The sequence below is a fragment of the Phocoena phocoena genome, chromosome 6 (assembly GCF_963924675.1).
Source record: "Phocoena phocoena chromosome 6, mPhoPho1.1, whole genome shotgun sequence".
Classification (NCBI taxonomy): Eukaryota; Metazoa; Chordata; class Mammalia; order Artiodactyla; family Phocoenidae; genus Phocoena; species Phocoena phocoena.
In genome coordinates, this window is record NC_089224.1 from 7,723,974 (window position 1) to 7,796,062 (window position 72,089).

The 72,089-nt window shown below is 36.5% G+C and overlaps 1 protein-coding gene across 1 annotated transcript; it reads left to right on the forward strand.

The window, feature by feature from the left end:
- Positions 1-22,913: 22,913 nt before the first annotated feature.
- Positions 22,914-25,100, forward strand: ADAM29 (ADAM metallopeptidase domain 29). Its single transcript, XM_065879245.1, has one exon. The coding sequence runs from the start codon at positions 22,914-22,916 to the stop codon at positions 25,098-25,100; it is 2,187 nt and encodes a 728-aa protein (XP_065735317.1).
- The last annotated feature ends 46,989 nt before the right edge of the window (positions 25,101-72,089 follow it).

The following is a 72,089-nucleotide window of genomic DNA, read 5'->3' on the forward strand; positions in this document are numbered from 1 at the left end:
GATTCTAGATGACTGCTAGCACTATAGATTTATGAAACTACAATTTTGTCATTTAGAAGTTGCTATAGACTGAATGTTTGTGTCTCTCCTAAATTCATGTATTTAAATCCTAACCCCCAGTGATATGGTGGTAGAGGCTTTGGGAGATGCCTAGGTCATGAGTGTGGAGCCTTCATGAATGGGATTAGGGCCCTTATAGAGAGATTCCAGAGAGCTCCCTTGCCCCTTCTGCCATGTCAGGGTGCAGAGAGAGGACAGCTGTCTGTGAACCAGGAATTGGGTCCTCACAGACACTAAATCTGCCAGCACCTTGATCTTGGAATTTCCAGCCTCCAGAACTGTGAGAAATAAACCTCCGTTGTATTTAATAATAGCCTCAGCTGAGACAGGAGGTGAAAATAATTGGGCAGACTATAGCATGCGATAGCATTGACAATTTCATTACTATACTCTTTCACCTTATTTCTGCTCTGAACAATCTGACATGCATCTCTTGATTCTTTTTATGTCCCCAAATATCAAGGTTAAATATCAAGTTTAAAGAAAGTGAAAGACTACGTAATCTATCATTCTTACTCCATGTAAAATACAACAATAGACTTGGTTCTTTACACATGGCAATCAAATATATTTTATACATAGTCTTTATTAACAAACCTGAAGAGATCAAAGAAATGCTTTCACATTCAAATTTGAAGAATAAAATTATGTTAACAGCTTTCTTTAGAAGTCCTTCTGATTTCAGACTACTTTTGCTCATCAGGTGCTCAGATGTTCAATTCATGGGGTCTCCTTTATGCCAAATGAGGCACCCGTGTTTCTTGTCCCTCTCATGATTGTTCATTCTTCACACCCTCTAATGATCGTTCATTCTTCACACTTGGGGTCATCATTGAAGCTCTCTGTTTTCTGGATCTACTCTGAGGATTCACTGTTATTTTTTCTCCCCTATAATTTCCCCACAAAATGCTATCTGATATCCTTTTTTGTTTTCTTCCAGTTTCTATAATCAATACTTTAGCCTGTTGAAACTGCTTCTTGACTGTGTTTCCTGCTTTCAGTATCAACTTCATTTACCAGTTTGATTACTCCTTCTGGACTTGTGAAGGCCTCTTCTAGCCTGTCATAAGGAGCTTTGATCTCAGTGTACGTAGATTTTCATGCCTATTGTGGTAATCATGAGGATTTAGTTATAGTTCAATAGCAGTGGAATTTTTCAAAACCTTGACTAAATATCAAAGGATATAACAACTCACTACTAAGTTGTCTGTAGTCATCACATGTAAATATATAATAATAATGTAACAGGTGAAGTTACAACTTGATGTTTGGGGATTGACTGATGGATATGCTGCATTTCTGGTCAAGTGGGGCATTCACAGGGACATGAAAGTTATCTAAGTTCTGGTTTGCTGATGTAGTACCTCTGGCAGAGGTGGTTCCATCTTGGGCCTAGGAAGTTATTTCAGCAGATGCAAGCTAAATGCCACATTAATTACTGAAGGCTGCTTAAGGCAGAATTTTGTTTTTGCAATTTAATTATAGTGCTGTGATTGATTTATTTTGACTAGTATGGTTGCAAAAATGTAGAGTTTATTTTGTAATGTTTTCTTATAAACTTGTATAGAGTGATTTTCTCATAAAAGTGGAGAAAATGTATTTCCTATTGATGGGAAATTTATTTAGAAGAATTATGTAAGACTCTCAAAAACTTAACATAAAATAACTGCTTTAGGTAAATAATAACTGTACTTTGTCATATGATAAAGCTCAGCTTATTCAAAGTATGTTTAAGAAATTATTCATCGAAAATTCTTATAGATTAGAAAGCATAGCTGTAACATATAACTCTTTTGAATCAGACCTTGTAAATAATTACTAATGGTGACAAAAATAAAATGATAAACTTGAAATGTTTTACATTTCTCTGCACATTTTGTAAGCTCATTTTACATTTTGAAAGTTATTTATCTTTGCTTACACATGAAATTATAAATGACATAAGTTAGTACTCTGCAATACCTCATAAATTATTGAACAGCTACAATTAATAAATTAAAGGTAAGAATAAGAAAATTTTAAATAGATTATAATGTGTCAATAGATGCTACTCTTTCATATTATAAATTTATAATTATTTGATTTCAACACAGAAACCTGTAATTAACTTCTATTTATTTATTTATTATTTTTTCATGGTATAAATTTTTTTATTGAAGTATAGTTGATGTACAATATTATATGTTACAGGTATACAATATAGTGATTCACAATTTTTATAAGTTATACTCCATTTGTAGTTATTATAAAATATTGGCTATATTCCCTATGTTGTACAATATATCCTTATAGACTATTTTATACATAATAGTTCATACCTCTTATTCCCCTACCCCTATATTTTTCTTCCCACCTACCTCTCCCCACTGGTAACCACTAGTTCATTGTCTATATCTGTGAGTCTGTTTCTTTTTTGTTATATTCACTAGTTTGTTGTATCTTTTAGATTCCACATATAAGTGATATCATAGAGTATTTGTCTTTCTCTGGCTTGTTTCACTTAGGATAACACCCTCCAAGTCATCCATGTTGTTGCAAATGGCAAGATTTGATTCTTTTTTATGGCTGAGTAATATTCCATTATATATATATACATACACACACACCACATCTTCTTTATCCATTCATCTGTTGATGGACACTTAGGTTGCTTCCATATCTTGGCAATTGTAAATAATGCTATGAACATTGGGGTCCATGTATCTTTTTGAATTAGTGTTTTTGTATTCTTTCAATATATACCTAGGAGTGGAACTGCTGGGTTGTACAGTAGTTCTATTTTTAGTTTTCTGAGAAACCTCCATACTGTTTTCCACAGTAGCTGCACCAATTTACATTCCCACCAACAGGGTACAGGGGTTCCCTTTTCTCCACATCTTCAACAACATTTGTTTTTTTGTCTGTTTTTAAAATTTTTATTTATTTATTTTAAAAATTTTCTTTATTTTATGGCTGTGTTCGGTCTTTGTTGCTGCGCGCAGGCTTTTTCTAGTTGTGGCAAGCAGAGGCTACTCTCTGTTGCGGAGAACGGGTTTCTCATTGTGGTGGCTTCTCTTGCTGCAGAGCAAGGGCTCATGGGCTCTAGAGCACAGCCTCAGTAGTTGTGGTGCACAAGCTTAGCTGCTCCATGGCATGTGGGATCATCCCCGACCATGGATTGAATGCATGTCCCCTGAATTGGCAGGATTCTTAACCACTGTGACACCAGGGAAGTCCCTTGCCAGCATTTGTTATTTGTGGGGTTTCTTTTGTTTTTTGTTTATTTTTTTGCGGTACGCGGGCCTCTCACAGCTGTGGCCTCTCCCGTTGTGGAGCACAGGCTCTGGACGCACAGGCTCAGCGGCCATGGCTCACGGGCCTAGCTGCTCCGTGGCATGTGGGATCTTCCCGGACCGGGGCACGAACCCGCGTCCCCTGCATCAGCAGGCGGACTCTCAACCACTGCGCCACCAGGGAAGTCCTGGTGAATTTTTAACAAGAAATAAATCCAGTATCTTTCATCTGGAATTTAAATGTGGATTTGTTAAAATTTAGTTGGATAACACATCACATGCAGGTAAATAACCCGTACTGCTCATTATACTCAGTGTCACTCTGGGTCAAATATTATAACAAGGAAGGGACTTTGTATAAACCCTATTTTTTAGTATCATAGCCGTGTTAACTAAAATATTTGGCCTCTTAAACATTCCCCAGCTTCACAAACCAACATTGCACATGGTTTGATGATTTAAGAAAGGTGATCTCATGCACATACACACACACAAACACACACACCCTTTCTGTTTCCCCTTGACTTTTTAGATAAGCCTGTGGGCTAGTTGAGTTTGAGAAATGAAATGAGAGATTTTAGTTCCTCTGAGGACTTCTTACACTTCAAATTATTTAAGAAAAGGGAAATATAAACCTTTGAATTACTGTGTTTAACCTGAGAATAACCCATGAAAAAGACCCAGATAGATATGTAGAAACTGACATATAGAGCTACAGATATTTATATAAAGATACGAATGTATATGTAAATAAAACCCACTGGTAGAATCAGTGGGAATATCTCTCAGTGTCTTACCAATGATTTTAATCTGAAATGACATTTTCCTCTCTGATATTAACATGAATTATTGAGGCTAGGATTTTAGTCAAACTCTCAGTTTTATAGTGATATTAATTTTAAAAATTGACTTATTATATGGACTTGTAGTCTCATAAATAGAGCCACTGTTAACAAATTACCCACTACTAAATATGGTATAATGCAGAATTGAAGTATAAAATTATTATTTCTGGTTCCATCTAAACAAATTCATTGGTTTTGAAATTAGTGTTGAGTCATATAATTAATAAAAAAGCAAGTTCATTTTTTGATGTATAAGCAATCTCTTCATAAAAATTGATTACAATAATCATGCAAAAATGAAAACAGGAGCTTAGAATTTAGCACTATTTGCTAATTTACTCTATGATTTATTATAATCTCCTAACCACTCTACACAGCTAGTGATCAGCTGACTTTCCAGAGAAAATGGCTTTGTTTAAGACACAGTACTGGAAAATACTTTAGATTCAACCAAAACGGTAGGAAAATTGCGTAAAAACCAGATGCTGCTAGGTTCTGATGTCTTCTCAGAGATGTGGAGAAATAGATAGTGTTTCCCCCTCCCTTACAATAAGAAAAAACCTTGAAAAATGGAAATTAATTATTTTTTCAATTAGATTATAAAAATTTCAATGGAAAACATTTTAACTAAAAGCAGGAATGTGAAAAGCACTCTCGGGGAGACGCAGGATCCAGCAATTTGCTTAGTTGAGACAAGATGCTGAGTGGCATATAAGCTGGTAAGAAGAATCAACCAGATTTTAACTAATTGCTCAAGTCTGAGGATAGGTGAGCCTGAGAGAGACACGAGCAAATTAAGTTTGCACCCTTCTGCAAACTTCCCCTCCAGGAACCCCACAGGTACTCACAGGGAAGACTGGAAAAAAATCCTAAGAAAGTTTCCCTCCAGGTGCTGTCTGGGGAGTGAAACAGGAAATACCAATATCCAAATACCAAATACCTAATGTCCACCCATCTCATCTTTCTTATCTGTCCTATGGAAACAAAGCCTTAATATGCAAGGTCCTCAAAACCTGATGCCCGAGGACACAGATGGGAACCCACTATAGTTACAGAAAAACGAGGAGAAAAAGAACCCTACCCCTTGTGAAGGGTGAACTCATACTAAGCCAAGCATTACCTCTGGAGAAGGGCCAGGATCACTCGTGAAGACCTCAGATCTGGGTCCCGCTGTTTATAGTACCTGCTTAGGACTGCAGCTTAAGGAGAACTTCAGAGAATGGACCTTCCTGCCCACCCCCCTGCCCCAGCATCCAGCTACCATACTCACAAGATTTGAGTAAAAATAAAAGTGGAATATAGCTAAGATAGAGATCGTTTCTGGTGAGAAAAAGTGAAGAATAAAATGTGAAATTTCATATAGAAAAAGAGTAAAGCTAGAATTTGACAGTAAAACTGTATTAAATCCTGCTTAGCAAAGGCAGGAGACTGTCCTTGAAAATTCTTTCTTAAAGACTCTTCCTTAACTCCTCAAATGTGTACACTTTGAACAGAAAGGGTATTGGAAAAATAGCTGCACCGTTTTTTAGCTAAGATAGCTAAGATACAAAAGGGGCAATTAATGAAGTTTCTCCAAGGGGGAATCAAGTGACCAATTTCCTTTTATTTCAAGGGCCAATTTCTCTAAATACTAAAGAAAAATCTTGCAAATTTTTGACTGATAGGCTGTATGACATCTGTCATATTTCCTGAAACTCTTCTCCAGCCTCTCACAGGGAACCAACAGCTATCATGTGCTAGGTACTTTCAATACCCTTCAAACACTTTGCCTGGCCCAGCTTGTCAACCTCAGACCTTCAAGAGAGAAAATTCTTTCCTCCTTTGTGACATCACACCCACTAACTAAATAGGGTGAGATGAAGGATTTACTTTAAAATAGATGCTCTCCTGATGGCCTATTCCTGGACATTCCTGAGGACTCCTAGATCATAATCAGGTCATAGATAATTTAACCATTGGTTTCCCTGTACTCTTAATAGAAGTTAAATGTCTAAGGAATAATCATACTTCTGGGCATAAATTATGCTGATTTTCCAACATTATTTGAGCTGAACCTATCAGACTGAACTCTCCAAATATCTCCCCAGGTTTGGTCCATACCTTCTAAAACCAGAACCAAAAGAAGTACTAAAATCAAAAAGATAAAAACCTAACAGAGAAATGAATCATTAACCCTTGTATCATTCTTTGTAATACTTTTATTCTCTAAGCTAAAAAAGGAAAGGAAAAAATAATCCAAAGGGCAGGGATATAGATCTGTTCAAAATCTCAGGAGTATAAATCTAATAATCATTTCCTACTTCCTTATAGTACCAAATCCAAATATTCTCTTATTTTGGTGCATATGTTATAGCTATAAATCTGTTTTCTGTTCTTTAACATCTTTTTAATTTAGTTGTTTCTTTGTTCTCTCTTCGGAAAATCAATAAAGTCCTCAACCAAGACCTGAGTTACATTCCTTATATTTTTATCTCATATATTGGTCATCTTTTTTGGACTCAAGTTCAGTTGAGCTCTAGAACTGACTCCATCTATCTATTTATTGTTTCTTCTCTAATAGGCTATACACTTCCTGAAGAGAAGTAAAATTTCCATCAAAGTAAAGTATATTCCTTGGGTCGTAATTTATGTCGAGGAGGCAAATTTCTCAATTCTGAAAAATTGTAACGATTCAGAATTTTTCCTGGTTAGTAACCAACATACATTTATAATATCACAATGCCCATGGATTAGGAATCCAGGCACAGCTTAGATGGGCCCCCTGCCCAGGGTCTTACAAGCTGAAATCAAGGTATCGGCCACATTGCTGTTCTTGTCTGGAGCTGGAAGGCCTCTTCCAAGCTCATTAGGCTATTGACAGGATTTAGTTCCTTGTGGTTATAGCATTGATGTCCTCAGCTCTAGAGGTTGGCACCCTCCACTGGCAGCTTTCAACCTGGTTGTTTCTTTCTCTTTGAGGAAGAGCCTCTTGCTTTTATGGCTTTCACCTGATTAGGTCAGTCCCACCCAGAATAATGTCCCTTTTGAATCACTCAGTCAACTAATTAGGGATCTCAATTACACCTGTAAAATATTGTCCCCTTTGCCATATAACAAAATCTAGTCACACAAGTGCCATTTATCATGTTCACAGGCCCTACCTACATGTAAGTGGGAAGGACTATACCAGGGTGTGAACATCAGGGAATCTGGGGGAGGGGCTATTTTAAGCATTCTGCCTGCCACACCAATTTACAGGAATTGCTCCAATACTGTACGACTTAACCATGTCTTTGTTAACCAAATCTCTTACCTGGGAATTTAAGCATGAATAGGCAGTTTGTGCTTTAAAAAATCAGCTCTTCAACAGCCTCTCATTATGGGCCTACCTTGTCATAAATCTTGCTACCTATTTGTACATAAGAGATTTGGACAAGCCCTTGGTGTTCTGACTCAACTTTATGGAATCATCACAGATCAATACCAGGCAACTGTTTTTCTAGTATTAGCCCAGTATCAAGGTCCTCCTCATTTAAAGCTGATTGCCAACATGGTGGAGACTTCTGCTAACATAATTTCTTTTAGAGTCTGTCTTAAACCTAATGGTTTAAGTTGCCAAACTTTGCCACCCACTGAAACAATGCAATATTTACCAGTAAGAAGGCTTATTTCCTATCAAGTCATATTTCTTACTGCATTTCCATTCATCCTTGTAATACTTTAAATTCTACTTCTCTTCTTCCACAGAAGGGAAGTTCATGACTCCCTAATTGCTGTTTTTCAAATATCTAATAGATTTATCAAAACACTCCTAATAAGTTTATTAAAACATCCCTAGAAATCTAGATTTAATCTTGCTCTTCAGTCATCTCTTAATAACAGAGCCAGAAAATATCAGGCTGAATATATTATAGCAGATCTCAACTCACCACTAGAATATGACTCCTTTCCAGAGGCAAAATCTTCCCAGATGACAGAACCTGTTGTGATCCCAATAGCTTCCTGGCTAAATAAAAAGAATAGGGTTTTATACACACACTAATAGTAGAAATACTTTGGAAATAGTCTATTATTTCTGAAAGCTTTAGAGAAAAATAAAGCTGCTTAACCTAAGTAGGAACCCTAGTTTAGAATGGCCAGCATATTAGGGACATTATTTTTTAACATCTTTATTGGAGTATAATTGCTTTACAATGGTGTGTTATAACAAAGTGAATCAGTTATACATGAACATATGTTCCCATATCTCTTCCCTCTTATGTCTCCCTCCCTCCCACCCTCCCGGGACACTTTAATAGCTATAATTTTTTTTAAGGAGTTGGCTATTTTCGAGATAGAAGCCCATTCAAAGAGAGATATCTAAGCAAAAGGAAATGACCTTGTCGATCATTGTGCCAAACAGGCAGTCACCACCAAGATCCCAAACCTCACAATACTAAAAGAGACCATGACTTTGTAGAAGTTCAAAGAGAATATCATGAAATACTGTATGATGCCAGCCTTTGGTCCAAAGTAAGAAAAAGCCATTTTTTATGTGGAAATAACTCTTTCCACACTTAGAGTGGCTGCTTGTGGCCTCAGAGAAAATCCTGAAAATTTTTACATGATATATATTACCCACACATCTAGGATAAACTGGCCACTGTATTCAATCAACGTTAGTGAGGAAACAAATTTCATTGTCTGTTGTTAATGAGTGGTACCCAAAATTTAAAATACTTCTGGACAAACCCATGAGGGCATTTTAATAAAAAATCGTTGAGTGCTCCCCAGCAACTGATATTGAGTTGGGAATACAAAAGCCTACTGGCTATAATCCAAATTATTATCCAAAAACAGAATAGGGATGTGTTTCCTTGTTAAAGATGCCTGCCTTAAGGATAGTAGCTGAGGACATCACCCAGCATCCATTTTAGCTCATCAATTTCCACTCTCAGAAAGACTTAGTTAAATTAATTCAAGAGTGAGATAGTCTGGACCTGGATTTTAGGACCAAAATCCTAATCACCTAAGGGGAATTTTGGATTTTTCTTCTCTGCTCAAGCCTCTTCATTTCATGCTTTACAAAACAACCAGAAATAGGATGAATTCTACATGCTATGGTTCAGAGGCTAGCCAAGGGCAACTAGACAAAGCCACCAACTCTTATCCAAAAACGTCACTCAGTTGGACAGGTAGGTAGTAGTTGAAAATACAGCCACTTTAGATTTAATAGTAGCTTTTGAGGGTGAATCTATGTGATTTGAGGAGAAAATGTTTGAATCCCTACAAATCTCTCTGGCATTTTTAATATTACTAAAGTAATCTGAGAATGAATGAAATCCAGCAAGAAGTACAGACGGTTCCCAATATATGATGGTTTGACTTATGATTTTTTGACTTTACTATAGTGAGAAAGCCATACAAATTCAATAGAAACTGTATTTGAATTCTAAGGTTTGAACTTTTTTCAATATTTGGTCTGATCCTCTCTTGTGATGCTGGGCAGTGGCAGCCACAGCCACCCATCACCCACGTGATCACGAGGGTAAGCTAACTGAAACCTACTTACCACCATTCTCTACCCACACAACCATACTGTTTTTCACCCTCAGCGCAGGATTCAATAAATTACATGAGATATTCAGCAAATGGGCATTGTGTTAGACGGTTTTCCTCAACAGTTGGCTAATGTAAGTGTTCTGAGCATGTTTAAGGCAGGCTGGGCTAAGCTATGATGTTGGGTAGGTTAGGTCTGTTAAATGCATTTTTGACTTAAGATGTTTCCAATTCACAGTGGGTTTATCAGGACATAACCCCACTGTAAGCAAGGAAGATCTGTATTTCCTTTGAAGACAAGATTTATATATGAGAATGCTCTGGAAAGAAACCTATTTTTTTAACAGTAGCAGTGATTTCAAAGGTAAATATATAGCACTGCTCAAAATGAAATTGTGAAGAATGAGGTTAAAATAAGACTAAAAAAGGTGAAGAGCGTATTTGATAATGTGATATCATTTTCAAATATAGGATATTTAACTCCCAGAAGCCATTTTAAAGAGAAATGGTTAATGGTCCTTAAAATTCTCTTCTACATAGTGTAATATTGTTATACACTTAACTGTAATACCTTTTTTTCATATTAATATATGTTATATGGTGCTTTTCCAGAGTACTAAAAGATATATATAGAGTGACATCAAAAAAAAAGTTACAAAAACTACTATGTATTATACTAACTACATACATGTTCCTGCAGGAGTAGTTGTTGTGGTTTTAGTAATTATTTATTAGAAACTAATGTAAGCCACAGAGCAACCAAGGCTCTCCCCAAGTGTTCCTTTGACTCATTCTCTAGCCTCAAATCTCCTAGACCCAGCACACACTTTGTACTGTCATACTCAAATACTTTCAGTTTTCTATTCTTGATATTCTTTTTTTTATTAAGGCAAATTTTATTTTATTTTTCAAGGTTATTTTTATTTAATCTACTTTATGTATTTATTTTTGACTGCATTGGGTCTTCGTTGCTGCACACGGGCTTTCTCTAGTCGCGGCGAGCGGGGGCTACTCTTTGTTGCCATGCACAGGCTTCTCATTGCGGTGGCTTCTCATTGTGGAGCACGAGCTCTAGGTGCGTGGGCTTCAGTAGTTGTGGCACACGGGCTCAGTAGTTGTGGCTCATGGGCTCTAGAGCACAGGCTCAGTAGTTGTGGTACACGGGCTTAGTTGCTCTGAGGCATGTGGGATCTTCCAAGACCAGGGCTCAAACCCGTGTCCCCTGCATTGACAGGCGGATTCTTAACCACTCCACCACCAGGGAAACCCAAGGCAAATTTTACTATTTTTTTTTAATTGAGGTATAGTCAATATAAAACATTAGTTTCAGGTATACAAAATAGTGATCTAACCCTGCAAAATGATCACTACAATAAAACTAGTTAACATTGGTCACCATACATAGCTGTAATTTTTTTCTTGCGATAAGAACTTTTTTTTAAATCAATTTATTTATTTATTTTTGGCTGTGTTGGGTCTCTGTTGCTCCGCGCGGGCTTTCTCTAGTTGCGGTGAGTGGGGGCTACTCTTCGTTGCGGTGTGCGGGCTTCTCATTGCGGTGGCTTCTCTTGTTGTGGAGCATGGGCTCTAGGTGCGCGGGCTTCAGTAGTTGTGGTGCACAGGCTCAGTGCTTGTGGCTCGCGGGCTCTAGAGCACAGGCTCAGTAGTTGTGGCGCACGGGCTTAGTTGCTCTGCGGCATGTGGGATCCTCCTGGACCAGGGCTCGAACCCATGTCCCCTGCATTGGCAGGCAGATTCTTAACCACTGCATCACCAGGGAAGTCCCGCAATAAGAACTTTTAAGATCTATTCTCACCATCTTTCAAATATGCAATATGGTATTATTAACTATAGGAACAATGCTGTATATTACATCCCCATGATTTATTTTGTAACTGGAAGTTTGAACCTTTTGACTCACTTCACCCATTTCATTCATCCCTCACCCCCTGCCTTTGGCAAACACCTATCGGTTGTCTTTATGTGAGCTTTTTTTTTTTCCTCTGTATTTTTGCTGTTATTTTACCTTGCACATATAAGTAAAATCATGTAGTGTTTATCTTTATCTGGCTGACAGTTCACTTAGCACACACATGCACACACACACACACACACACACACACACACACACACACACTGGTAAGGATGCAGAGCAAGAGGAACTCTCATTCATTACTGGTAGAAGCACAATGGTACAAACACTTTGGAAGAAAGTTTGCATTTTCTTTATCCATTCATCCATCAATGAACAATTAGGTTATTTTCATTTCTTGGCTACTTAAATAATGCTTCATGAACATGGGAGTGAATCTACTTTTTGAGTTAGTGTTTTCGTTTTCTTCAGAAGTGGAATTGCTGGATCATATGGTAGTTCTATTTTTTGTTTTTTGAGTAACCTCCAAACTATTTTCCATAGCGGCTGGACCAATTTACATTCCCACCAACAATGCACAAGGGATCCCTTTTCTTCACATCCTTGCCAACACTTGTTATTTCTTATCTTTTTGATAACAGCCACTGTAACAAGTATGAGGTGATATCTCATTGTGGTTTTAATTTGCCTTTCCCCTATGATGAGTGATGTTGAGTACCTTTCCACGTGCCTGTTGGCCATTTGTTCGTCTTCTGTATGTATGTTTAGGAGCTACTCAGTCAGTTTTTAGGTTTTTTCCAGAGGATGTTGTTCCATATGTAGCTGTATATTCAGTGTGTCTGTCAGAGGAGGTGAGTTCAGCATCTTCTTGCATTGCTGTCTTGAACCCCATTGTGAAACTTTTTTATATGCTCTGTGCATGAAATTTTCTTCGAGCAGAAGCTTTTGATAAATTCAATTTCTTTGACAGATTAATAGCAATTGAGATTTTCTATGTAATCTTAAATTACTTTTGATAAATTGTATGTTTCCAAGGAAATTATTCATTTCATGAAGTTATTCATAACATCCCTTTTATCCCTTTAATGCCTGTAGGGTCTGAGGTGATATCACCTGTTTCTTTCTTGAAATTGGTACTGTATGTTTTCTCTTTTATTTCTTGATTAGCCTCACTAGAGGCGTATCATTTTTATTAGTTTTTCCAATGAAGAAAATTTGGCTTTGCTAATTTTCTGTTTCCTTGGTTTCTACTCTTTATTATTTCCTTCCTTCTGCCTGCTTTAGGTTTAATTTACTCTTTTTCTTCCCTGATTGAGTCTTTCTTATTAGAAATTTTCTAATAATAGCATTTTCTAGTGTTTTCTAATAGCATGTGTCTAGTACTTCCTAATAATAGCACTGCTTTAGCTGCAAACTACATAATTTAGATGTTTTATTATTCATTACCATTCAGTTTGAAACAGCTTTTAAATTTCTCTTGAGATTTCTTTATTGACACATAGATTATATGGGAGTGTACTGCTCAGTTTGCAAATGTTAAAGGCTTTTCTAGATATCTTAGTATTAACTTCTAATTTGATCGTTATAGTAGGTAACATACTTTAACTATTTCAATATTTTGAAATTGATTGAGTCTCAGTTTATGGTCCTATAGATGGTATATCTTTCTGAATGTTCCATGCACACTTGAAAAGAATGTGTGTTTTACACAGATAGGGCATAGTGTTCCATCAGTGTCAGATCAAGATGTTTGACAGGGTCATTCATATTTTCTATGTCTTTACTATTTCTGTGACTATCAACTTCTCATATAAAGTATGTTTTCAGACCACTACAGAGTTAAGCTAGAAATAAAAAATAAAATAGAAAATTAGCTGGGAAATTTCCAAATATTTGGAGATTTAAAAATTTGCCAATAGCTCAAAAAGATGAAAATAAAACTTAGGTTTAAGTATAACAAAATATGTGCAGGATCTAAGTATGAAAAACTAAAAGACTCTGATTAAAAATCAAAGAACATCTATGTAAAAAGAGAAGTATTTCATGTTTATGGATTGAAAAAACTAAATATTATTAAAATGTCCATTCTTCCCAAATTGATCTATACATTCAACGCAATTACAATCAAAAACCCAAGAAGTTATTTTGTAGGTATTTATAAACAGATTCTAAAGTTTTAAAAAAAGGCCAAAGACTTAGAATAACCCACATAATTTTAAAGAACAACTAAGTTGGAGGACTATGCTATCTGGCTCACTATAAAGCTATAGTTTAAAAAAAAAGCACATGGTATTGGTGAAAGAATGTGCACATTAATGAAACAAAACAGAGAGCCTAGAAACAAACCCACACAAATATAGTCTACTGATTTCTGTTGCAGTAATAAAGGCAAATCAATGGAGAAAGATCATCTTTTGACAAATGGTGTTGAGAATATTGAACATCCAAAGACACAAACCTTACAACTTCCGTAAGTATTAACTCAAAATGGATCATAAACATACATATAAAACACGAAACTATAAAACTTCCAGAAGAAAACATAAGACAATGTCTGGATGCTTTGACAACAAATTTTTAGATATAACACCAATAGCATGATTCATAAAAGAATAAAAATGACATATTGGATTTTATTACAGTTAAAAATTCTGCTCTGTGGAAAACACAGTAAAGAGAATTTTAAAAGTTAGTCACAGATGGGAGAAATTATATACAAAACATATATATGATAGAGGATTTGATCCAAATACAAATCACCCTAAAAACTCAACAATAATAATACAAACAACCCAATTTAGAAATGGGAAAAAAATCTGAACACTCTATCAGAGAAAATGTACAGATGGCAAATAAGCAGAGGAGGGGATTCTCAACATCATTTGTCATGAGGAAATTGCAAATTAAAACAATGAAATACCCCTACATACCTGTTAGAATGAGTAAAACCCAAAAAGCAGACAATACAAATTGCTGGTAAGGACGCAGAGCAAGAGGAACTCTCATTCATTACTGGTAGAAGCACAATGGTACAAACACTTTGGAAGACAGTTTGTAAGTTTCTTGCAAAGTTAAACATAGTTTTGCCATAAAATCCAACGATCGTACTCCTCAGTATTTATGCAAGTAATTTGAAAACTTATGTTCGTACAAAAACCAGAACATGAATGTTTATAGCAACTTTATTCACAATCACCAAAAACTGAAAGAAACCAAAATGACCTTCAATATGTGAATGAATAAACATACTGGTTTTATCAACACAAGGGATAGCATTCAGTAATAAAAAGAAATGAAGCAACAAAAAGACATGGATGAACCTTAAGTACATACTACTAAGTGAAAGAAAATCTGAAAAATGTACCTAATATATGATTTCAGTTATATGACATTCTGCAAAAGGCAGTAAAAAAACAATAAAAGAACTAGTGGGTGTTAGGAATTTAGAGGAAGTGCATAATTCCCCATTTCTTAGATGTGGGCTGTGCAAAGTGACGTCCTTCCAAAGAGTACAATATGAAAAAAGGGAAAAAAAGAGTAACTGTACAGTGGAGAAGTTGGACAAACACGAGCAAGCTAGATGACCACCATCAACAGTGATATCAAGTTGACAGGAGGCACACCTGATATGATGTGATGAAATGGAAGTTCACCTCTGTGGCCTTCCTTACAAAAACTTATAATCTCAATCTAATCATTTAAAAAATCAGATAAGCCTCAATTGAGGGGTATTCTGCAAAACATCTGCCCAGTACTCCTCAAAACTGTCAAGGTCATCAAAAACAACAATGCCACAGCCAGAGGAACCTAAGAATACATGATGTCTTATCATAACATGGTGTCCTAGATGGGGTCTTAGAACTAAAAACAAACATTAGGTAAAAATTAAGGAAATCTGAAATAAACATGGACCTTAATAATGTGTGAATATTGGTTCAACAGTGAAAAGTGTACCATTTAATGTAAAATGTTCCTTATGGGGAAAGAATGGTCATGAGCATATATGGGAACTCTGTACTATATCTGCAGTTTTTCTGTAAATCTAAAACTGTTCTAAAAAGCCGTTTATTTTTTTTAAATACTATTAAAATATCATAGCTGTCTTGCCCATTTCATATGTTCATGCCTCCAAGGCTAAGAAATATAGAATTAACTAAATGGATCTTTTGTTAAAGATGAGCTGAAAGGAAATACCTCACAATGAGACAGGGGAAATGACTTTAAACTATGCAGTTTTCCCTTTTAAAACTGTTCAACTCAAATGTTCTCAGAAAGATTTTGTTTTACATTATTAAATCTGAAAGAGTTTTCATACCTCTTGTACTTATGCCAAAATTAAAGGAGCCAGGAAAAGTATCCATTTCAAAGGAAAAAGGAAGTGACTCTCCAGTTTGTTATGCAAAATCCTGTGCTCCTGAAAAACAGAGAAGTAACAAAACAGAAGATAAAATGTTAGAGGAAAATTGATGACAAAAATTACCTTAAAGGCTTAGAAAAAGCTGGAAATTCATAGTGTGTATTTTCTGTTTTTCTTGCTTGCTGAAAAAGAAACAAAGTATTAAGGTGCAGATGTTTCTAAAGATACGGAATCACACAGAGAAACGCTGCTTCAAACAGACATTCTTTAATGAAAATCCATTTGTTTAGAAAGTTATTTCCTGTTCAGTATAAAAGAAAGAATAGTTTGTAGACAGAATTAACTAGAAACTTGTGAAATCATTTGTTGGTTTTATTTAAAAATAATAAAACTATTATTTATCAAACATTTAATATGGTAGGCATTGTCCCTAATATTTAACCTGGGTTATCTCATTTAACCACCAAAACCATCCCAGAAGATACTCATTTCATTTCCATTTTACAAGAAAAGAAACCAACTCTATGAGAATTTAATCAACATATCTAGTAAGAATAAGTCCTGGTATTTGAACCTAGCAATAATGCTTCAGACTGATGCCTACTTTGTAACACTGTCTCCTAGTCATGGGTATAAATAAGACTACTTAGCCTACAGAAACTTTGCTTCAATTGAAAGAGGATATAAATTTGTAAATATTTATGCATGCATATAAATCTATAAAGCAAATATTAACAGACCTAAAGGGAGAAAAGGACAGCAATACAAAAATAGTAGAGGACTTCAATACCGCACTTTTATCAATGGGTGGATTATCCAAACAGAAAATCAAAAAAGAAGCACTGGACTTAAAACGACACATTAGACCTATAGGCCAATATCCCTGATTAAGACAGATGTAAAAATCCTCAACAAAATATTTACAAATTGAATTTGGCAATACACTAAATGGATCATACACCACGATCAAGTAGGATTTATTTCTGGGATGCAAGGATGATTCAATATACACAAATTAGTGTTCTACACCACATTAACAAAATGAAGAATAAAACTCATACGATCAACTTAATAGATGCAAAGAATCATTTGACAAAATTCAATATCTATGTATGATAAAAACTCTCAACAAATTGGGTATAGAAAGAACACACTTCAACACAATAAAGGCCATATATGACAAGCTCACAGCTCTTATCACACTCAAAGGTAAAAAGCTGAAAACTAAAAGCATTTTCTCTAAGATCAGGAACAAGACAAGGATGTCCAGTCTTGCCACTTTCATTCAACATAGTACCAGAAGTCTTAGCCAGAGCAATTAAGCAAGAAAAGAAATAAAAGGCATCCAAATAAGAAAGGAAAAAATAAAACTAATAAAACTATCATATTTGCAGATGTAAAAAATCCTAAAGTCTCCACCAAAAATTGTTAGAACTAATAAGTAAATTTGCAGGATACAGAATCAATACACAAAAATTTGTTGCATTTCTATACACTAATAATTAACTTGATAGAGAAATTAAGAAAATCTCATTTCTAATTACATCAAAAAGAATAAAATACCTAGGAATAAATTTAACAAAGGAGATGAAAGACCTGTATACTGAAAACTATAAAGACATTGATGAAAGAAACTGAAAAAGACAAAAAAGAAATAGGAAGGTATTTTATGCTTATGGATTGGAAGAATTAAATTGTTAAAATGTCCACACCAGGCAAAATGATCTAGAGAGTTGATGCAATTCCAATAAAAATTCCAATGGCATTTTTCACAAAAATAGTACAAATCCTTAGACCCACAATAACCAAAGCAATCTTGAGAAAAACAAAACAGCTGGAGGCATCAAACCTCCTGATTTAAACTATATTACAAAGCCATAGTCATAGTTTTCAAGAACACAATGGGGGCTTCCCTGGTGGCGCAGTGGTTGGGAGTCCACCTGCCGATGCAGGGGACGTGGGTTCGTGCCCCAGTCCGGGGGGATCCTGCATGCCGTGGAGCGGCTGGACCCATGAGCTATGGCCGCTGGGCCTGCGCATCCGGAGCCTGTACTCCGCAATGGGAGAGGCCACGGCAGTGAGAGGCCCACGTACCGCAAAAAAAAAAAAAAAAAAAAAAAAAAGAACACAATGGGGAAAGAACAGCAGTCTCTTTAATAAATGGTGTTGGAAAAACTGGACAGCCACATGCAAAAGAATGAAGCTGGACCACAATCTTTTACCATAAACAAAATCAACTCAAATTGGATTAAAGACTTGAATGTAAGACCTGAACCATCAAACTCCTAAAAGAAATCACAGGCGGTAAGCTCCTAGACATCAATCTCGGCAATAACTTTTTGGATTTGACACTGAAAGGAAAGACAATAAAAGCAAACATAAATTAGTGGGACTGCATCAAACCAAAAAGTTTCTGTACATCAAAAGAAACCAACAAAATGAAAAGGCACCCTACCAAATGGGAGAATATATTTGCAAATCATATATCTGATAAGTGGTTAATATACAATATATATATAAAACTCATACAACTCAATTTAAAAAAAACCCAATTTAAAAATAAGCGTGGGAAGTGAATAGACATTTATTCCAAAGAAGACATACAAATGGCCAACACATACATGAAAAGGTCCTCAACATCGGTAATCATTAGGGAGATACAAATCAAAACCACAATGAGATATCACCTCACACCTGTCAGAATGGCTATTATCAAAAACACAAGCAATAACAAGTATTGGCAAAGATGTGGAGAAAAGGGGACCCTTGTATACTTTGGTAGGAATGTAAATTGGTATAGCCACTATGGAAAACAGCCTGAAGTTTCCTCAAAAAATTAAAAATAGAACTACATAATCCAGTAATTCTATTGGGCATTTATTCAAAGAAAACAAAATCACTATACCAAAAAGATATCTTCACTCTCATATTCACTACAGCATTATTTACAATAGCCAAGGCATGGAATAGTCTAAGTGTCCATTGATGGCTGAATGGATCAAGAAAATGGATGTGCGTGTCTGTGTGTGTCTGTATCACATATTTTTATTTTTTATTCAAAAAATAAGCTATCTGTACTGTATTTTTAGTTTCTATTTATTTCCACTCTGATCTTTGTTATTTCTCTCTTTCTACTAGTTCTAGGCTTAGTGTGTTCTTCTCCAGTTCTTTTAGGTGGAATGTGAAGCTGTTTGAGATTTTTTCTTGTTTCATGAGGTAGGCATCTATCATAAACTTCCCTTCTAGTACTGCTTTTGCTGCATCCCATATGTTACAGTACGTGCATTTTCATTTTTGTTTGTCTCAAGGCATTTTTTAGTTTCTCTTTTGATTTCTTCGATTCAACGTTGTTAACAGTATGATTTTAAATCTCAACCTATTTGTAAATTTTCCATTTTTCCCTTTGCCTTTGATTTCTAGTTTCATTTAATTGTAATCACAAAAGATACCTGGTATGATTTCTGTATCTTTAAGTTTATTAAGATTTGTTTTGTAGCTATGTGATCTATTTTGAAGAGACATCCATGTAATCTTGAGAAATTGTATTCTGCTGCTGTTGGGTGGGATATTATGTATATGTCTTTTAGATTGATTTGGTCTATAGTGCTATAAAATGCTTTATTTCCTTGTTGATATTCAGTCTAGAAGTTCTATCCTTTGTTGAAAGTGGGTATTGAAGTCTACTTTTATGGAATTGTTGTCTATTTCTCCCTTCAGTTCTGTCAATGTTTGCTTTATATATTTATATTGCTCTGATGTTGGGTGTGTATATATATTTCTTATACTTTCCTGGTGGATTAATCCATTTATCATTATATAATGTTATTCTTTATCTCTTTTGACAGTTTTTGACCTAAAGTTTATTCCATCTGATATGTCTAGTCATTTCTGCTCTTTTGGTTACCATTTATAGGGAATATCTTTTTCCAATCTTCACTTTTAGCCTATGTGTTTCCTTACATCTAAAGTGAGGATTTTTCCTAGACAACATATAATTGAGTCTTATTTTTTTACATCCATTCAGCCACTCTATGTCTTTTAATTGGAGAATTTAATCCATTTATGTTTAAAGTTATTATTGGTAAGAAATGATCTAATATTATCATTTTGTCCTTTGTTTTCTATTAATCTTTTTTGTTCTTTTGTATGTCTTTTTTCCTCTCTTGTTGCCTTCCATTGTGTTTTGTTGAACTTTTTTGTATTTTATATGCATTAATTCCTTTCTCTCTTTCTTTTGTGTAACTTCTATATTTTTTGTGGTTACCTTGGGGCTTACATAAAATATCATAGTTAAGGTAGTCTATGTTAAGCTGATACCAACTTAAGTTCAACTGCATACAAAAACTCTACACTTAACTTCTCTTTAGCTCACACTTTATGTTGTTGTCACAACTTATATTTCAATTTCTACTGTGTATTCTTTAACATGTTTTTCAGTTTTAGTAATTTTTAATACTTTCATCATTGACTTTGATACTAAAATTAATTTACCCATCACAATTAAAGTCATAATGTATTCTGGTTTTATCTATAGATGAGTTTACATTTATATGTTTATATAATATATATGTATGTATATTTCATACTTTCTTACACTATCATGTTGCTGTTTAGCATCCTTTCAACTTTAAAAAATCTCATTAGCACTTACAGTGCCTTACAGTTTATCACAGTTTACAGTGATAAACTCCTTCAGCTTTTGTTTGTTTAGTGATGTCTTTATGTCTTCTTTATTTTTTGAAAGACTGTTTTGCCAGGTATAGCATTCTTAGTTGATAATTTTTTTCTTTCAGCATTTTAACTACATCATCCCACTCCCTCCAGACTTGCAAGATTTCTGCTGAAAAATCTACTCACAGTTTTATGGTGGTTCTTTTGTATGTGACATGTTTTCTCTTGCCACTTTCAGAATTTCTTGTCTCTGACTTTTCACAGTTTTAATGAGTCTTCATCTGGGTTTCTTTGGATTCATCTCATTTGAGACATTTTGGGCTTTGTGCATGTGGATGCCCATTTCTTTTTTAAGATTTGGGAAATTTTCAGCCATTATTTTTTTTTAAATAAGCTATCTGGTCCTTTCTCTCTCTTTTTTTCTCTTTCTATGATTTCCATCACGTGTATACTGGTCTTCTTGTCGGTGTCCTATAAGCCGTTTGCTTTCTTTATTCTTTTTTTCTACTTTAACTGAATAATTATCAATGACCCATCTTTGAGCTGAGTGGTCCTTTCTTCTGCTTGATCTACTCTAACATTCTGGATTTAACTGGTGTTACTGGTCCATATTCATATCTGGAGATGTGAGAAACAGAAGCCAATAGGCTGTGTCTCCTATGTCATTTGGTGAAGGGGTGGGATATATCAGGCTTTATGAATGATACTGCTATGTTTAATACAGGGTTCCATTCCCTGCCCTAGTGTTGAGCTGAGGTTGGGTCAAATTGTTGGGATTTTGTTGCTGCCTCTGAAGGCAGATCAGGTAGTTAGTTACCTAGATATTGAATCAGTGTTAGGCTGGCCTGCCAGGGATTTTATATTGCCAATGTAGGTGGATTGAACAGCCCACCAGTGCACTGATTGTGGAGTGTGTTTTGGGTTGGCCTACAAGTCTTTGAGGTTGCTGCTCTGGATGAATCAATCCACATGTGTCTTGGCTCAAGAGCAGATGCTGGAGCACCTTACTGGTTCTCTGTTGAGCTTTTCCATTCTCTGTCATGTGAACAGAGAAAGAAAACTATTCTTGAGGCTTTTTGTTTGTTTGTTTTTGTCTACGCCTGCTGGTGATTCGGTGTTAAAGACCTCTCCAGCACCCAATTTGGGATATCTGAGAGCAATTAAAAGAAAACCCAAAAAAAAAAAAAAAAAAAAAAAAAAAGAAAACCCAGGGAACTCACCTTGTTGCCATTCCTCAAGTCTAGAGGTCTCTAGCCAGTCTGTCTTTTGCTTTTTAGCTTTCAGAGGTATTTTTTTGTCTTCCACTTAATTATATCCAGAGTATTTAGTTGTAAATAGAGAAAATAAGCAGGGAAAACTGAGTCTATAACCTTTGTTCCAAAAACAAAATTAGCCACAGGTGTTGAATAATATTGTACATTAAAATGTAATCAAGTGTAAATACCTTTTGAGTAACACTCCAAGGCACAATAAAAGTCAAGTTGACCATTCTTTACTATATAAAGAATTAAGCTAGGCACTTTGGGGATACTAACATTTGTGAAAGACATAGATAACGCTCTTGAGTACTTCTAATATGACAAGTCTAGTGAGGAGAGTAATGTAAGAAAGATAAAACTAAACATTTTGTTCTAGGGAGGTAATAAGTACTATAAAAGAGATTTTAAAATAACAGGAGAGTGTTATTGTTGTTGTTGCTTTTAATATGTATCTTAGGTAATTGAGTAATTTAGGACTTGAGGTTGAAAAAAACAGGTATTATTACTTATACCAATTTAACGTGTGTAAATCAGGAAAATCCCAGCAATCCAAGACATATGGTCACCTTACCCTTAAGATTTTTTTTAACTATTTATTGTGGAAATATTTAACATATACATATATTTAGAGAATAGTATAATGAATCCTTAATTGCCCACCATCCAAGTTCAATAACTATAAATCTATGGCCAGTTTTCACTCTTCCATACTCCCCCAATGCCCCTCTGCCTTATCAATAATTAAAAGCAAATTCTGTGCAGTTTCTAGAGTCAACCCTTGATCAAAACACTAATCACTTTTGTTGTATGACTTTCTCTTTCTCCCTATTAGGCCCTTTTCTAATCACCCCCATCCATATGTTATATTTTGTTTTACTTGTAGGGCTTATGCTCTAATGGTTCAACTCTGCCAGAAGACAGATACTTAATGATAAGCTCTGTACACTAAGCAGCTCAGAATAAGGAGCCAGACCATCTGTGACTCCCAACCCTGCCTGCCTTCTTCTCTGGACCAATAATAGTAGCTTCATAATGACTGTGATTAAAGCCCTGTTGTACATGAGGATCATACTCTTGCTACACTGGCTTGGGGTGTTTCTGTCTTTTTCAGGACACATCCGGGCTGAACACCCCCAATATCACAGTCCTCCAGAAGTGGTGATTCCCTTGAAGGTAACACACACTGGCAGAAGCATGAAGCCTCCAGGCCGGCTCTCTTACAGCCTGCATTTTGGGGGCCAGAGACACGTTCTCCACATGAATATCAAGAAGCATTTGCTGTCCAGACACCTCCCAGTGTTCACCTACTCAGACCAGGGCGCTCTCCTGAAGGACCAGCCTTTTGTCCAGAATGACTGCTACTACCATGGTTATGTGGAGGGGGACCCAGAATCCCTTGTTGCCCTCAGTACCTGTTCTGGTGGCTTTCGAGGATTATTACAGATAAACGATGTTGTTTATGAAATTAAGCCCATGATTTTCTCTACGAAATTTGAACACCTGGTATATAAAATGGACAGTGAGGAGACCCAATTCCCAAACATGAAATCTGATTTTATGCAAGAGGAAACTGTACACCAATTTGAGTTTCAAGAGACTGATAATTCTACCCAGAAACAAAGTCATTATGATGGCTGGTGGATCCATTCATTCTTTGTTGAAATTGCACTGGTGGTGGACAATGCTCTATATAATCATTTTAAAAGGAATGTCTCAAAGTTGCAGGAGGATCTATTTCTTATTGTAAATATAGTGGATTCCATTTATCAGGTAATGGGTATGAAGGTGTTATTGTTTGGTATGGAGATCTGGACTAAAAGAAACCAGGTTGAAGTGGATGCTGTAAGGAGGTCTCTGAGAGATTTTTGCGATTGGAAGGCTAATACCATTGATGCCCGCATGGCACATGATACTGTACATCTTTTTATAAATAAGACCTTGAGAGGATTAACTGGTTTAGGCTTTGTTGCAGGAATGTGTAGGTCACACTTTAGTTGTGCAGTTGTTACTTTTGCAAACAAAACCTTGGCCATTATTGGAATTGCAGTAGCTCATCATATAGGTCATAATTTGGGTATGTTTCATGATGATGTATTGTGTGTATGTTCTGCAGGTTATTATAGATGTATAATGCGTCATGACAACCCACCAATAGCCCAATTTAGCAATTGTAGTTATTCTTATTTTTGGGGATATTCTGTACAGCAGGCAAAATGTTTGCAGTACACTGTATACACAAAGGACATGTTTTCAAGGAAGCGCTGTGGAAATGGTGTTGTTGAAGAAGGAGAAGAGTGTGACTGTGGATCTTTTCAGGATTGTTCAAAAGATGCCTGTTGTCTGACAAACTGCAGTCTGAGTTTTGGGTCTACTTGTGCTTTTGGGCTTTGTTGCAAGGACTGCAAGTTCTTACCATCAGGAGAAATGTGTAGAAAGGAGGTCAATGAATGTGATCTTCCAGAGTGGTGCAATGGATCATCCCATATGTGCCCAGACGATGTATATGTAGAGGATGGAATTCCCTGTAATGACAATGCCTACTGCTATGAAAAGAGATGTAATGACCGCAACGCACAGTGTAGGCAGATTTTCGGCCAAAAGGCAAAAAATGCAAACGACAGTTGCTACAAACAAGTAAACACTCAAGGTGACCGTTTTGGTAACTGTGGAGTCGAAGGCCCTACATATCTAAAATGCAGTATGTTGGACAGCTTATGTGGGAGAATTCAGTGCGATAACGTGTCAGAAATTCCCCTTCTGACAGAGCATTCTACTGTGCATGGGACTCGCTTCAACAATACCACCTGCTGGGGTACAGACTACCACATTGGGATGACCATACCTGATATTGGTGATGTGAAAGACGGCACAGAGTGTGGCCCAGAACATGTCTGCATCGGAAGGAAGTGTGTCCATCTCTCTCGCTTGGATAGTAATTGTTCACCTAAGTTCTGTAACATGAGGGGGATCTGCAACAATAAACATCACTGCCATTGCAACTATAAGTGGGACCCTCCCAACTGCCTAAAACAAGGCAATGGAGGTAGTGTTGACAGTGGCCCACCCCCTAAGAGAGAGAGGATAAAGAAGATTTACCTGGCCCTAATATGTCTTATTTTGTTGTTAATTCTATTATGCTGTCTTCTATTGCTCTGTATGAGGAAAAAACCTAAGGAAAAAAAGAAAGAAGTTCAGCCTCAACCTGGAAAACGCAAGCAAAAGACTCAGACTCAACATGGGAAATAAAAACAATTAGTACCCAAATATGTATCTGAATAGATATGCATTAAAAAAGGTAACTCCTATAATGTTTCTACTTATTCTTCTTTATTTTAAATAATTAGAAATTTTATTTTTCCTGAAATGTATTTCTTTATATTTTCTAGAAAAAGGCATGGTACCTGGGTGGTGTACCAGTTTTTAAGTTACTCTTTTTCAGTGTCAAAGCCCCTTCCCATTTTGTGCTCTGCATTACAGGAACCACACTGCTGCTGTATCAGCCCTCTTTCTACAGAGATCTGCAGCAGGGTGAATGCAAGGGGATTTGGGAATCTGGGAGATCTGCTTCCTGTATGTCAATCTTAATAACAAATATTACACTGGCAGTTATACTTAGTTTCAATATCCTTTAAAAAAAAATTCAATCCAGACCAACCTCATTGTCAGTCTAAAAGATACCAGCATAGCTGTCTGGGTCTGAGCCCCAGGTCTTTGATCTCTCTACCAATGTCTCAGATCCTCTGCACCAGCTTAGCAGTACCTGCTGTGAGAGTTTTGAGTCTCATTTTTGAGATTCATGGGGCCAGCCTTACAGTTCTCCAGATTCAAGTAACCCTACTTCTGCCCTTTGCTCTTCAGCTCCATGAATGAAATCACCTTCTTGCAATTAGTATTTTATGGTTATTAACCAGTTACTAGCACAATGCCTCCCTTAACTTGCTGTGTTCTTTAGTAGCTGGTTACCCAATGCCTTATATTTAATTCCATCCCCCTAAAATCATTGATTTTTTTTTTCTGACTGAATTCTGTTACAGTACTCATCTTGGTATAATGAAGTACTTATTCATTAAGTACCATTCATTGGGAGTGAGGAAATATCAATTTTTTTTCTTTGTCTGATTGAGTTTTTCTTTACCACTGCCCTTAACCATCTTGGGAAAATTACTTACATTTACTGCAAGTTTCCAACAAAATTTTAAAAAGTACAGAATGATAATAATAGTTGTCTCTAAATTTCTGGGTTTCTTTGGTTATAAAATAGGGTAAAAAAGATACTTTCAATTTTAGTTAGGTCTATGCAGACAAGCAATTTTTCTGAAAATGACAGCTATACAATGCCAAGAACATTTCTTAAAATTTTATTTTAAAGTATCATAGAACTGTGGAGGAAATGAAGATTAGAAGACTTAAAAATTACAAGGAAGGGAAAACAATTTAAATTATCAGTACTTTTTCCCCTGGAACAAAAATCTTTGTTCCCTGTAACATGATGGTTTTGAATATAAATTAATGATCAAGCTTGGCCTACCCAGTTAGAATTCCTCTGTTGAAGAAAGAGAAACCTGAAAAACTCTTAGTGTGCAGAATAGACTAGATTGATAAATTAGGCACTTAAGGGCATCAAATTCAAAATGAGTTTTTCCCACACCACTTTTGCTGAGTTTAGATCCATTTGCTGGGAAATAGGTTAAAGTCTTTAAAGACAAAGATATCTGCAATTCTAGTTAGGAAGCAAAGACCTAGTGGAAAGGAGTTTGCCTCAAGGACATGTAATGCCTTCTCTTTAAAACATCTGGCTGATTTTGAAGGAGCTTGGAATATGAGCTAGAGAACTTGGTTTTGAAGATTTGAGTATCAGAACATAGTCACCCATTGCTTTCAGTGCTGAGAAAATAGAGGCTTCTGGGCTCCCAGTATAAAGTCCAGTAAAGTATATGTGTCTCACTAAAACTACACTATCTCTGACCAAACTCAATTCCTTATTGAATTAAAGTCATCAGTCACTCAGCCTAACTTCCAAACAGAGGAAAGATAGAAACTTCTCAAGTTGAAGGTTAACTCCTATGGTTCCTTATATAGAACATCTAGCATACAATAAAGCATTCACATATATCAAAAGGAAGAAATTATGGCCAATAATAAAGGGAAAACAACAACAAAGATAGTGAAAGAAAAGATAGAAGCCAGCTAAAAGATCCAAAGAGTGGAAAAGATGATAATGAACAAAAATTCCCTATGGCTAGTATTTTAGAGAAACTGGAAGAAAAATGAATAGACCATGTGAAAGAAGGTAGATTCATTTCACCAGAAAATTGGCATCTATGTGAACTTATTAAATTCAGAAAATCAGTAAACAGTTTGAATTATTGACTGCATTGTATAATTAGCTAAATTAGTTAACTATAGAAAAGTTAATTTTAAAAAAGTCAACGACTGACATAGAAAAAAGCATTAAAGTAGAGAAGTGATATGTGAAACACATCAATAAATCTGAAATCATTCAAATAGAGTATCATTTGAGGAAGAAGAGAATTCAATAGAAGTAATAAAAAACATATAATGGCTGAGAATTTCCCCTAAGTATGGAAACATATTATGCCACTGCTTTAAGAAAATCAATGAATTTCACGCAGAATAAGCACATGGAAATACACACCTAACCATATCATAGTAAAACTGTTGAAAACCAGAGACACAGAAATCTTAAGAGCAGCCAGACATAAAATATCCATATCTTAAAAGAAATGACAATAAATATAGATGGTTGACTTCAATAATTGAATGCAGAAGACACTGAAATAACACATTTACTCAATAAATTGTAGTTGCCAAACTAGAATTCTTTATTTTGTGAAGATAACATTCAATAACGGAGAACAAAACTTTCCTTTGGCAAACAAATCATTGCCAGCAGGCCAGCACTCAAAGAAATATCATTTCTTTTTCAGTCAGGAGAAACATGATACCAGAAAGAAACATGAATGTGCAGGTGGGTGTGAAGTACACAAGAAGCAGTAAATATGTGGGTAAACTAATTAAAATTAACTGTACAAGGATACTAGTAGTATCTTATGGACTGTAAATATATGCAGAACAAAATGCAAATATATATTTGTCACAAAAGTCGGGAGGTGTGTAAATAGAGATAAAAGGTCTAAACTTCTAGCAATATTGGGAAGAGGTAAATTAATGACGTGGATTATACTATATGATGTTGCAGATGCATGTTGCAAATCTAGGGTAATCATTAAAATAATAAGACTACGTACATATAAGAAATTTATTGAAGGAACAAAAGGCATAATAAATGATATTTGTTTCTACAAGTATAGGCAATTGAGGAGAAACAAGCATAACGCAGACGTGAAAATAAAAAAAACCTGGTAGATATAAGATCTATGTAAAATGGATTACATTAAGTAGAAGGCTGACATATTTCAAGTGAATAAAGTATAAAGTCTAGCATTATGCCATTGTTTATTAGAAACAATTTAAAAATAAAGACATGGAGAGTGTAAAAACTTAAAAGAATTTTCATGCACATATTAACCAAATTAAGTTAGTGTAATCTTTTTAATATCTGATGACACAGACTTTAAGGCACAAAGCATTACTATAAATAAGAAGGAATATTTTGTAATGATAAAAGGCAAATCACTAGAAGATATGACAATCTTAAATGTGTATGCATTCACTAATAGAACTTCAAATATAGAGGAGAAAATATAGAAATAGACAAATCTACAATTACCAGTAGGGATACTTTTAGCCCACTTCTCTCAGTAGTAACAGAAAGAGTAGAAAATAAATCCTGCAGGATCAGAAGACTTTCAATACATAATTAACAAACTTGATATAATAGGTATACAAAGAGAAGGGATAAACCCAAAAGTGGATAAATTCACTTTGGTTCATCTGCGTATGGACTACTACCAAAGTCTACCTTATGATGAGCCAAAGAAAAAGCCCCAACAAATTTCACACAGTTTTAATTAAAAAGAGTATATTTTCTCTAGACCTTATATAATTAAGCTGGAAGTCAATATCATTAAATATAACTAGAAAAACTCCAACCGCCTGGTACAGTTCTGACTCTGATCCCACATCTGACACCAACTAAGATTCTGCACCCAATTTCAATGTGTGTTTGGGGGGTTCCTTGCACCTCCAAGAAATTCTCCTATACCAGCTGGGTGTTCTACAATTCAACTCAATTCTAATACTACCTGCAGACAGTGTCAGATCCCAGAGGTTAAGGGCTCAGCCCAACATGACTGCTCTCCCCTCTTTCAGATACCAATCACAAGTCCAGGTTGTCACCTGTGCTTCTGACCAACAAGCTATAGGTTAGAGGTTCCAATGACCCCCTACTTAGGTTCAGTTAATTTGTCAGAACAGCCCACAGAACTCGGATAAACATTTTACTTACTAAATTACCAGCTTATTATAAAAGAATATAACTCAGGAACAGCCAGATGGAAGAAATGCACAGGGCAAGATACGTGGGAAGGGTGCAGAGCTTCCACGCCCTCTTCATGTGTACCTCTCTCCCTGCATCTCTACGTGTTCACCAACCCAGAAGGTCTTCAAACTTCACCCTTTTGGTGTTTTATGAAGGCTTCATTACTTAGACATGATTCATTAAATTATTAGCCATTGGTGACTGAACTCAATTTCCAGTCCCTCTTCCCTCCACAGAGGTAGGGGGCAAGGGAGATTGAAAATTCCTACCCTCTAATCACATGGTTTGCTCCACTGGCAACCAGCATCCTTCCCTAGGTGGTTTCTAAAAGTCACCTCATTAATGGAACAAAGGACAACTTTACTGCTCTCATCACTTTTTTTTTTTTTTTTTTTTTTTTTTTTTTTTTTTGTGGTACATGAGCCTCTCACTGTTGTGGCCTCTCCCGTTGTGGAGCACAGGCTCCGAACGCGCAGGCTCAGCGGCCATGGCTCACGGGCCCAGCCGCTCCGCGGCATGTGGGATCCTCCCGAACCGGGGCACGAACCCGCATCCCCTGCATCGGCAGGCGGACTCTCAACCACTGCGCCACCAGGGAAGCCCTCTCATCACTTTAAAAGTTCCAAGGCTTTTAGTAGCTCTGTGACAGGAACAAGGTTAAAGCTCAAATATATATGTCTTATTATAAATCACAATATCACAACTGGAAATAAAATATATATATTTCTAAATAATCTATATGTCAAGGAGAAATCAAAACAAATTAAGAAATAATTTGAATTGAAACACAAATAACTACAATATATGTATATTACATAGTATTCAACTAAAGCAGTGTTTTAAGGAAAATGTATAGTCTCATATACCTATGTTAAAAAAAAGAAGACTGAAGATGCACTGATTTAACTTTATATGTCATGAATTTAAGAAAAGGAATAGCTCAAAACTCTACGAGACTTGGGGTCACTTAATTCTCAAACCTGACAAAGGCATTACACCCCCAAAATTTTCCTATTTCTTTTATGGAAGTAGATATTGTAAAAAATAAATAAATAAACAATAACCTCAATTAAATAGAGTTGTGAGACCAGAAGGAAGAGTTCTCACACCCTGAATGATAGCAGAACTCAACAGGAAGAAGAAAGGTCCTTCTTCCTTCTTGGCAGCAACTCAGCTAATGAAACACCATGGACTCTTTGCTTAGTATGGCCCACCCAACTTCCTTTTCCTATCTACAAAAGAGTTCTCCTTCCCTGTGTGTGGGAGCTTGCACATGGCTTGCCACGGTTGCAGACTCTGAGCTGCAATTCTTTGCTGATCCCAAATAAACCCAATTTAGCTAGAGAAAAAACTGGCAGTATATTTGTTTCAGGTCAACAATATAATATTCTTAAAATGTTTGTAAAGAAAATAAATTTCGGCATGTTTTGTAGACAATAATGCATCCTCATGATCAAATGGTTTATATTTTAGGTATTTCTAAATTATCAGAAGAGCAATCTCTATAATTCACATTAACAGAGTACCTGAGAAAATCATATCTCAATAAACACAAAAATTATTTCACCAAAGTCTACATTTATTAATAAAATTGCTTGGTCTACATGGAAGAGAGGGGGATTTTCTTAATATAATCAAGTATATCTAGAAAAAAAAATGACCTAAAATGCCCCACAGGAAATATCATACATAATGGTGAGCTGTATGAGACTTTCTAAGAATATTGATGAAGAGACAAAAATGGCACCCTGTCGCTACTTGTTATGAACATGTTACTAGATGTGCTAGACTGAATAAAATTAGAAATAAAATGGCATAAGAATAAAGATGGAAGAAATAAAACTGCTATTATTCACATGTGGCATTATACTATACCTAGAAAATATAAATTAACAGAATAACTAAATTAATAGAGCAAGGTTGCTGATTACATGGTCAGTATTCCATGCTCATTATCTAACTACCAGTAACAAGCAGGTAAAACTGAAATCGAAAATTCATTTCATTTGCATTAGTATCAAACATAACATTTCACAATATATAAATATATCAAATCATTGTTATACACCTGAAACTAATGTATTATATATCAGTTATATCTCAATTTAAAAAAAAAAGAAACCAGCTGAAACTTTGCCAACAGTATAAGCTGGTGGGAAAGACTTGGGTCTGCAAGGATTCCAATCATAAAAATAAATGACTTAGGCCTACATCCCACTCCTAGGATTGCTAAGAAAGCAGTAGTAGAGGAAATACTTTGGTAAGTAGAGAGAATGTAATTAAATCTTGATCTTTCTCACGGTGTCTTGTTAGGAATATTCAGGAACTTCAACATGACATCAAGAAACAGCTATTATGTCCTGGCACTGGTGGGCACCATTTTTGACATACATCATCTACCCTGCTAGCACTGCTCACCCCACCCTGGTGTTCCCCTGCAGACTTGCCCATCCTGACCAGCACCTCTCCAAAGCAGCTGCCCCCCTGACACATCCAGTGGGAGGCCAAAGTGGCTCCTGCCCCACCACATCTGGTGGGTGGCCACAGCTGGAACAGGCACCGCCTCCAAAGAAATTCTTGCTTTGCACACACAGCAGACAGCCTAGACCTGTCAAGTGCCTCTCCAAAGCAGCTCTTACCTTTCATACCTAGCAGGCAACCTTGCCAGAGACTGGGTCTCCTCCAAAGTGGCTCCCACCCCACCCAGGGCACCCAAATAAAAACCACCTTGAGACAAATGAAAATGGAAACCCAACCTGTCAAAACCTATGGAACACAGCAAAAGCATTTCTAAGAGGAAAGTTTATAGCGATACAGACCTACCTCAAAAAATAAGAAAAATCGCAAGTAAACAATCTACACTTAAAGAAATTAGAAAAGTAAAAACAAACAGAGCCCAAAGTTAGTAGAAGGAAGGAAACAATAAGGATCAGAGAAAAAATAAAAGAAAGAGATACTAAAAGAAAACAATAGAAAATATTAATGACACTAAGAGCTGGTTCTTTGTTTATTTGAAAAGATTTTAAAAACTGACAAATCTCTAGCCAGACTCATAAAGGAAAAAAAGAGAAAAGGCTCAAATAGTAAAATCAGAAATGAAGAGAAGTTATAACTGATACAACAGAAACATAAAAAATCATAAGAGACTGCTGCAAAAAATTATACACCAACAAATTGGAAAACCTAAAAGAAATGGATAAATTTCTAGAAACATACAAATTCCAAAACTGAATTAGGAAGAAATAGAAAATCTGAAGAGACCAATTACTAGTAATGAAAATGAATCAGTAATCAAAACAATCCCAACAAACAGACGTCTAGGACCAGATAACTTCACAGATGAATTCTACCAAACATTTTAAGAAGTGTTAATACCTATACGCCTCAAACTATTCCATAAAACTGAAGAGAAAGAAAAATTTTCAATCTACAAGACCAGCATTATCCTGATACCAAAACCAAAGACAATATGATATATATATATATCTCCAGTATTTTTGATGACATTGATGCAAAATTACTCATCCCAATATTAGCAAACAAAATTCAGCAATACACTAAAAGAATCGTACACCAAGGTTAAAGTGGGATTTATTCCAGGGATGTAAGTATGGTTCAATATCTGCAAATCAATCATTGTGATATACCAGATTAACAAAACGAAGGTTAAAAATCATATGATCATCTGAGTAGATTCCTATGGATACTATACATAGGAAACCCTAAAGACTCCACCAAAAAACTATTAGAACTAATAAATGAACTCAGTAAATTTGAAGAATACGAAATTAAGAGAGAGAAATCTGTTGCATTTCTATACACTGATAATGAACTAACAGAAAGAGGAATTAAGAAAACAATCCCACTTAGAATCGCATCAAAATGAATAAAATACAGGACTGATGTCAGTATCTTGGTGGCATGAGATGTTCCCATTGTCCCACCCCTTCTATCTACAACCAGTAAAACATCCATAACTCAACAAAAGTACCTGTGCCCAACACACCAGGTCATGAGAAAATCCTGCACATCATATATCTAAAGGTGGGTGAACTGGACCACACAGAGGAGATGGGACCATAGAACAATGGAGGTAGTGCTTGTAATCCAAGACCCTCAGCAACGGTGGCTGAACCTGCAATCCCAGAGAGCTGGGCAGCTTCAGGGGAGGCACCACACTGACCTCACAGCCAAAGTGGTACCTGCAGCCATGGGGAACTTGACAGCAGTGGCAGTGGAGCCTGCCAACTTTGTCCCTCCAGTTGTGGAAGTGCCCATGACTCTACCCCCTCCTGCTTACAGTGGCAGAGCCTGTGAACCTGACAACCCTGCTCACGGCTGAGACACCTGCAATACTGGCTCCCCCTCCTTCTCTTCCTCCCCTTGCAGTGGCAGAGTCTGTGACCCAGGAGACCCCAGACAAGGTGGAAAACACCCACCAGCTTGGTGTCCCACGCAGTGACACCTGTGACACCAGCAGCAGCGAGGCACCAATGATCTGGTATCACAAGCAGCAAGGAGGGCGCCAGGCAACACATCTGACAGAGGTGGTAGAGGGTGAAAGATACCAATTCTAAAATATAACCAGAAGCAGCGCAGGTATGAGAAAATAAAAGCTTGTGCTATAGCACCACCTACCGGAAAACACAAAAGGCGTCCAATTACTAATCTGTTGAGTCAGTATAATCAAGTTTAAAAAAACAGATATATTTAAGAAGAGCACTGTTCACTACTTCAAATATGACAGTTCTCCAGGAACCAAATTTAAACTCATGGAATATTGCGATCTGAGAGAGAATTCAAAATAGCTGTCATGAAAAAAATCAAAGAGCTACAAGAAAGAAAGGCTGTTCAAGGAGAATATTAGTGAGCAGAAGTACTACTTTACTAAAGAGATTAAAACTCTAGAAGAGAACCAAACAGAAATTTGGGAGCTGAAGAATTCAATAAGTGAGATGAAGAATGCACTAGAAAACAATGGAAATATTGCAGACCATATGGAAGAGAGAATTAGCGATCTAAAAGATAGAAATCTAGAAATTATACAGGTAGTAGAGGAGAGAGAATTAAGATCCAAAAAACATGAAGAAATTCTATGAGAACAATCCAACTCTATTAGGAAGGGTAACATTAGTATGCAAGGAGAAGGGAGGGAGAAGGGGGAAGAAAGATAATTTAAAGAAGTAACAGGTGAGGGCTTCCCTGGTGGTGCAGTGGTTGCGAGTTCGCCTGCTGATGCAGGGGACACGGGTTCATGCCCCGGTCCAGGAAGATCCCACATGCCGTGGAGCGGCTAGGTCCGTGAGCCATGGCCGCTGAGCTTGCGCGTCCGGAGCCTGTGCTCTGCAACGGGAGAGGCCACAATAGTGAGAGGCCCGTGTACCACACAAAAAAAGGAAGTAACAGGTGAGAAATTCCTAATCCTGGGGAAGAAACCAAATATACAAGTCCATGAAGCTACAAAAACAACTAATTACCTCAACGCAAAAAGACCTTCTCCAAGACATATTAACAACTGTTAAAGTCAATGGCAAAGGCACATTATATGAAAAACTGTCAGGGACAAAGGAAAAAATTAAAAGGGTGGCAACCTACGAATAAATCACCATTGGGCTATCAGCTGATTTCTCTGCAGAAACTCTATAGGCTGGGAGAGAGTGGGATGCCATGCTTAAAATATTGAAAAATAAAAGCTGTCAGCCAAGAATATCCAGCAAAGTTATTCAGATATGAAAGAGAAATAAAAGCTAAGGGAGCTTATCAACACTAGACCTGCCTTACAGAGATAAACAATTGTTGAAAGGAGCTCTTCTACCAGAAAGGAAAAGGCAAAAGTACACAAAACTTTGAATAAGTTGATAAATAGACAGAATTAGAAAGTTGCAACTCTAACAGGTTATTAAACAATTATAGCACGAAGGCTAAAGGGTATAGACAGTAAAAATCACTACAGCTGTTTCAATTTGATAGCAAACTCACAATATAAAAAGGAATAATTTGAGACAACAAAAACCCAACAGGGGAGGTCAAAAAGGATGGAACTCACATAGGCAAATGAAGATAAAACACTATCACGACAGGAAAAGGACTATTTTATCTATGAGATATTTTATACAAACCTCATGGTAACCACAAAATATAAATCTAGAGCAGAAACACAAAATGTAAAAAAAAAAAAAAAAAAGACAACACTGAGAAAAACATCATAGAAAACCACCAAACTAAAATGGCAGACAGAAACACAGGGGAAAAAATGGAGATACAGAGCAACCAGAAAAAAAACAAAAGATAAATTGGCAGTTCTAAACTGTCATTTATCAATAATCACCCTAAATGTAAGTGAACTGAATTCACCAATCAGAAGACAGAGTGGCTGAATGGATTAAAAAACAAGACCCAACTATATGATGTCTGGAGGAGACGCATCTCAGTTCTATAGACAATCATAGGCTCAAAGTGAACAGGTAGAAGACAATACTCCAAGCAAATGGCAACCAAAAGTAAATGGGTGTTGCCATGCTCATGTCTGACAAAATAGGCTTTAAGCCAATAAAGGTAACAAGAGACAAAGATGGACATTATATAATGACAAAGGGGAAAATTCATTAAGAATGCATAACAGCTATTTTAATATATGTGCACTTAACACAGGAGCAACAAAATATATAAAGCAATTATTAACAAACCTATAGAGAAAAACTGACAGCAACACAATAATAGTAGGGGACTTTAATACACCACTTACATCAATGGATAGATCTTCCAGACAGAAAGTCAACAAGGAAACAGCAGCCTTAAATGAAACATTAGACCAGATGGACATAATAAATTTGTATTGAACATTCCACCCCAATGCAGCAGAATGCACATCATTCTTCCCTCTCAAGGACAGACCATAAATTGGGACACAAAACAAGCCTCAATAAATTTAAGAAGATTGAAATCATATCAAGCATATTTTCCAATCACAATGGTATGAAACTAGAAATCAATTGCAAGAAGAAAGCTGGAAAAACAATAAATATGTGGAGACTGAAAAACATGCTACTGAACAACTATTGGGTCAATGAAGAAATCAAAGGAGAAATTTTTAAAATACCTAAAGACAAATATAAAGGAAAATGTGATATAACAAAATCCATGGGATACAACAAAAGCAGTACTAAGAAGGAAGCTTAGAGCAAAACAGAAAAACCGAGAAACAAGAAAAATCTCAAATAAATAGTACAGCCTTACACCTAAAGAAACTAGAAAAAGAACAAACAAAGCCCAAAGTTGGCAGAAAAATAAAGTTCATAGTGGAAATAAATAAAATAGACACTTAAAAGACAACAGAAAGTATCAAAGAAACTAAGAGCTGATTCTTTGAAAAGATAAACCAAGTTGACAAAACTTTAGCTAAACTCACTAAAGGGAGAGAAGGCACTGAGAAGTAAAATCAGAAACAAAAGAGGAGAAATAATAATGGATTCCACAGATATATAAAGGTTTGTAAGAGAATATAACAAACAGCTGTAAGCCAACAGATTGGACATATGACTGGTGTCCTAATTAAAGAGACAATTTTGGACCAGGAGAGAGCATCATATGAAAACTGAATCATGCTGCCTCAAGGCAGGGAACTACCAGAAGCTAGGAGAGAAGCCTAGAATAGATCCTTCCATAGTGGCTTCAGAAAGAATAAGACCCTGTGGACACTGACACTGGACTTCCAGTCTCCAGAACTGTCAGGCAATAAATTTCTGTTATATCACTCATTTTGCCTTCTTTTTCAGAACAGCCCTAGAAAACTAATAGAAAGATGAACAAAGTCATAGCCAAATTTGGTCGTTTAAAAAAGTAGCTGTGATGAAAGTCAGAGAGAAAGTGAAATTTTCCAATATTGGATAGTACAGATATGGACGTCCTAAGGTAGAAAGGCAATAGAAAGACACCAGCAGACACCAGACTTACAGACGTTGCCAACCTCCTCTTTGTCCCATGCATAAACTCTCAAGGATAATAAATACCTAATCTTGCTTCCTTGGTTTACCCAGGCCAATTTGCTAATTACCGTTAACTTATGATATCAATTTTTAAATGCCAGCTAGTCAATTTACCTATTAAATTTATTCCCATGCTGTTCTTTACTCATTTCTTCCTCTAAATTTAGCTTGCTTTTTTTTCTTTTTTTTTTTTTTTTTTGCGGTACGCAGGCCTCTCACGGTTGTGGCCTCTCCCGTTGCGGAGCACAGGCTCTGGACGCGCAGGCTCAGCGGCCATGGCTCACGGGCCCAGCCGCTCTGCGGCATGTGGGATCTTTCTGGACCGGGGCACGAACCAGTGTCCCCTGCATCGGCAGGCGGACTCTCAACCACTGCACCACTAGGGAAGCCCTAGCTTGCCTTTTTTAATGACAAAGTTTCCACAAGTGATGAACTGTATGTGCACACATGAAGTGCCTCTGAGTTATTCATTGACCTACAAAAAAATAATAGTATGATCAAAATTACTGAAACTAAAGTGCTTATACTGTATGTTGGGAGCTCAGGGGTTGCAGATAAGGAATGTAGTCAGATTTATTCAGATTGAAAAGTAATTAGAATTAAAGTTTGATGGAGATGGTGGAGCCACAATGAGGAGAGACTCTAGCCAGTTGTCATGGTCTATAGAATTAGGAGAATCTTGTTGCTAAGCAGCTACATCTAGAATTTAATCAAATTAGAGACAAAACAGAAAGGGGTTTAGATTTATCTTTGTCATGTGAGCTCTGGAATAAAAACTGTTCACAGAAATAGGCAGTACAAACTCAATGAATATGGCTATAGCTAGAAAGGACCATGCGAATTACTAATTCATCTGGTAAGTCATTCAAAGAATTTAACTGTAAAGGACCCAAGCACTAGCATTTGTGTATGTCTGAAAACACACACACACACACACACACACCAAGAGTCTTTACCAAGTATTCAGATCTTGAGAGGGAACTATGACATTTATTATTTCATATTCTACTCTAATTTGCTTGGTTGAGAGCCACAAAGTTATGTTGCTCATATTCTGGATAACAGTGAATTAAGCTACAAACAAAAGTGAGGGACATGGTAACTAGGGTACAGAGATTGATGACTTTGAGGAAACTGTAGGGAGATAAAAAGAATTTGTAAAAGATGATGTACAACAGTCTACTTGGCAGCCTCTGTACCACTGTACACTATAGCATGTTATTAGTGATAATGTTACATTCTCTCAGGAGGTGTAGTCTCTGTAGTCATTGTATAAATAACGTAATAGGGGCAAATGTAGTATTGCCTTAGTATTCTTTGGAGTTTGTTTTCCTATTACCTGCTTGCAAGCTTAGATCTTAGGAATAAATTCTGATGATATCATGCTGTTTCAGTTTACTCTCAACAGTACTCTATTATTCATAAATAATTCTTTTTTTATCACAATGACAATTCATACTCCATAACAATTACCAAATATATATCAAGAGAGACATGGAGAGTAAACCCTTATATTAGGATTATACTAATAATCCTAAGAGGTATTGGCTTCAAAATGTTCATTTAGTGACCTTGCTGTCTTCTCCTGGGCTCTTAACATTTTGTGAAACAGTCTTCCTATTTAGTCCTAGAAAAGTACCCAAGTACCCTAGGAACTCAGGTCACTTTAATGGTGATGATAACGTTTGGCATGAAACAAGTCTCCCACCAAGTAACTGCAACAATAAAACAAACACAAGGTAACATACCAGATCCTGTGTTAAACATCGCAAAATGGAGAATTACTGGAATTACAGTTGAAACTAACATTTTTGAAATTTAATAAAAACAACTTGAAAAAACAAAGATAATGTAGCTTTCAACTGAGGGCCCTATGCATTGATGAATAAATTTAGAATCAGAAAGTTAAGGGAAATGTGGACAACATATCTCAAATTACTACAAGTATAGTGTGTTGAAATAAAATATCTGTTCAGGACTTCATCCTTCATCCTAAAGTATCAGGCTATGTCATCCCAACTGGTAGTTTCCTCCTTTTATGCATTCCTCTGCAAGTACTCAATTTATTTTCCCAGCAGTGTTGGCAGTTTGTTGTAGGAATGGAGAAAGCAAGCAAAACTCTAGTTTGAGTTGAGGATTTTAGGTGACAGTGGTTGAAATGATGGAGTCTAGAACTAGCTGTGAAAGTTAAAAGATGAACAAAACCTAAAATGTGCGGTAAATCACAGAAAGAATATTTAAGTCCTTTATTAACTTGAAGAGTAAATATATTAAGAATAATAGTTATGATTAAGTTTTTTTTTTTTTTTTTTTTTTTTTTTTTTTTTTTGCGGTATGCGGTACGCGGACCTCTCACTGTTGTGGCCTCTCCCGTTGCGGAGCACAGGCTCCGGACGCGCAGGCTCAGCGGCCATGGCTCCCGGGCCCATCCGCTCCGCGGCATGTGGGATCCTCCCGGACCGGGGCACGAACCCGTGTCCCCTGCATTGGCAGGCGGACTCTCAACCACTGCGCCACCAGGGAAGCCCTATGATTAAGTTTTATATGTAAGCATGAATGTAGTCATGGGTTCTAATAAGATAAAGTTCACGGTTAGAGGTGAATGGCTACACATTGTTGAAACTGAGTTCCAAAGGTAAAATAAGCTAAGCGTTCCATGGGTTGTCCACATGCTTGCATAAAACAAGAGACGGCGATAATTACCGCTGGAGAATAAATTAGTAAATCAGATGCCCAGACTCTGAGGCTTCCATAGGATTGATTGAGAGTGGGTATAAGAGTGAAAAAGAAAGATAGTGGTGTAATGAGATGGCTACTTGTTTAGTGGACTGAAAGTGGTTTAGGTAATCCAAGCAAATTGCAACCAGAGATCCAGTGTGTATGGCATATGGGAATTCTGAGAATGAAAATTTTTCTCTTTGCTGGGCTTCACATTGTTGACAGGTTTAAAAGAATTAAGTAGGAATAAGGATAGAAGTGTGAGGAGAGAGGAGGTTTTTGTTGCTTTCCATGAAAGTAAGATTCCAAAAGGGAAAGAAAACTGATTCCAGAGAAAAGAGGTCAACGTATGTAGAACCAAGATTTTTTAAAAATTGAGCAGACATGGGTACATGGTCCAGGAGATGATAGGTCCTGAATCAGGCAATTATCACTTTTATATGACATACTATGGAATCTGCCCACTGCCAGGGGCACAGATCCTATCCCTACTGCTTTTCTTCCCATCCTACACAATTACATGTATATCTTTTCTACAGCCTTGTTTGTACAGTAGTCCTTCAGCCAATTTTCAGTAAGTTAATTCAAATAGATATATGCACCCCCAATGTTCATAGCAGCATTATTTACAACAGCCTAAAACCTGTACTTGGATAACTATAAGACACTGATGAAAGAAATGGAAGGCAATACAAACAGATGGAAAGATATATGGTGTCTCTGGATTGGAAGAATTAATATTGTTAAAATGACCATACATCCCAAGGCAATCTACAGATTCAATGCAATCCATATCAAAATACCAATGGTATTTTCATAGAACTTGGACAAATTTCAAAATTTGTAAGGAAACACAGAAGACCTCGATTAGCCTAAAAATCTTTAGAAAGAAATTCAGAGCTGGAGGAATAACAACTCCAAGACTTCAGACTAGACTATGAAGCTACAGTAATCAAAACTGTATGGGGGGCTTCCCTGGTGGCGCAGTGGTTGAGAGTCCGCCTGCCGATGCATGGGACGCGGGTTTGTGCCCCGGTCCGGGAGGATCCCACATGCCGCGGAGCGGCTGGGCCCGTGGGCCATGGCCGCTGAGCCTGCGCGTCCGGAGCCTGTGCTCCGCAACGGGAGAGGCCATGGCAGTGAGAGGCCCTCGTACCGCAAAAAACAAAACAAAACAAAAAACTGTATGGTACTGGCACAAAAAAAGACAGACAATGGAACAGAACAGAGGGTCCAGAAATAAATCCAGGTACTAACGGACAATTAATCTATGACAAAGGATGCAAGAATATACAATGGAGAAAAGACACTCTTTAATAAGTGGTGCGAGAAAAACTGAACAGCTACATGTAAAAGAATGAAATGAGAACATTCTCTAACATCACATACAAAAATAAACTCAAAATGGATTAAAGACCTAAACATAAGACTGGATACCATAAAACTCCTAGAGGAAAACAGGCAGAACACTCTTTTTGACATAAATCGTAGCAATATTTTTTTTTGGATCTGTCTCCTAAAGCAAAGGAAATAAAAGCAAAAATAAACAAATGGGACTTAATTAAATTTAAAAGCTTTTGCAAAGCAAATGCATCCACTGACAAAATGAAAAGACAATCCACAGAATGGGAGAAAATATTTTCAAATAATATGACTGATAAGGGGGTAACATCCAAAATATAGAAACAATTCATACAACTGCAAAAAAACCCAAAAGCAAAAACCAAACAACCTAATTAAAAAATGCGAAGAACTGAACAGATATCTTTTCAAACAGAACACTGTGACAGCCAACAGGCACATGAAAAGATGTTCAACACCACTAATCATTAGGGAAATGCAAATCAAAACCACAATATGATATCACCACACACCTGTCAGAATGGCTATTATTAAAAAGAATACAAATAATAAATCGTTGGTCAGGAAGTGGAGAAAAGAGAACCCTCGTACACTGTTGGTGAGAATGTAAATTGGTGCAGCCACTGTGGAAAACAGTATGGAGATTTCTCAAAAAACTAAGTAGGGCATTAAGAGGTACAAACTATTATGTATAAAACAAGCTACAAGTACACAATGTACAACACAGGGAATATAGCCATTATTTTATAATAACTAAAAATGGAGTATAACCTTTAAAAATTGCTAATCACTATATTGTACACCTGTAACTTATATAATATTATATATCAACTATACCTCAAAAAATAAGTAAATAAAATTTAAAATTAAATACAATTAAAAAGTTTAAATGCATCTTCAAACATTTGTAAGAGTGGTAAAATATTATTCTCCCAACTGGCTTGTTTTCATCACAAAAAAGATCACATTATGTGTTTCAAGCATGCAAATCTCAATTACTTTTAGATAAACAAGATAAACCAGAATTAAATGTCTCCATATAACTGTGAATTTCTTCTGAGTGTAGATTTCTATTACTGAATTTTTAAAGAAAAAGAAAAAGGAGGACACACAACCCTCTGATAGTGTGAAACAAATGACAAAACATTAAGAAAATTCTCATTATAAACATGCATATTAATTCTTGTTTGTCTTAAAAGTAAGTGAATAACAAATGTAACCATACAGTGGGCTCCATGTGAAGCCCTTCATATAAATTTTTTCATTTAACTTTCACTACAGCCTCATGGGAAGGTAATTGTTTCCACCTTTTGCATGTAAGGAACCTAAGGTCTAAAGAGGTTTTACTCCTTCCTTAAAGTCATGCATTTACTAGGTGAGAGCACTGATATATCTGATTCCAAAGCCTAAGCATTTATTCATCACCTACTACTTTTCTAAATAAAGGACTGTAACACTGGCCTCAAAATGTTAGGCTAAAAAAAAGTAAACCTAAGGGAAATTAGGGGGCAGGAAATAATAAAAAGAAGCAAATATTAATGAAATGGAGGCTAAATAAACAGGACAGAAACGATCAACTGGATGGAAATATATTCATTTTAAAAAAAGCACAACAGGCCAACTTCCAGAAATATAGATGAAAAAGAAATAAAACCACCAGTAAAAATATGTCATGAAAAATTGTAATATTTTTATATATATAGTATAGCATATATTTACAGCATTATAAATAAATGCTATGAACAAATTACTTAGATGGAATGTATCATCTTAAGTAAAACTACAAATGAATAATATCAATTTGTTAAAGATAAAAATCTGATCAACAAAATGAAATTAATAATAGATGTATTATTTTCCCTATATTTTACCCAAAGACAGCAGTCCCCAACAGTAAACTGTTAAGTGTTGAACCTTAAGGAACAGATCTTAATTATTAACATGCAGACATTTTTTATAGGAAAAAACTAAAGGAAAAGGTATTCAACTAATATTATGGGTCTAGTAAAAATCTGGACAAGAACCAGTACCAGAAAGAAAGACTGATTTCACAGAGATTGATACAAAAATCAAAAATAACAAGTATAACAAATACAGCAAAAATGAGGAAATAACATTTTAAGCAGGGGGGAAATAACATTTTCATAAAGTATGGTTCATTTTTAAAAGGCGAGGGTAGTTTAATAACAGAAAATATAATTTCTTACTGGATTAAAGGAAATAAAACATATGCTCATTCCAATACATGCAAAAAAATAAATAACTTTTAAGCTCTATTGACAATGAAAAGAATTTCTTAGCCAAGTAGGAATAAAAGGAAACTTTCCTAACCTGATAATAAATATTGTTGAGAAACTTAAAATTGAACCCTTTAAAATGAATTTTTCAGAGTTCACAGTGAAATTGGGAATAAAGCAATGTTGTTCTTTATCACTACTTATATTAATTTTTTGTTTGAGGGCCCAGACAAATTAGATTGAGAAGTAAAAACTATGGAACTGGAAAACAAATATAAAAACTGCCATTAAATGTAGTTTACATGAATTTCTACATAAAAAATTCTAATATACAAATGAATTCTAAAAGCTAAGAAGGAAATTTAGAAAACATAAAATATTATAAATAATAAATAAAGGATTCTTACAAATCAATATAAATGACAACCATAAATTGGTTTATCATATATATTAAAAACCAATGAGTAGAGAAACAAGAACTCACATTAGAGAGAAAGGTAAATGCTTATAACCACTTTGGAAAAGTGTTTGGCAATATCGCAAAGCTGGACATATGCATATAAGCCATATATGCTAGTAATTCCAATCCTAGCTATATATCCATCCAAAATGTGTATTTATATTCTCCAAAAACATGTACGTGACTGTTCATGGCAACACTATCCATTACAGCCAAAAACAGTAAAAACTCAAATATGAGCTATACAGATCTTCCTCAACTTACAATGCAGTTATGTCCTGATATACCTGTTGGAAGTTGAAAATATCATAAGCCCAAAGTGCATCTGATACACCTAACCAAATGAACACTATAGCTTAGCCTAGCCTACCTTAAAACGTGCTCAGAACACTCACATTAGCCTATAGTCAATCAAAATCATGTAACACAAAGCTTATTTTATAAAAAAGTATTGACTATCTCATGTAATTTATTGAATGAAGTGTTGAAAGTGAAAAACAGAATGGTTGTCTGTGTACATTCTGTGTACAGAATGGTGTAAGTGTATTGGTGCCTACCCTCATGGCTGACTGGGAGCTGCAGCTCATTGCCACAACATGAGAGAATATCTTACCATGTATCACTAGCCTGGGAAAAGATCAAAATTCAAAGTGCAATTTCTACTGAATGTGTATTGCTCTCCCACCATTGTAAAGCTGAAAAACTGTCAGGTGAACCAACAGAAGTCCAGGACCATGCACCCCAACGTTCACAGCAACACTATTTACAATAGCCAGGACATGGAAGCAACCTAAATGTCCATCGACAGATGAATGGATAAAGAAGATGTGGCACATATACACACAATGGAACACTACTCAGCTATAAAAAAGAATGAAATAATGCCATCTGCAGCTACGTGTCTGGAACTAGAGATTACCATACTAAGTGAAGTCAGAAAGAGAAAGACAAATACCATACAATATCACTTACATGTGGAATCTAAAATGACACAAATGAACTTATTGCAGCTACAAACTACTATATATTAAATAGACAAGGTCCTACTGTATAGCTCAATATATATATATATCCAATATCCTGTAATAACCCATAATGGAAAAAAAAATTTTTAATGTATGCATAACTGATTCACTTTGCTGTACACCAGAAACGAACACAACATTGTAAATCAACTATACTTCAATTAAAAAAAAAAAGTCAGGGGCCATATGTATAACAAGTGATGTTAGAGTAGTTAATGTCCATATAGAAAAACAAAATATAAGAAAATTAGAATTCCACCTAAGTCATACATAAAATTAATTCCTGGTAGGTTAAAGACTAAAATTTGAGAGACAAAAAAAGACTAAATCTTAGGAGTTTTTTTATAAAAAAAAAGTGTGGGGGGGGAGAATATCTGATCGGTCTTGGAGAAGGGAAGCATTTCTTGAAAAAGATGAAAAAGATAAAGTAAAAAGTAAAGATGTATAAATTAGACTACATTAAATTAATGCGTGTTCAACTAAAGACACCATAAAATTAAAAGGTTAGTCACGTGGGAAGCTGCCACATAGCACAGGGACATCAGCTCAGTGCTTTGTGACCACTAGAGGGGTGGGATATGGAGGGTGGGAGGGAGACCAAGAGGGAGGGGATATGGGGATATATGTATACATACAGCTGATTCACTTTGTCATACAGCAGCAACTAACACACCATTGTAAATCAATTATACTCCAATAAAGAAGTTTAAAAAAAAAAAAGCTTAGTCACAAAGTAGGACAAAACGTTTGCAAGAATTATGTTATTATTGAGACTATATAGAGCATTCACATACATCAATAAAAAAGACACAAAGTCTAATAGAAAATCATCTCCAAGTTTTGGACAGAAATATGCAGAAAGAAAATTCTCATACACTGTTCTGAAAGTTTGAACTGATACAACTATTTTGTAGAGTTACTTAGCAATAGCTACTAAAAGTAATGGTTTGCATTCACTTTGGTCTGGCCATTTAAAGTATGTATAGTACATCTGATAAACTGTTGCACATGTGCATATAAAAAGAGTATTTATTACAGAATGTTTTAAAAAATTGGAAACGTTTTTAACTGTCCATTACCTGGAAGGGAATATACACATTTTTGAATACTTATATAATGCAACTTTGGTAAATAAATTAGAGGTGCATGTAGCAGTATGGTTAAATGTCTGAAATTACAGTATTGTATGAAAACGCAAGTTGCCAATAGTTTGTACAGTATTTTGTCATCTATACACAATTTGAAATACACAAAACAAGTCTATACTGTTTCTAAATACATACCAGTGTACCATGGAATAATATGACTCTAAGTCACTATCAAATTCTTAATATTAGTTACTTCTGAAAAGGCAGAACACAGTGTGATGCAGTGAAGTAAGGGAGTGTCAGGGTATAGTACTCTGGAAATTCAACCATCTCTTACATTTGTTTTTAAAAACATGAAGCAATGTGATAAAATGTAGAAACTTCATGGAAATATAGGAGATGCATGTTTTATATACAATCTCTACATTTTCTGATAAATTAAAATAATTTCATCACTTTTTAAAGAAAGTATTCTACTGAGATTTCAAGTAATTATTTGACTCGGGTCAGAAGGAACATAAAGTTGTGTTACTGAAAACAACTACAAAAGAAGTAATTATAATTTGGGGTGATATTAAAACAGCTTATTTGCATCAGTCCAGCTTCAGTTGTGAAGTAGAAAAACTTCTCTACTACATTAAAAGGGAATATTTAATACTAGGAATTGGTTGATTACAAAATTCACAGGAAGGGCTAGAGAAAGAGAGTCTAAGCTTGAGTCTGAAGTGACTCACGGACCATAATCATGAAACTGGGTGTAATAGGCAAGGTCTTCCTGAGAAACAGAACCACGAGGAGATACAAATATGAGTGAACCAGAAAAGAAATTAACATACTCTAGAGCTAGAGACAATAACAAATGGAATACCTAAACTTTCCGGTTTTTTTGAGGTAGGCCTACCTTTCAGAGTGGATGCGAAACAGCCTCTCTCCTCAGAACTCAGCCCACAGGTTTCCCACCGGAAATTACACTTCCCGCTCTCGAGTTCTCGCGCTCCTTGACGGCTGAGCTCGCGGGATTGGTTACGTTCAGTACGGAGAGCGAGAGGTCCCAAAATCTGCAGTTGGCAAACTGGAAAACCGAAGAATGAGCGGGAGAGCCTTGGCTGTGGTAACTTCCGGTTGGGAACTCAGACTGCTTGAGAACAGAGACGAGCTGGTGTTTGTTCCACGACGAAGGTAGGACAGCCTCAAAAATAAAAATCAAATATCCGGTCTGCCACTGTTTCTACCTCTGAGTAATGGTCGTTCCTTTTCCGAGTCACTCATAATCTCACCTTGACAACCTGTGTTCTCAGCACCAGATTATAAAGTTCACCACAGCCAATTCGCCGTATCTCAAAGTAGGAGAGAAGAGAAAGGAGGAAAAAAGAAGAATGCTGCTTAATTTATAATATATACAAGGATACCTAACACGGGGAAATATGTATGTGTATTAGGCTGAAAGAAGTTCCTTACGTTTCCATTTCTTGTTCTGCGTTCTCCTTGCCCTCAGCCTACGTCTCTGTTGGCTGGGACCTCTACGTCATGGGGTAACTCACTCAGAATTTTTTAAAAAGCCAGTTTTTGCATGATGAAACAGTAGAATTTATGAATTTTACTGCATATTTATTCTTGAGTACACATCTTTTTATTATTTGGGGTGATAAAATGGGAGGATCATGTAAAGCATTTCTGCTGAACACTGAGGTATTATGGTTATCTTAAACAAACAAAGCACTCGTGTGATTGAATTGCAAGCTGAACTAGCTACTTTTTACAGAATTCAGTTTTTACTCGGAAGAACAACAGACAAACAATGGTTATTCAGTCCCAGTTATCTGGCGGGTATTTTCTTTTTAAAATGAGCAAAGCCTATCACTTCAATGACAGCAACTGACAGTAATTTTTGCTAATGATAACATTTGAGCTTTCAAATAAATATTAAAAGTTGGGAAAATTTGGAACGACTCAATCTTCGAACACAATGGCTTCCCTGATGAGATAGTTGTGAAATTAAAAAATGATTTTTTTCTCATTTTATTGAAATGTATCAAATGTGGAAGTTCGTTACTTAGTGGAATATTTTCCAAAGTGGTAAAATATCCATCCAAAATGTAAGATATGCCAATAAATTTTAATATAACAGGATAAAATGGTTATTGATATGCTTTCAGTTTCATTGACTGCAACTAACATTTAAGAAACTACCACTCGTTGAGTTTTGAAATAGTACTGGAGAAAAATATAATTATCCAAAAATATTAAGATACTCCTCTCTTTTCCAAATGCATATTTCTGTGAGCCTAGATTTTGTTCATATACTTTAACCAATAAATCATATGGCAATAAATTAAATTCAACAGCAGATGCAAGAATCCATCCAGTGTCTCCTCTATTAAGCCAGACATTAAAAATGTTACTTTTCTCATTTCATTTTTGCTTTGGAAAATATAATTGTTCTTCATGAAGTATATTAACATGTAATGCGTTTATTATTGTCATTTAAAATTAGCTAATACATATTTCTAATTCCTTAGTTTTAATTTTAATACAGTAAAGAGATATATATATGTAGCCCAGTGTTCTCAAAGACATTAATTTTATATTATTTTTCAATATAACCTAAGAAATCTATCAGTAAGGATTAAATTCAGCTATTATAATAATAGAGAGCTGAAAACAGTGGCTAAAACAAGATATAAGTTAAATTTCTCTTTCATGAAATATTGGGGATGTAAGCAATAGAGAGTTAGTATAAAGGACCCACAGCAGTTTAAGACCGGCCATACCAGGTCAAGCTTATGGTATAGAACTTACTATCATTATGATCCAATATGGAGTTCCAGCTATTAATTTCTATTCCAAGCATCACCTTGAAAAAACGGGGAGGAAAACAGCAAACACATACCAGCTACCTTTTTTTGTGGTACGCGGGCCTCTCACTGCTGTGGCCTCTCCCGTTGCGGAGCACAGGCTCCGGACGCGCAGGCTCAGCGGCCATGGCTCACGGGCCCAGCCGCTCCGCGGCATGTGGGATCTTCCCAGACCGGGGAACGAACCCGTGCCCCCTGCATCGGCAGGTGGACTGTCAACCACTGCGCCACTAGGGAAGCCCCCAGCTACCTTTTAAGAAAGTCAACCAAAAGCTACCACAGGTCACTTCCTCTTTGGTTTCATTGCCAGGATCTAGTTACACGGCCAGCCATAGGTGACTGCTTGGAGGCTGGAGAACGTAGGGTTCATTCTGGAAAGCCATATGTATACAACCTAGACATTCTGGGGATTAGTAATGGTGTAAAAGAAAAGGATTCAAATTGCAGGTTAAAACCCTGTTCTTTCCCTAATTTGCTACATGACCTTTTTTCTATTACTTAAACTTTCTGAAGCCCCTCCCCTCAGGTCCTCCTCTCAGGCCCTCCTCCCAGGCTAATAATAGTACCTACCTACTGGTATTATCAGTATGACAATACCTGTAAACAGCTTAGAAAATTGTATAGCACGTTATATTCACTATTCAAGTATTGTTATACTTGAATATATGCAAGTTTTGTTATTACATACAAATAACATGTTTTAAAATTTTTAAATAGGATAATGTTCTGGGAGTACTGCAGGATAACCTAGATGACTAAATGAATAGTCATAGCATCCTACATCTGGGAGTTTGACCTTAAACTCTTAATCTATAACCTATGTTTGAGCTAAGAGAGGAAACATGAGGGATTTAGAGAGAGATGCCAGAGTACTGCAGGTTGAGAGCATCTGCAGATCTATCATTAAGTTTTTGTACACAGATTATCAGGCATATAGAGCTTAAATTTGTAAGGTTAAACATAATGAAATGAATAAGTTACTTTTGTTAAATTTCAGTCAGAAAACACCTTTTGGAATGAGGTCACCAACATAAGCTTCATGAAGAAAATTTTTTTCCAGCTTTATTGAGGTATAATTGATAAATAGAAATTGTATATATTTAAGGTGTACAATGTGATGATTTGATATATATGCATTGTGAAATGATTAACACAGTCAAGTTAATCAACACATCCATCACCTCACATAGTTATCTTTATGTGTGTTTGTGTGTGTGTGTGTGTGTGTGTAGAGAACATTTAAGACCTACTCTCAGTGACTTTCAAGTATACAATACAGTATTATTAACTAAAATCACCAAGTCACCATGCTGTACGTTAGATCACCAGAGTTTGTTCATCTTATAACAGAAAGTTTACACCATTTGACCAATAACTCCCATTTCTCCTCACCCTCAAGCCCTGGGTAACCACGATTCTGCTTCTGTGAGTTCAGTTTTTTTAGGAACCAGGCCGTGGTTCTTTCTGTGTCTAGCTTATTTCACTTACCATAATGTCCTCCAGTCCATCCATGTTATTGCAAACGACAGGATTTATTAATTCTGAATAATATTCCATTGTGTGTCTGTGTGTATAATCACATCATCTATATCAATTCGTCTGTCTGATTATAGTAGTACATTATGAGTAGGATTTAGATAAAAAGAGGAAAAAATTTCATCCCAGAAAATAAATATTATCAAAATCATAAGAGTAGACAATGTGTAGAATTTGTCTGCAAAGAAAATTTGAGTTGTGGAATAATTTGAAGTGACAAGGTATACAGTTGGGCTTTCAAATCTTGTATGACAAACTAGTGAGTTACGTGTGCCAGTTACAGGCATCAGAATACTGTTAGAATTATTGAATATATGAGCAAGCAAGTTGCATGATGTAAGCCATGTTTTCAGTGTGTCATTCTAAAGCAATATGAAGCAGGAAATGGAGGATTTTTTTTTAAAAAGCCTATAAGGACACAGAATAACAAAGTATGATGTGGACATGATCAGAAGTTAAGGGAATATTAATTTCAGGGTAACTGCTACTGTCAGAAAATTTTGGAGACTATCCCTCAGGAGTAACAAAGTTTCCCCTGTCGTTTCAATGTTCTAACAGTGTAGTAGAGAGAATATATCACTAGTTTTAAAACCACTCATAGGGTAAAATTATTTCTTTCTGTATTTATTTTTTAACACAGGTTGTCAGCCTATTCCCTTGGACCACTAAATCCGCAATGGAGATCAGAAATCTGTGTTAAATCCTCAGACAATGTTGGGAGTGGGGGGAGGGTTTGTTGTTGTTGTGTCGTTTTGGGTTTTTTTTAACCTTAGCCATGTAAGAAATTGGCCTGATTAAATCATCCTTAAGTGTTCTTGCAACTCTTTTTTTTTTTTTAACATTTTTATTGGGGTATAATTGCTTTACAATGGTGTGTTAATTTCTGCTTTATAACAAAGTGAATCAGTTATACATATACATATGTTCCCATATCTCTTCCCTCTTGCATCTTCCTCCCTCCCACCCTCCCTATCCCACCCCTCCAGGCGGTCACAAAGCACTGAGCTGATATCCCTGTGCTATGCGGCTGCTTCCCACTAGCTATCCACCTTACGTTTGGTAGTGTATATATGTCCATGCCTCTCTCTCGCTTTGTCACAGCTCACCCTTCCCCCTCCCCATATCCTCAAGTCCATTCGCCAGTAGGTCTGTGTCTTTATTCCTGTCTTACCCCTAGGTTCTTCATGACTTTTTTTTTTCTTAAATTCCATAAATATGTGTTAGCATACGGTATTTGTCTTTCTCTTTCTGACTTACTTCACTCTGTATGACAGACCCTAGGTCTATCCACCTCATTACAAATAGCTCAATTTCGTTTCTTTTTATGGCTGAGTAATATTCCATTGTATATATGTGCCACATCTTCTTTATCCATTCATCCGATGATGGACACTTAGGTTGTTTCCATCTCCGGGCTATTGTACGTAGAGCTGCAGTGAACATTTTGGTACATGACTCTTTTTGAATTATGGTTTTCTCAGGGTATATGCCCAGTAATGGGATTGCTGGGTCATATGGTAGTTCTATTTGTAGTTTTTTAAGGAACCTCCATACTGTTCTCCATAGTGGCTGCTCCAATTCACATTCCCACCAGCAGTGCAAGAGGGTTCCCTTTTCTCCACACCCTCTCCAGCATTTATTGTTTGTAGATTTTTTGATGATGGCCATTCTGACTGGTGTGAGATAATATCTCATTGTAGTTTTGATTTGCATTTCCGTAATGATTAATGATGTTGAACATTCTTTCATGTGTTTGTTGGCAGTCTGTATATCTTCTTTGGAGAAATGTCTATTTCGGTCTTCTGCCCATTTTTGGATTGGGTTGTTTGTTTTTTTGTTATTGAGCTGCATGAGCTGCTTGTAAATTTTGGAAATTAATCCTTTGTCAGTTGCTTCATTTGCAAATATTTTCTCCCATTCTGATGGTTGTCTTTTGGTCTTGATTTTAGTAAAAATATAAAGGCACTCTAAAAAATTATCAATTGAAAAATACACTATTTTTCAATTTATTTCCAAGCGTGCACTTGTTATCTCCTAAAACATAAATCACTAGTATCAAAATGTCAGTCTTTGTAACTGGGCTCATGGATGTATAAATCAGTGATTAATTATGAATTTGGTTGAAATATCATAACATAAAGTCAATTTGTACACATGTCCTAGGGGTACATCAAATCCTTTGCCAATCGGCTACGATTCATCCATAAGAAATTATGTAACTTGAAGGTTTTTCCCACACTATGTGTATTTAAATAACGTATTTTGATTTGAGATTTAGCTTCTACTAAGAGAGCTAATATTATTTATTTCTTCACCTCAGAATCTGTCCTATTTATTGTTAAAAACCACCTGAAACATATTATCGATGTGGTATCTTAATCTTGTCATGTTCCATACTTAAGTTATAATTAGTTTAAAAATGGACTTTAGTAAATCTGTGAAGTATTTTTATCTGACCAGCCTTGTTAATTTTGTCTATCCTTAGGTCATCTTGGAGTCTATTATAATTCATTTTTGTATAGGCTCAGTTCAACAAAGTAAATATACCATTCATAGTTTCAAATAATTTAATATTCAACAATGTGCAAATAGGTTAAACTACATATAAATAAGGGACAAGATCACTTTTTAAACTGAAACTTGAAAAAAATCTGAAATGAGAATATCACCATCCGTGCAATATGAATAAACATGTTTCATTCACTATTATGATTTCGTTCAATTAACATTTGTTTATTAGAGCCCAGGGTACCAGATAGTGAGTTGTGGTTCAACAAGAGACCACAAAAGAAATTAGAATAGAGAAGTTTATTACTCACAGGTCCTGAAGGAGGTACAAGGCACTCCCCAAGAAGCCACCTCCATGGGGAGGTCAGGACAGAGAGCCAGACAGGACCTGGGGCATGTCCTAAGCGGAGCCTAAGGGGAGCACAAAGGGGTGAGGCTGTTGGGGAAGTCCTATTAAGAACTTATATTTGCTTGTGACTCTTCAGGCTGTTATCTGTGGTGTGGGCTTGCATGCACTTGTCAGTTTAAGGCCCCCTCAGACCACGTGGCCAAACAAAATGGATGCTGAGGTGGCAATATTATGGAGTAGCTTAGCTAGACTCTCGACATTCACTAACTACAGTTATTAGACTTCAGTGTGGAGAGAGCCGAGCAGCAAGTTCATGAGATCATTTTAACATCTTGTTCAGACGATGTTATGAACATATAGGAAGGTAAGAAAATGTTAGATCAGTGGATTTGTTGGCTTTTTTTTGTTGAGCTCCTTTGTATACATGGCTACAAAGAGTGTGCCAATGAGTTATCTTTGAACATAAAATCTGATATTGGTAGTAGCAGAGACTAAACATAAAGTTCTTTATACAGATTGAAATATTATAACTGATAGAAAATATAAACTTCTAATTTTTTATTAAATATCAACCAAGTTAATTTAATTTAATTTAATTTCCTTAAGAGTCAGCAATGTCAAAGATTACAGACACTAAATACTTTACATTCTGTAATAAAGTTTTCAATTTTCCCTTGATTCACTCCACCTACAAAGGTAGTTTTACATGTTCTAACCTTAGTTTGAACAAAACGATTCAGGCTATAAATGATGCCAAGCGAAGGAAAAGTAGTCAAAACGAATCCCCAAGTGTTTAATTAGCATGCTGGCTTACTAACTCAATAAGACACCAAATAACCTATTGGACTTTATTATACAAAGAACTCATTGAAGGAATCACTTCTGTAAGCTACCTGCAGAAGCTTATCCTAATTTTATGTCTGCATACATTGGTGATTGAAGAATAAGTCGTAAATAGCTTCAGATAGTAACTATTAATAGTATTATCAGTCCCCATAAGGGGTGGGGGGGGTGCTCATAATATTCAGATAACTGGGATCCTATTTCCCAGAGGTTTTTCCTCTAGAGTAATGAACAGTTTTCACACAGCTTACAGCACAAACTGCTTAGCTCAAACAACTTAGCAAGCCAACCTGAGCCAGTATTAAGAAGACAGCTTGGTCCCAGAGGAGCCAGGTCAAAGGCTTGCTTTTAGCCAGTCTCGAGAGGACAGCCCTGCCAAAGGGAAGGCCAAAGGCTGAAAAATTGGCAGTTTGATTTGAAGCGACCCCTTCCTGAAAAAATTGGGTCAAAGGCATTTTCAGCCAGCTTCAGTTGAAACAGTCTGATCTCAAGGTCAGACCCAAGTGCCAAACGAGGACTTGCATACAGAACAAGGCCTTAACCAGACAAACCTGTAAATGGAATCCGAATAAAGGCTGAGAGCTTTAAAAGCAAAGAAGGTGTGAGCTCTCAGACCCAGGAGAAAGATACACCTTCAAACTCCAGGATAGCAGGAAAAGCAGTGAGCAACAGTGGGCTCAAGTTGGGGTAGCGCACCTGTTTGTTCACTGTTGGGAGCCTTCTCTGGTTCCCATAAGAGCCACCAAAATGTTTACCTGAAACAAATAAGAGTGCCAGATCTTTCCCCAGCAAACTTGGTTATACTGGGGATCAGCAGAGACTTGCAATTTGGGGTCTGCAACCATGGTGAACCACATGGAAGTCCCCACACAGCAAGGGAAGGAGAGCACTTTTATAGAAAGGAAAAGGAAGTTGGGAGAGCTATAGTTAACAAAGAGCCCACAGCGTTTTGGTCAGTCTTTGCCAGGAAAGGAGAGAAGTCTGTCTTCTTTCACTTGGGCTTGGGCTATGTTGCAGGGCGTGAGAGCTCCCCCTTCTGGTCTCTCAACTCTATTTAATTGAGGTTTCTGTTTATTAATTTTTTTTATAGATCTTTAATTCCAGAATTTTAAAAGTGCATATGCAATAGGTTATTAGACATGTTGCTGGCCAGAAGTAAGGAGGTCGTATCTATAAGCCCAGCTATACATAGTCTCTCACAGTGCAGCGTAGGACAAGCCTTCTACTGTTCTGATCTTCCATGCTTTCTACAATAAAATAGAGTTAATGATCTTTACGACACTGTCTTGTTCTTCTTCAGAATGATATAATATGTAATGGGATATGGTAAGTAGATGTGCCCAATTGTTGTAAAATGGCTGAAAAGGAACAAGTTAGGGAAAAAATAATCTTTAAAGTTTTTAACTATGGTCCCCAAATTGTACTGAATATACTATGAGGTTCTATCAAGATTCTTTCCTCATCAAGAGGCCACACTTTGCCCCACATGGTCCTGCTATCTGGCCATGGGTAACTGGATCAAAATCCAAGGTAAACTCAAATAAAGTGAATTCTCTGAATGTGAAACATATGGAGATTTTCGTAGACAATAAAGAAGCACAGAAGTAGACAGGCATGGAAATTGGAAATAGTAAACAGAGCTGGTAACATTTCAACAAAGAGTCAGTAGTAAAATAAGGTGAATTCTATGATATCAGAGGCTAGACTGGATTTCGATTCAAATTTTAGGATTCAAAAGGCAACTAAGTGAAATAAAATGGGTTCATTTCAAAAGAAACTTTTTGATTGCCACTGTACTCCAGAGATTAGCGCTCTCATCTTTAGTCACAATGGGTTCATCAGAGTAGCAGAGATTAATCCCTTTTCTATAACAGTGCTTTAGTGCTGGACTGAAAATTCACAAGTATACTCAAATCATGCATTTTCACCAAAACAAGTCAGTAGAAATAGTTTCAAATTAATTACTTAATTGTAATTATTTCTGCCCCCAGTGTTTCCCATTCCTGCAAACATGGGGAACCCATGCAATGGGAGACCTTATCAATTGACCTGGGATACTAAATGAGGACACATTTCTCAGAAATTCAGTTTTAATAACTTGTAAATCAATAAAATAGATTCCAAGTTTCTCTTGACACCAGAAAAAATAATTTAAGAATATAGGCCCATGGTGTGCTTGTAATTTTAAACTAGTTTCTTTCCCAGAGCTAACTCTTAAGAAATAATTACATTCGGTAGCATTTTGTTTTCTTTTTTTGACAAAAGCTGTTGTCAAGGACACTGGCAGCTACTGAAGATCTTTTTGTTTACAAACAGCTGGTGGTGCTTAAGTACCTCCGTTGCATAAATATGAAATTATCTTAACACGCTTGTACTGGAAGAGCACAAACATTTCTCAGTCTTTAAGTCCTCTCCTTCCCTACAATCTGTCTGAAGGAGCTGACTTTCAGTGCAAGAATTCACAGTCTAATCAAAATAATTGGGCTTCTGTTGCAGATGGGTAATTCTGCCTAGTAAAGAGTACACAAAGCAAAAGGCATTACTGAATGTAACACACCCCAAAGATCACAATAAGGAAGAAATAATTGTGGTAAAATCATTTTTAAAGTACAATTAACCACATAAACTCAAACTTAGAAATGCTCTGGTTTGTGACGACAAAAAGAAGCCCCCAAATCAAATATTACTCCTGTATGTCCCTGTATATCAAGGATTTCTCATCATTATCAAACATCAAAATTTTCTGTTCTTATTTGCCATCCAGGAAATGTAAGTATGTAGGTAACTTAGAAGCATTTATAAAATACAGAAATATGGAAAGTGTCTTGCCACAGTGTATTTCTTTTGAATAAAGCATGACTTCTATAATAAAATAGTATTGTTTAATCCCTGATAACTTCCTACCTTTATATCATTCTCAATATTTACAAAAGCTGGAAAGATGAAGAACAGCTATAAAATACCTCTGCCCCACTAGTGTAATAGATCCAAGGTGGAATTTCCCTCCTAATCAAATCAGAGCACAAATTTTTAATATAATCAACAGGTTTTCTTTTTTCTTCATATTTTTACTACAGATTTGCATTTTGTGAGTCCTTTCCCACTTTATGATTTTTGCCTAAATTTTTAAAATTTATGTATTTATTTTAAAGACACTAATGCTCTGTTGAAGTAAAAGTTGGTTGGATCTTTTATTCATATAACTAATTGTTAAGCATATGAAGTTATACAATTCTTGTACATCTCTCCTAGAACAGAAATAGTAAGCTACTTCACAATCTCCATTTCTAATGAGATTCTCACTTTCATGCTGAATACCTTAGGCCTTTTGAGGTTTCACTATAAACTTACAAATTAAAATAACAAGCAAATAGTCCACAATGGGACTTATATGTAATTTTGTGTTCATACATACGTTTACATCCTTCTAGCGATGACTATTCAATGAATACATGAATGAACAAACTAGATGAATACAAGTTTCCCACTGAATGAACAAACTAGATGAATACAAGTTTCCCACTGCCGTATGCTATGTGATGTTCTAGACACAGGAAAGAAAGTTTTCACCCAAAGATTCTCTGAATTTGAATTTTGCTGTTTTCAGTTTTGGAGATAAGTTCTTTGCCATTCTTGTTTAAACATAGCTTTGACTTTCTAAAAGTATACAAAATATTTCAGAAATGAACTACATTTACTTGTAGCTGTTTCATGCTACAAGAATAGCTCTAATTATTTCTTCTCTGGTAGTTAAAAATCCTTTCAACAGCTGGCTGAGAAAAATAAAGTGCATCTTGATTTCAGTTTTTCACCTTGGTATCCATTTAAGGATTACATTTCAAAAGAACGTGCTTATAATGAAGAAAAACCATGCCAGTGTCAAGATTTATTCTTTCAGCTGATAGTTAATTAAATAAAACAAAGTCAACATTCATGTATTTTCATCAGTGAGGAAGAAAAAACAATTAGAAAGCAGCCCCAGAGGAGAAGGCATGATCCTGTATACATCAGTGTCAGCTCTGCAATACTTAGTTGTTTAACGTCTGGTGAACATACACTTCTTCTGAACTTTAGTTCACCTGTAAAGAAAGTCAGGATGGACTGTGTCTTCTCAAAAAATCCTCCTGGTTTAATACCGTGTATTTTAAGTCAGAAAATTGAAGAGCGTAAACCCAATTGGAACACTCTGAAAACATGTCATATAAAATGAGCCTGAACACCCAATCCACTGCAGACGATTCAATTTACATAATGTGGCAGGGAGACTTCTCCGTAACTCTGCAGGCATGGTCACACATTGTTTGTTTACACATAGATCAAGGGTTTCCTGCCGCACTTTAAAGAAATGGGAAGAGGCAAGATTGCTGGTTATGAAATTCTGTAAGAACCTTCTATAAACCTTTCCTGATTCAACATGCAGTGTTATACATAGCTAATGTAAAATCTATTTATGAAGTGTATGTTTAGCAATGTCCGGACGGTAACTTAGGTGTCTGGGCTACAAGAATACATGCCTAACTTAATGTCTTTCTGCTGACTTCTTGATCTCAGAGAAAAGATTTGACTTTCAATGTGTTTTTAAATTGTAGGTCTCTGAGACAGAGACCTCCTTCTCATACTCTGATCTTCCTCCAAGACTTTAGAATGTCAACCTGAAACAAATCATTCTGAGTTTTTAGAGTCAGTTAGCTGTCCACTAAAAATCCCCATGCTCCTTCTGCAGTGTAGAGCTGTGTCTGCAAAATGACTGCTCCGCCCATCTGTATTTCCCAACTCCTCTTCCTGGGGAATTGTATTGTGGCCACATAACTAATTCTGGCCAGTGCACTGTGAATGGAAGTTATACGTTACACCTCTAGGCTGACATCTCTTTGTCCATCCTCTCTTATTCTATTTGCCAGCTGAGAGCAAAGGACTCCAATGTCCCAGGAGATGGCAAAATCACAAGAGAGAAAGAAGCTGGCTTTCTGAATTACCAGGTGGAAGGCAAACTTTACACATCCCAGCGGACTGTCACGTGAGTGAGAAATTAATTACTATTGTGTTAAGCCAAGGACAGGCAGGGTACTGGGTCTTTTTTTTTTTTTAGCACTTAAGGCTTCCTTGATTCAAACACTATAGGCAAAGACACTTGAGGATATACTTTTCATATTCATTTAAAAAAAAACAATTGATATTTGTTTTCATTTTGTAAATAAGTTATCCTGTAGAGCTCTTCCTTATATCTAACATTGAAGAATTTTTAAATGCCAGCCCTATGCCTCATATTGATATGTATTTACTCAATATTATACCTATGGTTGTCTGCATTGCTTAATCTGTTATGTTCAGTGGTAAGCCATGACACTTTGGACAGAGATAACATGACACCTTGGACAGGAATAAAAGTAAATGAAAAATTCATGCTCCATTCCTGTTAAGGCTACCCTTTAGGCAGCCACTTTTCTCCCTCTTTTCAGCTCAATTACTTCCCTGATTCTTCTGACGGTGGTAGGAGGTATTCCTCGTGGAGTAGCTCTTGCTGAAGCGATCCTGCAGTATCTCTAGAAAATTTTCTGGTGAGGTGTGGGTGGGAAAATCAGTATTTATCAAAATGTGTACTTACTTTTTTAACTTATTCTCACATCTCAAAACAAGATACAAGTATTATATGGCCAAGCACTGCAGAAAATGTTTGTCTAAATTCTGGTGTATATATATTTAAGAGACTTCCTCGGGGGCACTTTCCCAGTCATTACAACAGCAAAATCAACAGCAACAAAAATCTCAGCTTTAAAATGATTTCCTTCAGTAACCTCTCCATTGTGATTCCAACCAGCTTAATGATATGAAGTTGTGCTTTTCACTCTTTTACAATGCTGGCATTGCACAGATGCTCCTTTCAGGTGGAAAGCACAGCTGTCTATTAACATTAACATTTCCTCCAAAAGCACAAAGATATACACTGCGGGAAAGCCTTTTACAAAATTATAAAAGAAGCTTCTTTTTTCCCCCAACTCTAGGATATATGAAGTTTCAACCTTAGCGACTTTAAAACAGTAATCGCTTTATAACTGTTAGGATTTTCTTGTAAACCAAGAAAGGATCAGATGAAATTTCAAGAATATGCATAAACCATTCACTATAACAATACTTTAAGAATTGATTTGTATATGTGTTCAGTGACTTCAGTTTTCAAGATGTCCAAGTAGAATACTAAATCCAAAAGCATAAATTTAGTTGCAATTCTTCTTGTGAGGATATTGCCAAAGGAAACAATTCTAAATTTAAATGCACTTGTACATACCATTAGATTGAATGGATCAACTTTAACATTTTCTAAGTACTACTGTGTGTAATTACTGTTTTGCGTTAAGAAGCAGAGACCCTTCCTGAAAATATGCAGCAACACTTAAGTATTGTATTAGAAGAAATACATACAGGAATAATGTTTGATGGGCCACTGGATATACTATATTTACCGAATATCTATCCTGTAAATTCCATTCCCTCTGCACAAAATGTGTTTGTACCAAAGCCTCTGATACTCATCTGTGAATTAATATTGAGACCCATCTGGTTCCTTCTGTGACAGTATTGCTGTTCTCACAATTTAGATCCACTTGCACACTCGACTCCACCTCATATTCTGGGGAAAACCTCATGGCTAGTCTGGGAAATGTAAAGGGAGGTACAGACTTTAAATTGGCTCAGTACTGTCAGCCCAGCTAGACTCATTCTTTATTGCTGTGTGTGAGCAAGCCACGACTTCTTCTACCAGATCTCACCGGACAATCTCGGCTTCTCCCCTTCTGTGTGAGTCCTGTCTTCCATGGTTAGCGACGTGGCCTGACTGGGCTTAGGGTCCTACCCTATAAACTCTAGTTTCTACACATGGGACTTTGCCACATAATACCAAAATTTCTTAAATACTTACCAACTACTGGGGTCTCAAACTTAATCTCCCTGGGAGTTAGGTGGCTGAAGCTCAGCAACCTATTTGAAACATGAGAAAAAGTCAGGAGACTTGCAGAGGGCTGGCCCTGACGTTCCTGTCCGGAGAACCAGCACCTTGACTGCCTATCCCCAAACATCTCGCATGTGAGGATTCACCCTCATGTGTTAAGTGGCCATTCTACTGTGTCTTTTACTAACAGCCAGCTATAGCCAGCTATTAGTAACACATACAGTCCAAGAACATCTTGCTTTCCTCTGAGAACTGACATTTTTTTCCCTTTTGATAATCAGAGCAAAGCTCTTAACCTCTTGCTCTGGCTGCCAGAAATCTTAGTGCCAACTTTTGATGGTTTATCATAGCAATTGTGGTGCTCTTTATCATTGTTTCACGTGTTCTCTTATGCACTCTTAATTGTTTTTCTCTTCCTATTTCTGTCTCTCTGTAAACTTATTTGAAAAGAGAAAAGACAGGAATTTTTTTTTTCTTTTTTGCGGTACGCGGGCCTCTCACTGTTGTGGCCTCTCCCGTTGTGGAGCACAGGCTCCGGACGCGAAGGCTCAGCGGCCATGGCTCACGGGCCCAGCCGCTCCGCGGCATGTGGGATCTTCCCAGACCGGGGCACGAACCCGTGTCCCCTGCCTCGGCAGGCGGACTCTCAACCACTGCGCCACCAGGGAAGCCCGGGGTTTAATTTTTAATGGATTTATTGGCAGCTCTTCATAAGAATTATATAAAATCCCCTAGATACGTAACTTGATCCTTTTTATGGTTGATCCTCTTATTGTTCTGGATATCAGATGTCATTAGTCATTAAACTAAAGAAACATTTTAAGCATGTATGCTTCACCAGGCTCCAGGCTAATGTCAGGGAGAGGGAAGTAAACGACAGTTATGGACCTACTGCTCATACAGTTTATAGGATCAAGTACACCTTACAAATAATTTGTTTTACTTTTATCAGTTAGAACAATTAAGTGAATATTTAAACCAAGAGCTCACTCAAGTTTACTTTAAATTGATGCTGACTATTAAATACTTGAAAAATAAAAATAAAAGTGTTTTGTTTTTTTTTTTCTGAAAACATCAGAAGGTTGAGCTCCCACTTGTGTCATGATTTCGTCTTCTATCTTGATTTCAACTTTGGTCTCATGAAGGCTAATGATTTGGGGTTAGCTTTCGTGAACTCACATCTTTATTAATATTCAATGCCATATTATTCCAAAGATAAAAACTGGAAACTGTACTTACTGAAAGCATTTTAAGAGAACTATCTGAGCTGGTGATCTACACAGGGACAGCATTCCCCGTGTACCTTGTTACTTGAAATGTACCCTGAAGTAGGAAGAATATACATAAAAGGGATGATTTGTTCTCCAGAGTAATGAAATGCTATTGTTTGAAAATACGGCAGTAAATATAAACTGAATGAATGCGCAAATAAAAATGCAGTGTTAAAAAAAAAACTGCAGTTAATCCAGAACCCAAATAAACAGATAATGCAAAGAGCCGGAAGTTGGATCTTAACACTGTGTAATGATGATGTTTTCAATACACAGCAGAATACTCAGGTTTCTCTGAAGATACCAAACAAAGATTAAATTGGGCTCATTAAAGAGCTGTAATAAGCATTTCTTATAAAGTTTCAAAAGTCTAGTTTTTGAAAGTTGGTAATTCATGTGATAAATACTTTTCAATAAACCAGAATATCAGTTCTGTAAGCTATCTCTATTTTTAAAGTTTACATTCACTCCAAGAATATTTACCTAAACATATCCTAGAAGAGCCACTGTTTTCTTTTTAATATTAGCCTTCTTTTTAACTGCAGCAAACACAGTCATTTCTAAATGGAGGAGGCAAATACCTTGCAGGAACACTTGTCCCCTTCAAGGGGGATTAGGCAAATGTTCCACCACAGCTTCTCAGAAAGCCGCAGGTCATCTGGCCTTTTTGCCACCTCTGCATTTTGCTCAGTAGAAACAGCATCTGCTCAGTTGTTTCTAGATTGCTGAGGAATGTGCTTACACAAGTTTGGAGAAGAACAAAGCTTCCTGTGCGCTCTCTCAATTGGGGGTGAGCTAGCAGCCCTCAGTACTTTCATGCTTGAATAGGAAATTGCATATTAACTGATGGCAGGGGAAATGTTCCATTCCTAGAAAAGGATAGAATATGCAAAACATCCTGTTTAGTGTAGTGTGGTGAAAAGAGCATAGGCCGTGGAGATGACTGACCTTGTTTTTAGGGCCTGCTGTGTCGCAGAGAATTATGTGACCATCCATCACATAGAATGTCTCACCTACATTACAAAACTAGTAGGAAAATGAGATGTGGTAAAGAGATAAAGAAAGATCTTAAAGATGCAGATTCCTCTGTAAATACTAACTGACCACAGGGATCCCATGGAACCTCATCCTTCACACAAGGATGGCTTAGAAAACCCACACTTTCCAAATGAGTTTTCCCTCTTTCACCCTACCTTCCCCTAGATAAATACTCAAACTGATTTGCCTTGAAGGTTTAGACACATTCATTGTCTGACCCCTTTATCTCAATGTTTCACAAACTCTCCCTTGTCTTTTCACCTGCCACTAATATATCCCAGATACTATAATGACCCAAGACATGCCCATTTAGTCAGAAAATTGCAGATGCTGACTTCAATTCAGTTCCAGTTATTTCCCAATAATTTAATCATTGTCTTTTGTCAGTATAAGAACTCTTTAGACTATAAGAAGCTTCAGCTCCCAATTACTTACTGCCCTTTTGTGCCTAAATAAGTGGTTGTCAACTAGGTTTCCTTTCTTAGTGATGGTTAAAGTTTTTTAAGATACATGGCCTCATTAAGACTGAAAGGCTGGAAGACATCTATATTTTTCCTAAGTGTCAGTTCATCACTTTTTAAGCAATATCATAATAGATATAATCAAAGATTTGACATGGAGACTTCCTGCCTGAGTTAATACTAGTTTTCATATTTGAATACCGAGGAATGGGGTCCTCAGGGATTATATTTGGCCAAACATAGAAAAACAAACAATTGTTACTAACATCGCTCCTTTAAACATTTTCACTCATTATCTCTTATTTTTCATTTAAACAAATTATACTGAATATATCTCAAAGTCTCAGAGCCTCAATTAGAAGGGTAGAAAAAATACTGTACAAAGATATCCAGAGAGTAATTGTCACACTGATGACCTCGGAAGAAGCCTACCTTGGGCTTTTCAGGGAACTTAGACCACTGCTTCCTGGGTCAAGGTGTCCTTTTAAAGGCAGACTGAGGCAGAGGAGTTCCTCTATTGCTTTAATTTATTTCTGTCACTGCCTCTCCCATGTGGGAATCATGCTCCGCTCTCCTGACTACTACGATTATATCTTTGAATGCTACCAGGTCTCACCTGAAGAATCAGTATATCCTGGGAGCATTTCTCTACTAGGTACCCTGTTGGGACAGGAGGTAAGAAAAAGAAAAAGGAAAGGAGCTGGTTTACAAGTGGTTCCCTTCACAGGAGATTAAGTTCAGATATAACCTGAAACGTGAAGATTTCAGTTTATTCAAACTGACAGACCTTCCACTGTAGCATTTTTGTATGCTAATAACTGGCCAAATTATCTTTATGAAAAACAAAGGAGCATTTATTTCCACTTAGATAAGTCAAATCCGTTGTGTTTGTGAAATTTCCAGAGAGTTAATCATGCCTAGATTTAGCTATGCTCTTTTAAATAATGTATGCACAGTAACATAAAATTAGCAGAAGGTGACAAATTCAGCCAGCAAATTGATGAACTCTACCCAGATGCTACATTTTGCATTGGAAATTACTTTGAAGAAAACTAGGACAGAAATATTGAACCAGGAAATAATATTTTGCAGAAGATTATGTATGGAATAAAATCCATGTTGGATTACTTAAACCCAAACCATTTGTATTAGTACAATATTTATATTAGTACAATATTCAGTCAGGCAAAAGATTGTTGTATCTAAACTGTCAGCTGTTTTGCAGTGAAGTGTGGCCATATGTAAAAACATTGTTTGAGATTCCAAAACATTATTTCTCTCTTTTGCATCAGGTTCCAAATGCACGCTATCACCTGCACATATGCTTGAGCATTCCTACCTCCCAATATGATCAATATCATTCCATCAAACCAAACTATGCCTTACATCTCATTTGAAGTACATTTGATAAAATATACTTTTATAATTCCAGTCTTCATATTATTTCATTTTAACAACAACAAAAAAAAAACAAGAAAAAGAAATGATCTTTTCAAATGACTTACAGTCAAGAAAACATGCCCCTTTTACCTATTGGAAAGTATAAATACAGAAACCACACCCAATTTCATAACCTGTCAATAGTGCTGATACCTGCACCCATGCCTTTCTTTATACCTTGTGAACATTAATGGGTGAGGAATGTATAGAGTGAAGAGCATTAGCTCTCTGAGAACAAAATATATTTTAATAGCTATTGAAAGTAGAACAGGAAAAATGAAGGAAATAGGTTATGCAGAAGAGATTAAATTTCATCAGATTTCTTGGTTATCACATATAAATAACTAAATCCATTTTATGTAGATCAAAGTCCAATCTGAAATATGCTTCTTTATCCATTCATCTGTCGATGGACACTTAGAATAAAGAAGATGTGACACATATATACAATGGAATATTAGCCATAAAAAGAAATGAAATTGAGTTATTTGTAGTGAGGTGGATGAACACAGAGTCTGTCATTCGGAGTGAAGTAAGTCAGAAAGAGAAAAGCAAATACTGTATACTAACATATATATGGAATTAAAAAAAAATGATTCTGGGACTTCCCTGGTGGCACAGTGGTTAGGAATCTGCCTGACAATGCAGGGGACGCGGGTTCGATCCCTGGTGTGGGAAGATCCCACATGCCATGGAGCAACTAAGCCTATTTTAAATGGAGATCCCACATGCCACGGAGTAACTAAGTAACTAAAGGTTTTAAAAATATTCTGAACTTCAGTTACTGTTTCCCAATTCCAAGGTATGAAATGAAGTCCTTGCTTGAGGATCATGAATTTAATAACTTCAATATACCCTAGAATGCCATCCAGGAAAAAAATTAAAGTGTGCATTGCATCCTGAAAGCCAAGGAGGGCCTCTCGATGCTCTAGATAAAACCAAGTTCAATTTCCAAAATCCAAGTTAGTTAGGCTTGGTATAAGCATGCCAAACCTCTTAATCTTCACGATCTTCGGGGATTTTTTTTGTTGATAGATAGAGAATTAGTGAGACAGTGTCTGGATTGCTACGAATCCTTCCCACAATTCAAAAAATAGCTAAAAGCAAATAATATCAATGATAAAAGTGGGTCAGTGACACTATTCTTGATTGTGAAGGACTATAAATAAATACTATTTTGCAAACATTTTCTCTCTTTTGTGAAAGAAAATTGAATGTCTGTTTGCTGAAGTTAAAGCAATCTGAAATTCAATTTGTAGGCTATAGATCTGATTTAGTAGCATGTACACAAACATCTTTAGGCCAGGATAAAGATTTACTTCAGTGTGCGTCCAGCTAACTCGTTTTCTTTCCCTTGACAAATTGTAGTTTTGCACTGACTTTCTGAGAATAACTGGGATGCAAAACTTAGTGTTTATTTGGGTAGTGAATTGACTCTATCACTGAAAATAAATGGCCTACTTTTCTTGTTAAAGCCTTCACAGATCTATACAATAAAATATGTTTATAGGTCACTGAGTGGATGGTAGATTCCCTGTGAAATCTCAGAGAGTTAAGAAAAAAAATGACTTTTCTCAAAATAGGTATTGAAGTTCAAAAGAGATACACATTTTTTTCTTTTCTTGTTTTTAGAGTATATTTGATTTACAATGTTGTGTTACTTTCTGCTGTACAGCAAAGTGAATCAGTTACACATATACATGTATCCACTCTTTTTTAGATTCTTTTCCCATATGTCATTACAGAGTATTGAGTAGAGTTCCCTGTGCTATATAGCAGGTTCATTAGTTATCTGTTTTATATAGAGTAGTGTGTATATGTCAATCCCAATTTCCCAATTTATCCCTCCCTTTCCCTTTCCCTTTCTCCCCTGGTAACTATCAGTTTCTTTTCTACATCTGTGACTCAACTTCTGTTTTGTAAATAAGTTTATTCGTATCGTTTTTTAGATTCCACATATGAAAGATATCATATGATGTTTGTCTTTCTCTGACTTACTTTATCCAGTATGACAATCTCTAGGTCCATCCATGTTGCTGCAAATGACATTATTTTGTTCTTTTTAATGGCTGAGTAATATTCCATTGTATGTATGTACCATATCTTCTTTATCTATTCATCTGTTATTGGACATTTAGGTTGCTTCCATGTCCTGGCTGTTGTAAATAGTGCTGCAGTGAACATTGGGGTGCATGGCTCTTTTTGAATTATGGTTTTATCTGGATATATGCCCAAGACTGGATTGCAGGATCATATGGTAGCTCTATTTTTAGTTTTTTAAGGAACCTCCATACTGTTCTCCATAATGGTTGTACCAATTTACATTCCCAGCAACAGTGTAGGAGTGTTCCCTTTTTCCCACACCCTCTCCAGCATTTATTACTTGTAGACTGTTTGATGATGGCCATTCTGACTAATGTGAGGTAATACCTCATTGTAGTTTTGATTTGCATTTATCTAATAATGATGTTGAGAATCTTTTCATGTGCTTTTTGCCCATCTGTATGTCTTCTTTGGAGAAACATCCAAAGATTTAGATCTTCCGCCCATTTTTTGATTGGGTTGTTTGTTTTTTTGACATTGAGCTGCATAAGCTGTTTATATATTTTGGAAATTAATCCCTTGTCGGCTGCTTCGTTTGCAAATACTTTCTCCCGTTCTGTGGGTTGTCTTTTCATTTTGTTTATGGTTTCCTTTGCTGTGCAAAAGCTTTTAAGTTTAATTGGGTTCCATTTGTTTGTTTTTATTTTCATTACTCTAGGAGGTGGATCAAAAAAGATCTTGCTGCAATTTATGTCAAAGAGTGTTCTGCCTATGTTTTTCTCTAAGAGTTTTATAGTATCTGGCCTTACATTTAGGTTTTTAATCCATTTTGAGTTTATTTTTGTGTATGGTATTAGGGAGTGTTCTAATTCCCTTCTTTTACATGTAGTTGCCCTGTTTTCCCAGCACCACTTATTGAAGACACTGTCTTTTCTCCATTGTATAGTCTTGCCTCCTTTGTCATAGATTAGGTTGCCATAGGTACCTGGATATATCTCTGGACTTTCTATCCTGTTCCATTGATCTATATTTATTTCTGCGCCAATACTATGCTGTTTTGATTACTGTAGCTTTATTAGTGTAGTCTGAAGTCAGGGAGCCTGATTCCTCCAGCTCTGTTTTTCTTTCTCAAGATTGCTTTGGCTGAGATACACATTTGAATGTCATTTTAAAACCAGGAATAAACAGATATTATCAAAGGCCTCAATTTAGTTTTGTTTTCCATTAGAAATGGACAATCTCTTTTTTTATATATAACATCTTTATTGCAGTATAACTACTTTTATTTTCTTAAATAAATTTATTTATTTTATTTTTGGCTGCATTGGGTCTTCATTGCTGCACACGGTGAGGGCGGGCTACTCTTCGTTGCGGTGTGCGGGCTTCTCAGTGCAGTGGCTTTTCTTGTGCGGAGCACAGGCTTTAGGTGCACAGGCTTCACTAGTTGTGGCTCACGGGCTCTAGGGTGCAGGCTCAGTAGTTGTGGTGCATGGGCTTAGTTGTTCCACGGCATATGGGATCTTCCCAGACCAGGGTTCGAACCCGTGTCCCCTGCACTGGCAGGTGGATTCTTAAACCACTGCGCCACCAGGGAAGCCTGACAATCTGTCTTTTAAACAAAAAATCAAACTGAGACACTGAAGCTTTATACAATGATAGACTTTAGTATTTTAATTTAGTGTGTGTTTGCTTGTTTAATGTGGGAAATTGAAACCTGCTGGTAGGAGAGGTCAGACAAGAAAGTCGATGTCACTGGGAGAGACTGAACAAAAGCTAAAATAGTGGTACCCCAGCACCAGAGGCTCACAGGAGAAACAAAGGAAGGTAAGGAGAGAGAGACGGAAAGCAAAGCAGTCACTGAGGATGATTCAAATTAAACCTCTAGGTTTCTGCTGTATGAGAATTGTTCTAGCTGAAGTACACAGAGAAGGAAGCCAAATGCACTTACTGGTGACCCAGACACAAGGTTGAGTGTATTAAGAAACACATCAGGCAAAGTTGGGGTCTTTTCACTGTAACCTGATTTTTACCTACTGGCTGCGGCAGTTTTGGACAAGTTGCTCAAACTCTCTGAGCCTCAATGGCCTAATCTATAAAAAGGGGTGTATGTGGGTGTAAAATTAGCCATCTGGGGGATGCCAAGAGCACTGTTATTAGGCTTGTGTTAGCAAATGGAAAAAGAGCTAGCCAGTGTTGCCTACTCTTATTAATAACATCAGCAGTTAAACTCCTCTCCTCTCTTTTCCCTCTTTGTTGGTGAGAAGCTTCTTCCATTTCCTTTGGTTTCTGTTTGTCAATTTACACCTCTCATAGGTATGATGATCTCATGTTGACAGTATTCACTTTCTCTCCATTTTAGCCACCCATACTTAGAACAGACAGTCTTTCTAAAACTGTGGTCATGACTGCTGGCAGCAGAAATCACCCAGATGTGTGCTTTCAGTGGGTATTTATGTGCCCATCCCAAAACGACTGAATCTAAATCTCTGTGGGTGAGACTTAGACATATGCTTTCATAACAAATCCTCGGATTATTTTAGCTGCAGTTTGGAAACCACGTTTCACTCTCTGATTTGTCCTTTGACCTATCTGACCTAATCCGACCTCATCACTTATCCTTTCTTCACTTTGAATAACTATTCATAATATATATCTTTTTCACCTTTTGCTGGCAATTTCAGCACATAGACGGCTCTTCACCCTTTTTTCAACCATCTTATGAGGAATCCGACTCCTGGCCAGAGTAACTGTGTGTGATTTTTCAGGCCTGAACAGAGACAATTACAGAGGCTTTCCTGACAGGCCTCACAGGGGAGAGCTGCCCTCCCCCACCAGGCTCCGTGCATAGCCTGTGCACTGCAGGCCCTGGAGGGAGTGGCAGGCCTTCCTGGCTGGCCTCGCTCTTCTGCAGATCTGCATTCCTGGCCCAGTGCCTTCGTTTGAGGGCTGCTTTATTTGGGGCCTTCCACAGAGGCCCGTACTCAGACACCTCTGTGAAAACCTCCTTACAGGGGAAAGTGGGAAAAACTTGAAGACACATCTCTATATTCTAGCTCAGGGCTCAGGACTGCTAACTCTATCCCCTCTCTCTCTCCTGGGCCCCCAGGTTAAGAAAACCTCTGGAACCTTTTGTTTGAGGCCCCCTCAGCAATGAGATGATCCTTACTTCTGCACTGATCCACCTGCCCTAAACCAGGGGCCCTCAAACATGGGAAAAAGGGAGCAGGGTGGGAGTTGGAGCTTTCTCCGGGTTAGCTTCTTGTGGACGCTATCACAATAAATGATTAAAGCCTTGACTGTTACTTTCATTTTTGGCTTATTTTTAATTGGCTGCTCTGACACCTGACAGCTCATCTCTCTCTCCAGTTCAGCTGAGCTCCTGACATCACCATGCTCCAACTCTTTTGCAACTCTTCCCAAATCTGTTATTTAGTATTAGGACATCTGGGGAAAAACAAAACTTTAAAAAAGAATTAATCCTGGTGGAACCTAACTGTTTTCCTTCCCAGGGCCTGCACGGGGCTGCTGACAGCTGCAGGAAAAGCATACCACTGTCCAGACCTTTGAAACTGCAACTTGATCCGCACCACCCTCAACCAGGCCATCAACATGGCCAGCAATCCTGCTACTTCCTCCTTAGTCCTGCTATGTCAGCCATCATCACCTGGTTTATATTTTCCACCATATCCAACGTCTAACCTCACTGTTTCCCCTGTGGGTCCCAGAAGATTCTGTGATTCACCAGCTGATAAAGAAAATAGGAACCAAAGGACAAAAACTTCCTGCCACCAATCTTAAAACCCATCTTTTTCCCTTGTTTACAGTGAAGTCTCCCTTCTATTTTCTACACACAGTATCTTTATCTGTGCTCTACTCATTATTTCCCACCTTCTCAAGGACTTTATTATATTGATATTTCCACCTCTTTCCTGCGTTGACAAACCTCTTGCACTCTGCAGGCTGCTTGACGTTAACCTTTAAACATCCTCAGATTTCTTCCCACTTTAAAATAAAAAATAAGCAGCCCCACATCTCCCCCTAGCTAGAAGTAATTCTTTCAACTATTTGGAAATTCTAGCCTATAGATAGCTCTACTTTCTTGCTATTTAGTACTTGAAATGTAGCTGGTGCCACTAAGAAAATGATTTTTTAAATATTATTTAATTTTGATTAATTTCTGTTTCAATTTAAACAGGCATAAGTGGCTAGTGGCTATCATATCAGCCAGGCAGACCCAGATAAACACTGGAACTTACATTTCAAAGCTTATCATGACAGCATAACTGGCAATGACAGTAATATCTCAATATAAACAGAAGTTATCTTTTAAGACCTTAGTTATGATATGAAACAGACATAAAATGAGAAATTGACAGTAACACAATAATAGTAGGGGACTTTAACACCCCACTTACAACAGTGGACAGATCATCCAGACAGAATATCAATAAGGAAACACTAGCCTTAAATAATAACATTAGACCAAATGGACTTAATTGATTTTTATAGTGCATTCCACCCAAAAGCAGAAGAATACACGTTCTTTTCAAGTTCGCATGAACATTCTCCAGGATGGATCACATGGTAGGCCACAAAACAAGCCTCAGT

Bases quoted from the DNA above. Each gene is read 5' to 3' on its own strand.
- ADAM29 (XM_065879245.1), top strand. From the start codon at position 22,914: ATGAGGATCATACTCTTGCTACACTGGCTTGGGGTGTTTCTGTCTTTT.